The 72,089-nt window shown below is 46.3% G+C and overlaps 1 protein-coding gene across 1 annotated transcript; it reads right to left on the minus strand.

Annotated features, from left to right (window-relative positions):
- Positions 1-3,301: 3,301 nt before the first annotated feature.
- Positions 3,302-34,710, minus strand: klf5l (Kruppel like factor 5 like). The gene is made up of 4 exons (XM_083926882.1): positions 34,459-34,710; positions 14,852-15,785; positions 13,535-13,594; positions 3,302-4,690 (listed from the first exon to the last, which is right to left on the minus strand). The coding sequence occupies exons 1-4, from the start codon at positions 34,597-34,599 to the stop codon at positions 4,512-4,514; spliced, it is 1,314 nt and encodes a 437-aa protein (XP_083783008.1). The 5' UTR covers positions 34,600-34,710; the 3' UTR covers positions 3,302-4,511.
- Between the last annotated feature and the right edge of the window lie 37,379 nt (positions 34,711-72,089).

Here is a 72,089-nt window from a genome sequence, read left to right on the forward strand (position 1 = left end):
CGAGACAACGCGGGCCGAGGCGACGCGGGGCGAGGCGACGCGGGGCGAGGCGACGCGGGGCGACGCCAGATACAGATTTTACTTCAGCTACCTTCGTACCTACTAGGGATGGGCACCATTACTCGAGCCCCCGCGTCTCGTTGTTGACGTCGAGTAACGGTTCACTATTCACGCTGCGTAGGCTTTAACAGAGTGAGGCCCTGTTTACGTGATACGCGGAAAAGGCGCCGTTCTTTTGTTCGAACCCATTCTCTCCACAGCGGTGAGGAGCAGCTGTTCCCACATGTTCCTGATCAGCCCTCAGTGTTCCCGCTCTGTCGTCATCACTTCTCCACCCTTGTTGCCGTGACGCTGCCCTGTACTGAGACTCGATAAAAGTACCGTATTGTCCGCACTATAAGTTGCACCTAAAAACCTTCAAATGTCTGCAAAGTCGACAGTGCGCCTTATAATGCGGTGCTCCTTATATATGGCCCAATGTTGAGCCACAACAGGTCTCCAGCTACGGTGAGCAGCCGCCGACTCTATTTTCCCCCGTAGAAGAAGTAACGCGCGGTGCATGTTGAGATATACGACTGCGTGAAGCGTGCCGTTTCATTTCCATGTGTGTGTTTGTGTAAAGAGCCCAAAATGGCTCCTGTTAAGAGACACGCTTACGACGCAGAGTTTACACTCAAGGCCATTAGTCACGCAGCAGAACACGGGAATAGAGCAGCAGCCAGAGAGTTGAACATGAACCAATCAATGGTGCCGAAGTGGAGGAAGCAACAAGACGACCTGCGCCGAGTAAAGAAGACTAAACAGAGTTTAGAGGGAACAGAGCGAGACGGCTGCAGCTGGAGGACAAACTCCAACAGTGGGTTGTTGAACAGAGAGCAGCGAGTAGAAGAGTCCGTACGATCACTGTTCCACTGAAGGCAACAGCGCTAGCACGCTAACTTAGCATCAATGGGTTTAGAGGCGGTCCTTAACGTAACCCCAGCCTCCACTGTAGCGTCTGTTCTATGCTCCTTATAATGTGGAAAACACGGTAATCGTCGTTTTGAAATATAGAGGATGCTTTTGTCACTTTACAAACAGCTGGAAGAAGTTTACGTTTACGTTAAAACGAGAAACTTTTCATGTTTTTCCGTCTAAAATAGGAAAAAACAAGGCGACAGTTGATAATAATGTCCTCACTAAGACAGTAAATAATGGAAAAAACACACATTTGCATCGTTTACCGAGGTCATGACCTACAACATACCCAAAGAACATCTGCCCCTGACAACACCGGAGGGTTCTGCGCTAAGGGAGGGCCGTGACTTTAAGCACTTGGGCGCTTTGGTCGGATCCACAGAACAGGATGTTAAAGTGAGGGAAGCTCTTAAAGCACGACCAGTGTGTGGAAATCCAACCTCAAGATCAGTTTCTTCTCTGCGACCGCCGAGGAGTCCGTTCTCCTCTATGGCTGTGAATGCCGGACAGCAGCAGCCAGAGAGTTGAACATGAACCAATCAATGGTGCCGAAGTGGAGGAAGCAACAAGACGACTTCCCCTGACTGTTGTGTTGACGTTCCCTTTAGCGCAGCTCCGTCTAATGGATGCAGAACGTAACCCCAGCCTCCACTGTAGCGTCTGTTCTATGCGCCTTATAACGTGGAAAATACGGTTCTTTGAAAACACATTATTATACTTTTTCTTTATCTTTAGTATCTTTGCAGAATAACACAAACATTAGTTATGATGTATTAAAGGATAAGTGTGTAAAATACCTCATTAATTATGCACTTGTCGTACCTTTAAGTGCATTTTGACGCTGATTCTTTTTACTTTTGTGTTTTAATGATTGTATTTTTACACTGTGGTGTTTCTGCTTTCACATAAGCACGAGATCAAAGTACTTCTTTAACATTATATTCATAAAAGCACGGTGAAAATGCATTTTTTATATCAGTATTTTCTGATTTTATAGAGTTATTAAAGAGACTTTTGACTCTAAAACCTTTTGTTTACGTTTCTGTTGTGGAAAAAAGACGCAAACGAACTCATATTTCATGATTTAATGCCTCGTTTGAACGTTTAAACAACATATAATCATAAAAACAGACTTAATGTGAGTAATAAAGTGGGAAAGTTTAGTTTTTGTCTGTGCACAAAGAAGGAAAATCAGGTTATATAAGAGGCCGATCGCCCGATTCTGAGGAACAAAAAAGAGAAAAGAGAGAAAGAAAGCGCGGAACAGAAACTACAAGCACACCGCAAACTGTCGTCAGAGGAGCCCGGTCGCCGCGGCAACAGGTAATGTCATGGATACAAACATTGGCAAAAGGCTCCGACAGGTATTACCTGCGCTGCACGGGCCGATTATTAACTTTTCCATGGAGAGTTCTTTGTTTGGCTCCTTTGAAGCAACACTTTTATCACAAAGGTAAAAAACACACACACACACAAAAATAAAGGTTCGTCAAGTATAAATCTCAATACATTCTTTGCATTCGCGGACAAATATGCACACGTTTATGTACAAACGGGTATTTACAAAGGCAGCGCTGCAGAGTCCGTGCCTCGGGACGATCGGGGGACGTCGCTCCAACGCTCCACGACGTTTCTGTTGCTGTTGTTGTTTAGAAGAAGAAGAAGTTTCCAGGGTGAGAAGGAGCCTGACACCTCAGTCCGTAGAGTAGTGTGTGTGTGTGTGTGTGTGTGTGTGTGTGTGTGTGTGTGTGTGTGTGTGTGTGTGTGTGTGTGTGTGTGTGTTAACACGAGTTGGACCAGTGCATGTTTTCAGATCAAGAGAAAGACACCAAAATCATCTCTGAATCCCCGGTGAGGGGCTGCAACTCATGATTACTTTCATCATCCACGAGTCGTTTTCGTGGTTTTTACTCATTTTGCATCTTTTTGTGATGGTTTTGCATCTATCCTTAGTCATTTTGCATCTTTTTGTGCTGGTTTTGCATCTATTCTTAGTCATTTTGCATCTTTTTGTGGTGGTTTTGCATCTATTTTTAGTCATTTTGCATCTTTTTGTGGTGGTTTTGCATCTATTTTTAGTCATTTTGCATCTTTTTGTGTTGTTTTGCATCTATTTTAAGTCATTTTGCATCTTTTTGTGCTGGTTTTGCATCTATTTTTAGTCATTTTGCATCTTTTTGTGGTGGTTTTGCATCTATTCTTAGTCATTTTGCATCTTTTTGTGGTGGTTTTGCATCTATTTTTAGTCATTTTGCATCTTTTTGTGCTGGTTTTGCATCTATTTTTAGTCATTTTGCATCTTTTTGTGGTGGTTTTGCATCTATTTTTAGTCATTTTGCATCTTTTCTGGTGGTTTTGCATCTATTCTTAGTCATTTTGCATCTTTTTGTGGTGGTTTTGCATCTATTTTTAGTCATTTTGCATCTTTTTGTGGTGGTTTTGCATCTATTTTTAGTCATTTTGCATCTTTTTGTGGTGGTTTTGCATCTATTTTTAGTCATTTTGCATCTTTTTGAGCTGGTTTTGCATCTATTTTTAGTCATTTTGCATCTTTTGTGGTGGTTTTGTGGCCTCATGAGTGCGTCCTGATGTCTGAGCTCCGTTGTGTTTCACTCTCAGATCAGTCTGGTGACGTTTGAGCAGTTTGAACCAATCAGCGTTGGTTTCTTTGGTGGATTGAAGTGAAACAGCAGACACTGTTGAGTGTAAACAACATGGAGGCTTCCACGGATGAGATGAGCAGCTATGGAGCAAGCCGCTCACTAACTCTTTGTTCTCTGGATCCTTCTGTTGAATCTGGACCGGGCTCCTGAAATTGGGCCTTTGATCCGTAAATTCACGTTAAACACAAAGGGAAAATCTCCTTTACCCACATGTTGTTTCCTTTCTGAGCTTTGCCTCCACGCTGTTAGCACGTCACACGCTTCACTCATCTGATTGGTTGGTTTGGCCCGTGTGTTGGTGACAGACAGATGGTTTATCCAATCAGAAACCAGGATTTACACCCCTTCACAAAGATCTTTAAACCAGAGTTCAGACGGATCTGCTGAGACCAGGAGAATCCATCTGGAGGAGTTTTGCATCTATTTGCAGACATTTAACGTGTCTTTGTTGCACTAAGTGCTCGTTTTGCGTCTGTTTTCAGTCTTTAAGCATCTCTTCATGGAGCGGGGCTTTAAGTTAAGTACCTAAGTGAAAAGGAGTTTACTTTTGGTTTGACATGACACATGAACACCTCTGTTTTGGGGCCCATCCACCACCCGACCCTCCTCCTCTGACTCTTTCCTGCCGTCAGAGAGGAGCTTCACCAGGAGAACGTCACGTGTAAAGAGCGCTCCCTCAGACCTCAGGCGTCTCCACTGAGCAACACGGATGCATCATCACCTACGGATACTTCTACATATCTTTATCTAAGTCGGCACGGAGCGGCCTCCAGGGAGGATTTTGGTGTCTGTTCAGTTCGGGTGGCTGCGCTGTGTGTGTGTGTGTGAAGGTGTGATGCTTTGTATGTACAGATGTGTGTGTGTGTGTGTGTGTGTGTGTGTGTGTGTGTGTTAATTCTGGTGGCGCTTCATGTGCAGGGCCAGGTGGTCGGAGCGTGAGAAGCAGCGGCTGCAGGCGATGCACTTGAAGGGTTTGGCCCCGGTGTGTTTCCGGTAGTGTCTGGTGAGCTCATCGGAGCGGGCGAAGCGCCAGTCGCAGTTCTCCCACGTGCAGCGGTACGGCTTCTCGCCTGCAAGAGAGAAGAGGGAGGCAGGACGCAGGCGTTAGACTCTTTACATACTCTCTACACCGTGAGCCACAACACCACAGTGTTTCACATTAAGGTGCTTTAGTTCATAATTCACAGGCATTTTACACAAGCAGTCAACCATCAATCATGTCATATCTATATGTGTGGAGTGGTGGTTAGCACGCTCGCCACACAGCGAGAGGGTCCTGGTTTGGTCAGACGTGGGCTTTTGTAAAGCGCGTGCGCACGTGTACGAGCACGAGCGTGCGCACGTGTACGAGCACGAGGCCTACGGCGGTTCTGAGGTAATTTCCTGTGCGCCTGTTGGGACGTAGAAAAAAGAAGGAGGGACCATGCGCGGACATTTCAAACAATGGCGGTGAAAGGTTCACGTTGGTGTGATGCGGAGGTGGAGTGTTTACTGCAGATTTGGTCGATGAAAAGATTCAAAAACAGTCGACAAGACGCACAAAAACTCCGAGGTCTACGGAAAGATCTGGAAACAAAGCCACGCATCGCCATGACGTCATCAATGCGTGTGCCGTGTTACGGCGTGATGACGTATAGGCAGCAAGAAGCATTCTCCGAGGCCCAGGTAGTGTGAGTACAAACGGGCCTGGAGGGGGGGACAAGGACCCTAAAGCACGGGGCACGGGACGGAGGCACAGTGTGAGTGCGCCCTAAGACGTAAGACGTTCGTTGATGAGAGCACGTTGACTTGTTTAACAGGGAACTCTTGAATCAGCCGGAGACAGGGAGTGTTTTCTGTTCCTGGCTGTTCGGGGTCATCGGGTGCTCGTTACCAGCGCGGCCCTCGTTAGCGCTGATTAGATAGCCCCAGCTATTGACCATCAATCAGCCGGTGACAGCCGTTAGCCAAGCGAGGGGGTCCAAAGAGCACGGGGAAGGGTCGGGTCAAGTGCACAGTACATTTAAAAAGATCTCAAAGTGGTTTAAAAGCACGATAATGGATTTTAAACACACGTGTGTCTGTTTTAGCCCCACAGGATTAAACCAAAGAAGCTTTTTTAAATCCAACAGGCCCCTGAAGGCAACACCGCAGAACCTCCTATCAGGGAGATATCCTGTTTCTACAGTTAACCGCTGTGTGTGTGTGTGTGTGTGTGTGTGTGTGTGTGTGTGTGTGTGTGTGTGTGTGTGTGTGTGTGTGTGCGTGTGTGTACAGAGGTGGAGTACAAATGTCTCCGTATAAAAGGCCGAGGCTCTCGAGCCGCAGGTGTGTTTGGTTTTGCTCTAAAGCTGCGCCGTCGGGGTCAAAACCACAGCCACCTCTCCGAGACTATTATCCAGAGGTCGAGCAAACAGGCGGGTGAAATACGACACACGCACACACACACACGCACACGCGCACACACACACACACACACACGCACACACACGCACACACACACACAAAGTGAAGTACAGAGTGTTTTTGGAAATGTTTCAGCTCTGCAAGTTCAGTCTGCAGTGATTTCGTCTGAACTTAACCGTCTGCTTAAGTCGTCTAAACTAAACCGTCTCCTTTAGTGACTAAACTTAACCGTCTCCTTTAGTGTCTAAACTTAACCGTCTCCTTTAGTCGTCTAAACTTAACCGTCTCCTTTAGTGACTAAACTTAACCGTCTCCTTTAGTCGTCTCAACTTAACCGTCTCCTTTAGTCGTCTTAACTTAACCGTCTCCTTTAGTCGTTTAAACTTAACCGTCACCTTAAGTGACTAAACTTAACCGTTTCCTTTAGTCGTTTAAACTTAACCGTCTCCTTTAGTCGTCTAAACTTAACCGTCTCCTTTAGTCGTTTAAACTTAACCGTCACCTTTAGTCGTCTAAACTTAACGGTCACGCGTGGAGGATTTGAATCCGTCAGTTCCAGTCGTCTCCTCATTTGGACATGTTTGATCAGGTGGACCATTAAAAACAACCGAACTATTCTCTCTCTGTCTCTCAGACACACACACACACACACACACACACACACACACACACACACACACTGGTGAATGGATGAATACGTCATAAGCCATAATGGAGAAACACAACAAAACAGTGCATCAATCACAGTGGGACAGAAAAGGCTTTTGTTACACGCTGATGTGAACTTTGTGCGGATTCCGTATTTGCTCTTTGAGGAGCTTCACGTGTCTCTGACAACGTCAACCTGCTGCGCGGAAACCTATCGTACAGTCAGAACAAAGACAACATGAGGTTCACACCAATAAGTTCATAAATAATGACGGAGACGATGTAGAAAGGAACGCAAAAGTGCCGTTGCGTTTCCTGTTTTTACCTTTACACGCAAACACAACGCCGGAGCAGATCAGAGCTCACTTTAGTGTTTTTACCTTTACACGCAAACACAACGCTGGAGCAGATCAGAGCTCACTTTAGTGTTTTTACCTTTACACGCAAACACAACGCTGGAGCCTTCTTAACATTTACACTCTGGAGGGGGGGTTTAGCTTTTTATGTTTTTATGTTTACAGAACGACTAAAACAGATGAAAACACCACAAAAACATGACAAAACGACTAAAAACAGACGCAAAACACCACAAAAACGTGACAAAACGAATAAAAACATACGCAAAACACCACAAAAACATGACAAAACGACTAAAAACAGACGCAAAACACCACAAAAACATGACAAAATGACTAAAAACAGACGCAAAACACCACAAAAACGACTAAAAACAGACACAAAACACCACAAAAACATGACAAAACAACTAAAAACAGATGAAAACACCACAAAAACATGACTCAAACGACTAAAAACAGACGCAAAACACCACAAAAACATGACAAAACGACTAAAAACAGACGCAAAACACCACAAAAACATGACAAAACGACTAAAAACAGACGCAAAACACCACAAAAAAATGACAAAACGACTAAAAACAGACGCAAAACATCACAAAAACATGACTCAAACGACTAAAAACAGACGCAAAACACCACAAAAACATGACAAACGACTAAAAACAGACACAAAACACCACATAAACATGACAAATATGACTATATTTCGGACCACGTGCATTCTGACTTCCTCTACATCGAACCCTTCGTCCCCTAGACTCTGGTGTCATGCGTGAAGAGGAGGTTAATAACGTTTTATGACCGGGTTTTACTGAGTCAAAGAGCAAACACCTGCAGGCTCAGGCTCTCCAGGACGCTCATAAAGTCTTTGTGGCCCTCTCAGCTTTTATCAGCTCACCGAGTGTTTGTGAAGAGGGCTGGAGGGTTCCCTAATCAGGCTGATTACTCTTTACACACACACACACACACACACACACACACGTATACACACACATTATTATACCAAGAAAAGTCAACGTGCAGAGCTCAGATGGTCGCTGAGGCCACGGTCAAGGCTGCAGATAGTGAGGAACATGGACAGCTCAGTGGTCGGCAGGTCACACCGTGGTCAAAGGCACGTGGGCAATGATTCAAAGCCGCAGTCGCTTCACGTCGGGCCGCACAACGCCCCTTAGCTGTGATATAGTCCCAATATGCCGCCGCCTGTCAGGAGCTATTGCTTAATTCGATTGTCACGTCTGAAAAAAGAGAGTTTGAGGGAGTTTGGCGTGGTGGTAGAGTGGGTTAGGTTTGATTTCGCCCCCTTTTCTGTTATTTTATTTCTGTTTTTTATCATTTTGCTGTTGCTAGTTTGAACCCACACATGTAAACATTTGTTTTACACTCTGTAAGTTGTTTGAACTATAAACATTTTTTAAGGAAACACTCCCACTGTGCCTCCGTACCGTGCCCCAGCACGTTCCACGGCCTAAGTCTGGTTCCTTTCACCAGTGTGAGTGCAACCGTACCACGTCTAGGAGTGACACGCTTGCCGTCCACGGCCCGTTTGGGAGAGGTGGGCTTTATTAAAGCACGTCTGCACGTGTACGAGCACGAGCGTGCGCACGTGTACGAGCACGAGGCCTACGGCGGTTCTGAGGTCATTTCCTGTGCGCCTGTTCGGACGTAGAAAAAAGAAGGAGGGACCATGCGCGGACATTTCAAACAATGGCGGTGAAAGGTTCACGTTGGTGTGATGCGGAGATGGAGTGTTTACTGCAGATTTGGTCGATGAAAAGATTCAAAAACAGTCGACAAGACGCACAAAAACTCCGAGGTCTACGGAAAGATCTGGAAACAAAGCCACGCATCGCCATGACGTCATCAATGCGTGTGACGTGTTACGGCGTGATGACGTATAGGCAGCAAGAAGCATTCTCCGAGGCCCAGGTAGTGTGAGTACAAACGGGCCTGGAGGGGGGGACAAGGACCCTAAAGCACGGGGCGCGGGACGGGCGCACAGTGGGAGGGCGCCTTAAGGGGATGTCAAGCGTACAACGTGGTGACGGGAGAGACAGAAGCCTTTGCTTTCTGTTGCAGGTGTCATGTTTTACACGATCACATAAACAACAACCACCCACTGGCGCTCTGTTTCTGTCTGTACTGGCCTTTAAATCCCACAGTCACACTGAAATGCGGACACAAAGAGTGAATTTTACTCAGTACGTCTGTAAATCACGTGAAACGCCATTAAAAACACGTGTGCTGAGGAATAAAGCTTGTGTCTGGAGCCGGGCAGCGAGGAACCCTTTAAAGGGAACTGGGCGCTGATGGAAGGAGGTCACAGTGTGAGCGATGTTATCTCTGCTTGTGTGTGAGTTTAAGGTGTGAACAGGTTTCGAACACTCGAGTGGGCAAACAGAGAGCTGCATTAATCAATGAGGGAAGAGACAAAGCATGAAGGACTTTCTACAAGTCAGAGAGTGAAAAACCACACCGCACAAAAACAAACCCCGTCCTCTCACAGAGGAGAGGACGGAGAAGGCACCGACTGATTTAGGGTTCGACCACACGATCGAGAACAACCTTTTTTTCCGTCCACACGACCTCGACTCCTAAATCTCTGCGTCCAAACCAGGTGCAGCGACTCCAAACGCTGTAGTACCCATGCCAGGCCTGGAGGTGGCGCTGTAACTGCCACAGAAACACACCAACAACGGAGAAGAAGAGACGGGGAGACGCTGTGGAGAATCCAAACACCGGAGAGTTCCTCTCCAAATCCTCCTCCATCCTAGAGACAAACCGGTCCCTGGTTCTGGTCTTAGTGGAGACTTTGGTGCTGTTCTGGACTCTGATGCACCGCTCAATCTGCAGTTAGTGTCCTCACTGAGCAGAGGGGGCTGCTGGGAGCCCCTTCACTCTGCAGTTAGTGTCCTCACTGAACAGAGGGTGCTGCTGGGAGCCCCTTCACTCTGCAGTTAGTGTCCTCACTGAGCAGAGGGGGCTGCTGGGAGCCCCTTCACTCTGCAGTTAGTGTCCTCACTGAGCAGAGGGTGCTGCTGGGAGCCCCTTCACTCTGCAGTTAGTGTCCTCACTGAGCAGAGGGTGCTGCTGGGAGCCCCTTCACTCTGCAGTTAGTGTCCTCACTGAGCAGAGGGTGCTGCTGGGAGCCCCTTCACTCTGCAGTTAGTGTCCTCACTGAACAGAGGGGGCTGCTGGGAGCCCCTTCACTCTGCAGTTAGTGTCCTCACTGAGCAGAGGGGGCTGCTGGGAGCCCCTTCACTCTGCAGTTAGTGTCCTCACTGAGCAGAGGGTGCTGCTGGGAGCCCCTTCACTCTGCAGTTAGTGTCCTCACTGAGCAGAGGGGGCTGCTGGGAGCCCCTTCACTCTGCAGTTAGTGTCCTCACTGAGCAGAGGGGGCTGCTGGGAGCCCCTTCACTCTGCAGTTAGTGTCCTCACTGAGCAGAGGGGGCTGCTGGGAGCCCCTTCACTCTGCAGTTAGTGTCCTCACTGAGCAGAGGGTGCTGCTGGGAGCCCCTTCACTCTGCAGTTAGTGTCCTCACTGAGCAGAGGGTGCTGCTGGGAGCCCCTTCACTCTGCAGTTAGTGTCCTCACTGAGCAGAGGGGGCTGCTGGGAGCCCCTTCACTCTGCAGTTAGTGTCCTCACTGAGCAGAGGGGGCTGCTGGGAGCCCCTTCACTCTGCAGTTAGTGTCCTCACTGAGCAGAGGGGGCTGCTGGGAGCCCCTTCACTCTGCAGTTAGTGTCCTCACTGAGCAGAGGGGCTGCTGGGAGCCACCACTTTCTCACTAGATTCAGGGCGCACTCACACTGTCCATCCGTACCGTACCGTGCCCAAGCACGTTTAACAGGTAAAGTCTAGTTCATTTGACCAGTGTGAGTGCAACACTTGCCGGCCACGGCCCGTTTGGGAGATGTGGGCTTTTGTAAAGCACGTTTGATGACGTATAGGCAGCAAGAAGCATTCTCCGAGGCCCAGGTAGTGTGAGTACAAACGGGCCTGGGCCGCGGGGGGAGAGGGAGTGGGGGACAAGGACCCTAAAGCGCGGTGCACGGTACGGACGGACCATGGGAGGGCGCCCTTAGAGACTTTTCACACCTTCTTAGAACTGGATTTAGAAACAGAGCCTAGAGCAGTTTAGCTCCTTATTCAGAGCATCAGGGAAAAGGGAGAAATCTGTGCTGGGCCTCATCCGGCCCCATGCATGTGGCTCAGAGTCCAGGTCAGTAAACAGTTTATCTATACCGAGGTTGTCAGGATCCCAAATCCATCATGAATATGAGTTTAATGAGCACAAAAACATAAGTTTCCCCTTTAAATTGAAGCAGAAAGGTTTAAAAATAAATAAAAAGGGCACCTAGGACGGCGCCTTGAGGCACTCCACAGTGAAGAGGATGGAGATTCGTGCAGGATTTTATGACTACAGGTGTCCACACTCTTTTGTTTGATGCTGTTTAATTTGCCTGAAACACGTCCTGCAGGTTAGGACAGTCAGCTCGATCACTTCTCTACATGCTTCCCTCATGAGTCATCATCAACCGAACGCGAAACAAGACGAGGCAAGACCGTGTTGAACCGGGAACCAGGCGGCGTACTGCATGAAAATACCGTTCTTTCCTGCAGTTCAACGGGTTGTTGTGTTTACTCTTCTCACTGCCTTTGTCCTGTGCGCCGCTGCTACAACCCAACTTCCCCACCGGCGTCCATAAAGTCTCATTTGATCTATTTACGACCGCTTCTATTTGCACGTTCATACATGTGTCCGCTCGCCCACGCTGTCGTCGTCACTGGTGTGTTTTTTGCAGCCCTTTTTTTAATCTGCACGAGTGAATCTCCAGGTCGAGGCCGCTGGGGATCAACAGGTTTCATCTTACAGAAGGGAAACCCATCGAAACCAGCCATTCTGCTACACCAGCCCCCGCCTTCCTCCTCCCTGCTCTGAAAAGGGACGGAAAAGCAGGAGTAACAGGTTTGGCCTTCGTTTTAACAGCACGTCTTCCCTCTTCCCTGCATCCTCCCCTCCTCCCTGCCCTCTCTCTCTCTCTCTCTCTCTCTCTCTCTCTCTCTCTCTCTCTCTCTCTCTCTCTCTCTCTCTCTCTGGGGAAGCTCACAGGACACGTACGGACACGTAGAAACATGACGCAGGAGAATAAAAACCCAAAACTCTTCAGCAAACTGATGTTTCCCCTCTTCTTTGTCTCCTTTATTAAAGTTACGTGGTGTAACAGAACAAGACCATGTGACAAAATATGCAATATATAAATAAATAAGCCAAATGTGGTGAGATGTATCACTTTATATCATCACTGCATTACTGTATTTAGTTGTACTGTAACTTGGTTCTTTAGGAAATGCTGCTACACTTTAACACTGTTATCACTTCTTTAGTTTGTACGTATTTTATTTAATCTGCTGCTAAACTGCACGCTGCGTGTTGTTGTTTATTGTATAAACCTGCGTTTAACCACAATGTCTGTTGCACTCACATCTAGTTAATTGTTTGATTTATTTTATGTTACGACGTAGCTGTGTACCCGAACATGTTCCACGGCTAAAGTCTGTTTCCTTTGACCAGTGTGAGTGCAACCGTACTGCGTCTAGGAGCGGCACGCTTGCCATCCACGGCCCGTTTGGGAGAGGTGGGCTTTAGTAAAGCATGTTTGCACATGTACGAGCACGAGCGTGCGCACGTGTACGAGCACGAGGCCTACGGTGGTTCTGAGGTCATTTCCTGTGCGCCTGTTGGGACGTAGAAAAAAGAAGGAGGGACCATGCGCGGACATTTCAAACAATGGCGGTGAAAGGTTCACGTTGGTGTGATGCGGAGGTGGAGTGTTTACTGCAGATTTGGTCGATGAAAAGATTCAAAAACAGTCGACAAGACCCACAAAAACTCTGAGGTCTACGGAAAGATCTGGAAACAAAGCCACGCATCGCCATGACGTCATCAATGCGTGTGACGTGTTACGGCGTGATGACGTATAGGCAGCAAGAAGCATTCTCCGAGGCCCAGGTAGTGTGAGTACAAACGGGGCTGGAGGGGGGGACAAGGACCCTAAAGCCCGGGGCACGGGACGGAGGCACAGTGGGAGGGCGCCCTAAAAGTCTCTCAGAGTGTGTGATTCAGCTTTTTCCCGCGTTCTAGTGTTGAAAAAGGAAACAAAGTAATGTAATGCACCCACGTTTCGTGACGGTAACGATTGGGGAGAAGAGCGTATGGTCCCATCTGTGGTGAGACTGTGACTGTGGATATCGGGTCAGAAAGAGTGACTCCCAGACTGGCTTAGGCATCAGGGATTTAATTTTTGACATTCTTTTGAACCCAAGAACACTGGCAAACCTTTTGTCATCACTTCAGTTTCACTCACAAACTACAACCAGCGATGTCTTCGGTCGTCGCTGACAGTCGATGTGTCCGTCCGATCGCTTGAACCTTGATGGTGAGGTGCAATAATACACCGTGGCAAACAAACGCTGATATTGCCCTACTGCGAGGGCATTGAGAGGAGTGTGTTCTTACCCGTGTGCGTCCTCTGGTGCGCCTTCAGATGAGAGCTCTTTGTGTAAACCTTGGAGCAGCCTGAAAAGAAGCCAGAGGAGAGAGAGATCGTGAGCCGGGCCGACTGCAGAAACAGCACCCTGGTTCCTGTTTGCCACATCGTGTGTTACTGACAGATTTGCATTCGTGCTCGTGCTCCTGGGATCGGAGCTTATTGACACAACAGTGACACTGGTAGAAAGCAATTTGAACCGACTTGTTGGGGTGGTTATGTTAAAAACCTGTTTTCTTTTCTTATTTGTGCAGCAATAAAGGCCAGGAGACCTCGACAAGCTTGTCATCGTGCAAGGGTTTGAAGTGGAAATATACAGTAGCAGCACTGTGTGTGTGTGTGTGTGTGTGTGTGTGTGTGTGTGTGTGGGTGTGTATGTATGGGCTTTGTATGTCGCCTAAAGCGCTCTTGACATGATCAGCAGCACATGCCGTGCTCACGCAGGGTGCAGAGGTCACATGTGGCGTCATGTAACAGGAAAGCTAACCATGATGTTTGACACGAAGAGCATTAAACGCCGTTCGTAACCGTCACGGACACCTCGTCAGCTGCAAATCCAAAGGTCACCAACAAGGTCGAAGGGACTGAACTCTGGGATAACGTGTGCAACAAGCCAAAGAAATGGTTTACGGTGTTCTCCTCATTGATTGACTGTGATGTGTTCTAAATTGTTCATTTAACACCAAGCTGCCAAAGGGTCTAAAGACGGAAATAAGCATATTTACATGTTAATGTTGTTTAATATGCACTTTCCCTGTTTTAAATGAGTGCATCTGAAAACCTGAATGACTGCATTTCATACTTTTTTACACCAGGCCTCAGAAAACCTTGATTTCATCAACACTGTCTTGCATCTACTACAACTCTTTGCTTTGTTTAAAGCCCAGACGACAGACCTGCAGCGGCTCTTTACATATCCCCGACTTCCTGGATTCACTTCCTGTTTATCCGACTTCATTCACCGTTTTCCAACAGCACTTGCTTTATCTACATTTGAGTACGGAGCAAACCGTCTTCTTTCCCTCTGGTACGATAGTCTGTTGAGTGTTAACACCATGCCACTAAAAGAAAGTCTTCGTCGACTGATACTTTTACCGTGTTGAGCATCACTTTAAATGTTGTGTTTACCAGAGAAGTGCTCATACGTTGTACGTAGATGCATAAAAAAGACTAACTGAATAATAGAAGAGCAGCCCTAGTCACTAAAAAGTAGAAGATCTGTTGAAACCAATCATCTCACTGTGCAGAATAACTAAAACATACAGTTTAAAGTCTAAAATGCCGACCTGGATAGTCGCAGAAGTGGATCCTCCTTTTCTCCAGCTCTGGGTTGTTCCGTCTGTTGTATTTCGGACCCGTCAGGACACCCTGGCCGTGTGTCATCAGCATGGCGTGCGGGGACAACCCTGTCACTTTTATCCCTCCCAGACGCTGCTGGTACGCAGGCGGGTACTGTGACGCTAAGCTGAGCAGCTCTGCCTGAGCGTCCGGGCTCCCTGGCTGAGAGTTTGGGGGTGAGGGCGGCAGGCTGTGGGGTGCCGCGTGCTGGGACGAGCTGCTCGGTGAGGCTTGGTAGTAACCGTGGTGCTGCTGCAGTTGGTGCTCGGCCATCATGAAGTTGCCGTTGCTCGTCGGCAGGGCGACGTTGCCGAGGTTCAGCATGGTCCTGCCGCTCGTGGAGGCTAGTGCCGATGGGCTGCTGTGGGACAGAGTCATGGTGAGGTCGGCACAGCTGGAGATGGGCATGTGGTAGACCTGCTGCTGCGGGGCCGGGGGCCCGATGTGAAGCTCTGTGTCCAAATTTGGCTGCTGCTGCTGGGACCCCGCGGACACACTCACCACTCCTCCAGAGCTCATGTCCGGTTTGATGAAAACATTGTTGACGACAGGTGACACGCTGAAGACGGAGGTGAAGTCCGGCAGGGCCTGGGTGTTGGTGGTGGGGATGGAGCAGGGCACCTCCAGCCCAGGCTCTACCTTGATCTGATGTGCTGAGAGAGTCTTGGTGTTGGGCCGGTAGAGGCCTGTGCGGAGGTGAGTGGTGCTGGGAAGGATGACGTTGATGTTGAGGCTGTACGGAGCGGCCGTTTTGTCCTCTGAGAAGTACTCGTCCACCACGGAGGCGCTGTCTCGTCTGTATTTCTTGTCAACAGTGTCGATCAGGTTACTCAGGAGAGGACTGTTGCCCTGGGGGAGGTATTTGTCCAACTCTAATTGAGTCTGAAAAGAAACAAAAGAGAGGGACGGTTATGGGAGGAGTTCAACACGTGCAATGAAACCGCAAGTAACAACAACAACAACAGTTCCTCAACAGCTGGTTACACACCCGAGGCCTGCACCACGAAGCCAGCTCAACACACCCTGCATCTCTCCTTGTTAATCGCTAATCCTATAATCCAGTTCATACCAAAGATTTGCGATAAGACGCGCTGAAACATGCAACTATTTACAACGTACAGGTCTGAAACCTTCCAGTTCACACCAATGAGACGAGACGAGACGAGACGAGACGGTGTATCATCTGCATAGAAATGAATCTCTGTACTTCTGTTCTATCTTCTAACTTTCAGACAGAGATGGTGAGAAACTCGCAGCTGCATTTGTAGCAGTGACGTAACACTTACAATCACAGTTTTATTATTTGATTCACTGCTTTGGCGCTCCCTCTCTTCATTTATTCTCTAGCTCGTTCGACCCGCTCTCCCTCTCCGTCTCTTTTTTTCGCGCCTCCGTCCAAATCTGCGATTTCGACCATCTGACGGTTCGTAAGTGACTTGAACGGCGGACTTTGCTCTGATTAGTTGAAACAGGTGACGTGTGTTACAGTCTAAAACCACTTGGTTCACAGCGCCTGTTCTCAGTCTTGTAAACAACAACAACAACAACACTAACCGAGCCAACTGGTTCATGAACACTGAGGCGTGTCCAGGATTGGCTGTTCATACTCACACATCCCAGTCTAGGAGCTGATTGGTAAATGGTAAATGGACCTGTACTTATAAAGCGCCTTTCTAGTCATCTGACTACTCAAGGCGCTTCACAGTGTTTGTCACATTCACCCGTCCACACAGACATTCACACTGATGGCAGTGGACGTCTACAGACCATCTAATCTAACCATTCACACACATTTACACACCCATGTGCAGCACGGGGAGCAATTCAGGGTTCAGTGTCTTGCCCAAGGACACTTCGACATGTGGACCGGGGGGAGATGGGGATCGAACCACCAATCTCTCGAACAGAGGACGACCCACTCTGCCACCAAGCCACAGCCGCCCCGGTTGGTGCAGAACTTAAGAGAAAAGCTTAACACTCGTTTTCAGACACTATAACAAAAACATGCCCCCAGCTGTGCAGGTAAACGCTCTTCTACTGTATTGAATAATGGTATTAATGAGTATTTGTTTAGTTTGTGTATTACTTTGTGAGATTAATGAGTTTCAGATCTCAGTTCACAGACAGATACAGTACATGGAGAGAGAGAGAGAGAGAGAGAGAGAGAGAGAGAGAGAGAGAGAGAGAGAGAGAGAGAGAGAGAGAGAGAGAGAGAGAGAGAGAGAGAGAGAGAGAGGGAGAGAGAGATGTTGGTGCTATGTTTTCCTCCTCCATCATCCTCCCCTCCTTCATAGCTCACATTCCTGTTTCCCAGCGGAGCTCGCTGCCCTGACGAACAGCCAAAACCAGGATTACACACCGGTTCCTCCAGATGTGTCTCAGAGACTTTAAGGGCGCCCTCCCACTGTGCCTCCGTCCCGTGCCCCGTGCTTTAGGGTCCTTGTCCCCCCCTCCAGGCCCGTTTGTACTCACACTACCTGGGCCTCGGAGAATGCTTCTTGCTGCCTATATGTCATCACGCCGTAACACGTCACACGCATTGATGACGTCATGGCGATGCGTGGCTTTGTTTCCAGATCTTTCCGTAGACCTCAGAGTTTTTGTGCGTCTTGTCGACTGTTTTTGAATCTTTTCATCGACCAAATCTGCAGTAAACACTCCACCTCCGCATCACACCAACGTGAACCTTTCACCGCCATTGTTTGAAATGTCCGCGCATGGTCCCTCCTTCTTTTTTCTACGTCCCAACAGGCGCACAGGAAATGACCTCAGAACCGCCGTAGGCCTCGTGCTCGTACACGTGCGCACGCTCGTGCTCGTATATGTGCATATATATATATTTCTTTACTTTAAACATCGTAAACACACTTATATCTGGTAATTTCAGTTCTTCTCTAAATTACCAGGGAGCTGTCAATCAAATCGGATCAGATCGACTCGAGTTGCAGGTGATTGTGGCGTTGAAACAATTGTGGAAACACAGAGAAAAGTCGTGTTTTTGCAGCAGCAGGACTCGACAGGTAGACGAGCGTGCACGTAAATAAACTGCAGGTATGTTCCTGTGTTTGCGGAGAACCTTAATCCTGATGAACAGGTGTGTGTGAGCGTCATTCAGAGTCGATGGAGCAGAGGATCAAACCTTTAGAGGCGCAGGAGCCGTGACGTAAAGAATCCGAGCTGCAGACCCACACACACACACACACACACACACACACACACACACACACACACACACACACACACACACACACACACACACACACACACACACACACACACACACACACACACAAATGTACACGAATGAGGGCGTGCACGACACACGCACACGAGCAGAGTTCCCTCGGCGGGCGCGGCCGATGGAAGTGGTTTGAAGCGTGAAGAAGAGGAAGAAGACAAAAACAAAAGGCTGAAGACATGAGAGAGAGAGAGAGAGATGCAGCGAAACTTCAACACGGGCACGTAAAAATATTCTCGCCGGACAAATGTGATCGTCACGGCGACGACAGAAAGAAATGAGAGAGAGCAAAGGGCATGCAACAAGCTCTCGCACCGTCCTTTATCACTTCTTTAAGTCTTCATCAAACACGCTCAGGACCGGCTCACACTGCAGATTAACTCCAAATACTGTGCACCTGCAAAACCACCTGAAACTAACCACACGCTCATCATGAGACAATTCAAATGATGGGTTGGATTCATACGACGCCTTTCTCAGTACTCAAGGTGCTGTAGGGCGCCCTCCCACTGTTCCTCCGTCCCGTGCCCCGTGCTTTAGGGTCCTTGTCCCCCCCTCCAGGCCCGTTTGTACTCACACTACCTGGGCCTCGGAGAATGCTTCTTGCTGCCTATACGTCATCACACCGTAACACGTCACACGCATTGATGACGTCATGGCGATGCGTGGCTTTGTTTCCAGATCTTTCCGTAGACCTCAGAGTTTTTGTGCGTCTTGTCGACTGTTTTTGAATCTTTTCATCGACCAAATCTGCAGTAAACACTCCACCTCCGCATCACACCAACGTGAACCTTTCACCGCCATTGTTTGAAATGTCCGCGCATGGTCCCTCCTTCTTTTCTCTACGTCCCAACAGGCGCACAGGAAATGACCTCAGAACCGCCGTAGGCCTCGTGCTCGTACACATGCGCACGCTCGTGCTCGTACACGTGCGCACGCTCGTGCTCGTACACGTGCAAACGTGCTTTACTAAAGCCCACCTCTCCCAAACGGGCCGTGGACGGCAAGCGTGCCGCTCCTAGACGTGGTACGGTTGCACTCACACTGGTCAAAGGAATCAGACTTTAGCCGTGTGTGTGTGTGTGTGTGTGTGTGTGTGTGTGTCAGTATCAGAGTGTGTGTGTGTGTGTGTGTGCTGTAGTGTCAGTGTCAGTATCAGTGTGTGTATTGAGTCGTGCTCGGGGGCTGACAGATGTCTGAACTCACCGCTTGTCTCCTTGTCACTGGTGCAATCTGAGCGCGGGGTGAAATTAAAGTCTTGGGTTTTTACTGAGAAAACAAAAACAGCCTCTCTGTCTCCGTCCCCTCTGAGGGACGTGTCCTTCAGGACCGGACACAGACAGACCCTGTGCTTCTGCTGCTGCTGCTGCAGCCGTCACCCACGGGTGCCCTTGGTCGCTGTCAACCTCTTTAACCTTGCATCTTTTCACACTGTGCGGAGAAAGGTCCATTTCACAGAGTGTAGAGGTGAAAAAGTCACAGATCACGGATAAAGCGGCTGATGATGAGCTGCAGTGAATGTTTGTCACTGTCCGTTCACCTGTGGATCATTTTCTCCGTTAAAAACGGAGAAAAACTGAGCCACTCTGTGTCATTGATGTGTTTTTAAAGACACTAACTTTGCACACGTGCTAAAGAAACGTCCAAATGCCAAAAAAACAACTATAAAATATAAAAATGATGACCCTTTAAAACACGGACTGCTGCAGGTGGTCGTTGTTTAAATGATCGTTTAGAAAACGATTACAATAAAAACCACTGAGATGTTGTTTTCACGTCACGCGACGTCAACGCAAAACCTCAAAACTAATAATGTTTATAGTTTAAATAACTTAAAGTATCAAGAAACATTTTCTTTATGTCTCCACATTTAAAAATGTTGTGGATTTTGTGTTTATTCAGTCAAAATGATGAGTTTTTAGTTTTTTTTTATGACACAATTCAAACACTTTTGTTAGTTATTGTTGTTTAACGTCTGACTCGACCTTTGAGCTGAGGCTGCACAGATTTTAGGAATATGTAGATATTAAAGATACTTTTATAAATAACATGTAAATAAATCATAAATCATTTGAAATCAGTCGTTGGCAAAAGCAGGTTCCTCCTGTTTCTTCCTTTAGAGAGAGAGAGAAACTAAAATCTCATCTTTTCAGATTTCAAACCCTGTCGTTTTCAATAAGAAGCTTTTTATTATTATTATTATTATTTATTATAAGAGCGGCTCATGTGAACGTTCCTCCGCACGTCACACGAGAGGCTCGAACCGGCGAAACTCAAAAAGAAAGTAGCTGATGAACGATTCAGAATGTCTTTGTATCGTTGTGTGTTGAACGTCTCGGGGCCAAGACTCGGTTAATAATTGGAGAACGTGTCCGACGGCTCCGCTCTGAATCCTCCGCGCTGATAAACTCTCTTATCAGGTGAGTTCAGGTTTATGGGACGCAGTGGGAGTTTCCACACTTCCAGCCAACACGGTGTCCGTCCTGAGAACGCACTTCAGCAATCAGAGCAGCGTTTCAGACGTTTGGTAAATGGACTTGTACTTAGGGCGCACTCACACTGTGCCTCTGTACCGTGCCCAAACAGGTTCCACGGCTAAAGTCTGGTTCCTTTGACCAGTGTGAGTGCAACCGTACCACGTCTAGGAGCTAGAAAAAAGAAGGAGGGACCATGCACGGACATTTCAAACAATGGCGGTGAAAGGTTCACGTTGGTGTGATGCGGAGGTGGAGTGTTTACTGCAGATTTGGTCGATGAAAAGATTCAAAAACAGTCGACAAGACGCACAAAAACTCTGAGGTCTACGGAAAGATCTGGAAACAAAGCCACGCATCGCCATGACGTCATCAATGCGTGTGACGTGTTACGGCGTGATGACGTATAGGCAGCAAGAAGCATTCTCCGAGGCCCAGGTAGTGTGAGTACAAACGGGCCTGGAGGGGGGACAAGGACCCTAAAGCACGGGGCACGGTGATGACGGCTGAGTGGGAGGGCGCCCTTATAAAGCGCCTTTCTAGTCTTCTGACTACTCAAGGCGCTTTCACAGTGTTTGTCACATTCACCCGTTCACACAGGGGTGTCTAAGTGAACAATCTCACGTGTTACTCATAGACAAGAAGAGAGGGAACTGCCTCCTTCCTACACTCAGATTCAAATGAAGCAACTGAATCATGAAAATCATCTATGGAACAGATGCTGAAGCGTTTGTCTTAATACGGAGAAATAAAACATTTAGCCCCCTCTCTGCTTCCTCCTGTGTCCGCCATCTTCCTCAGACGCTCTCTCCTGCTAAGTGCGGCACAAACGGCCGCGTGTGCACGTCCGTTTCATTTATGGCTCTGAGGAATGCGGGGAAACGGCGGCCGCTCGCCTTTGGATCTCCATAAAATAACTGAACTGATAGCGTCGCAGCCCCCCGCTCTGCTCGCTGTGAGTCAACAGAGCAGGAAGCATCACGGGGTCATCGGAGCCGAAGCAAAACCTTTGAGACCGCCGTGGTGTTTATGGCGGCTCAGGAAGGAGAAGATACGGAGTCTCCGCATGAGTGCGGGGGCTGGATCCACTTGGTACATGATGACGTGTCTTCACTGGCACGTCGAACTAAAAGCCCCCGCAGAGTCGTGGAACTGCGACTTCATGACATCTTATGAACGTCTGAAGCAGCTGTAGAGTATAATAGTATAATAGAAATGTAATATAATGATAGAGGGAAGTTTCCTCAGTAGGTGAAGCTGGTGTCAAAGGCTCCGTTCAGACTGCAGGGACTTGGACCTGATGTTTCCCCTCATGTGTGACCCAGATCTGATTCTTCTGACAGTGTGAAAAGCACCAGTCCCATTGAATCTGACAGGAAATCAGAATTAGTTCACTTTTAAATGTGCGACTGAATCAGATTTTTAAATAACGTTCCGTACGTAAAGTCACCGGTCCACCATATTCAACATATTCCAGTCCTTAAGGGCGCCCTCCCACTGTGCCTCCGTCCCGTGCCTCGTGCTTTAGGGTCCTTGTCCCCCCCTCCAGGCCCGTTTGTACTCACACTACCTGGGCCTCGGAGAATGCTTCTTGCTGCCTATACGTCATCACGCCGTAACACGTCACACGCATTGATGACGTCATGGCGATGCGTGGCTTTGTTTACAGATCTTTCCGTAGACCTCAGAGTTTTTGTGCGTCTTGTCGACTGTTTTTGAATCTTTTCATCGACCAAATCTGCAGTAAACACTCCACCTCCGCATCACACCAACGTGAACCTTTCGCCGCCATTGTTTTAAATGTCGGCGCATGGTCCCTCCTTCTTTTTTCTACGTCCCAACAGGCGCACAGGAAATGACCTCAGAGCCGCCGTAGGCCTCGTGCTCGTACACGTGCGCACGCTCGTGCTCGTACATGTGCAAACGTGCTTTACTAAAGCCCCCCTCTCCCAAACGGGCCGTGGACGGCAAGCGTGCCGCTCCTAGACGTGGTACGGTTGCACTCACACTGGTCAAAGGAACCAGACTTTAGCCGTGAAGTGTGCTCGGGCACGGTACGGAGGCACAGTGGGAGAGCACCCTAACTGAGTGAAAACAGTTGAAAGTGCTGGATTTATAATACAAGACCAAACGGGAGCATCGTTGAGAAAAGGAATGTGACACAACAACCTCGATGATCTTGTTTTTATAATCGCCAGAAGCCAAAAACATAATTGAAAAAGCAAATGTGATGAACACGAATCACTGTGCAGAAGCATCCGCGTTAAATCACATTCTGCAGAGTTCAAACCGCCTGGAGAGATGTGAACAAACAGATCCAAAGAAGAGGGGACTGCCGGGACACGACACCGGGTTTTGGCGCTTCCTGCGTGTAACTGCGTGTTCAGAGATACACGAGAGAGATTTCTCTGTCTCACCACAAATGATTTCACCTTTTCTTTCAGACTAATGACGCGTAAAACAGTGGCAGTCATTACAGAGCTCCCGCAGGAGGTGAGTGCGCAGACCGCAGGTATTAGTCCTACTGCTGTCTGTCTGCAGGGGCGACGTGTGCTGTCTGGTGCATGATGGGTACACGTGACATCAGCAGACCGAGCGGTTCACACAGATAAAGCTCTGCTCAGTGTCTGGGTGGTCTGACGGAGGATCAGACTGATGTACTGCATAAATACTTCATGAAAAACCTGTTTATCAGCCGCTAATGACATTTTACTGACGCTGTTTACATGTTAGGAGGATGTGAGGCCACGAACCTGCAGGAAAACCGAGAAAGATCGTTGTTTTTTACTGTTTTTATTAAACATCTTAGGGCGCCCTCCCACTGTACCTCCGTCCCGTGCCCCGTGCTTTAGGGTCCTTGTCCCCCCCTCCAGGCCCGTTTGTACTCACACTACCTGGGCCTCGGAGAATGCTTCTTGCTGCCTATACGTCATCACGCCGTAACACGTCACACGCATTGATGACGTCATGGCGATGCGTGGCTTTGTTTCCAGATCTTTCCGTAGACCTCAGAGTTTTTGTGCGTCTTGTCGACTGTTTTTGAATCTTTTCATCGACCAAATCTGCAGTAAACACTCCACCTCCGCATCACACCAACGTGAACCTTTCACCGCCATTGTTTGAAATGTCCGCGCATGGACCCTCCTTCTTTTTTCTACGTCCCAACAGGCGCACAGGAAATTACCTCAGAACCGCCGTAGGCCTCGTGCTCGTACACGTGCGCACACTCATGCTCGTACATGTGCAAACGCGCTCTACAAAAGCCCACCTCTCTCAGACGGGCCGTGGACGGCCAGCTGGCCGCAGTTATGCGCGGAGCGGTTGCACTCACACTGGTCAAACGCACTAGGCTTGACCCGAAAAACCTGTTTTGGCGCGGTGCGGAGGAACAGTGTGAGTGCGCCCTTAAAGAAATAATCTGTTGAGTTTAATGACCCCAACACAGCAGAACGAGCTGGAACTCTCTTACGGCCTCAGCGTCGAGTAAACGCAACATTACCTCCCAAGTGTTCGACCCCGAGAGCGGCCAAAAAACAAATGATTCATGCTTCTGCACATCACCACGCAGTGAGGGAGCCGGGCTGCGAGCCGGGGCTCGTTGCTCAGATGCAAAGCAGCTGCATGTGTTTGTCTGGAAGTCAAATCGTTAGTCAAACCAAAACCATTTCAGCCTTGAGCTGTGCAGAAAAACGTCTGTCAGCTGGTGTGTGTGTGTGTGTGTGTGTGTGTGTGTGTGTGTGTGACATCATTCAGAAGCATAAAGTCCCAGGATGTAAAAAGAACATGTTGAAAACCATATCTGAGTATTGATCTTCAGGAATCATTAGGCACCACGACGGCGACCCGCTCTTGATCCGTACGCCACAAAGTTACTCTGTAACTTCCCCCGTCTGCGCTCCGTCTAACAGGAAACCTGCCAGTGATTCAACGACACAAGAATCTGGGGAATAGGTTTCATATTAGTTACTTATTCTGCCATAACTGCCGAGGTACAGCGGCGGTTCAGATCAGATGAATTAACGCACTGTTGAAATGAGGCCTCCACCTCAACTGGCTCCTTTCAACACAAAGGAGCAGCGGCTCTACTCCGAGTTCCTCACGGATGCTGAACTTCTCCCCCTCTCTCTAAGGTAGTCTCCAGCCCCCCTCCTGAGGAAACACATTTCAGACGCTTGGACCTGGACCTGGTTCTTTGGGTCCTGACCCAGCTTTCATGACCACAGGTGAGGGTAGGAACCAGGACTGAGCGGCAGAGAAACACACGCTTTCAAAAACACCCGTGTTCGTGCGGACGGCCCCTGAGTCAAAGAACACATCTGCTCACCTGCGTGGTGTTAATGTTATTACAACAGGATATTTATCCACTGTAACCGACGCGCTGCTCCAGTGGGAAGCAGTGGCACTTGACTTGAATGTCACATACATGGCATTTAACCCCCTGTTGCACAGAGAGATGCTTCAGATCGAGCTGCTGTTTCCACCTTTACTCAAAAAGATCTTTTTACAAACACTGCAAGCTGCACTGCTGTCATCTCGCCATGACTCCTTCTCGTGTGAAGAGTGAGTTTCACGTCATTGTTCTGCAGAAAAACACGCCGGCATCAATAAAAAGAGTCCATGAGCTCGATTCGTTAGCGGTTCTTAAATGCAACAGGCTCTCGACTCCCATCATCACTCGCAGCTACATGTTGCTCCATCGAGCGGCAGCTGGTGAAGACTCATCCAGGTGACGTCTGCATGACTCCTTAAATCAGGGGTGTCAAACTCAGGCCCGTGGGCCAAATCAGGCCCGCGGTGTAATTATATTTGTCCCCTAAGATCATATCAAGGTTCTCTGAGAGCTGGCCCGCGAGTATAAAGCACATCCACGTCTACTTTTCTGTTCACACACATGAGCATCCATGCTACCAGTCTCTGCAGACACACTGAATCCACCCCTCCCCAAAAACGACCCAAAGAAAGATGGAGGACAGCAGCTTTCAGCAGATGATCTGTGTATGAAGGTAAAGAGCTGTTTGACTAAAAACAGATGCAAAACACCACAAAAACGTGACAAAATTACTAAAAACAGACGCAAAACACCACAAAAACGTGACAAAATTACTAAAAACAGACGCAAAACACCACAAAAACGTGACAAAATTACTAAAAACAGACGCAAAACACCACAGAAACGACCCAAAGAAAGATGGAGGACAGGAGCTTTCAGCAGATGATCTGTGTCTGAAGGTAAAGAGCTGTTTTTCACCGTGGCTGTAACCAAAGAATCAAACAGAAGAAACACCACGACAAGACCAAGGAGCTGCACTGGAAAGATTCAACGTTACACATCTGGAGAGAAGGAGCACATGCACATTTGCACTCTTTGTTTTTTAGTAAATATTGAGTTTGACCCGCAACTTTATCCCAGTTTTTAAATTTGGCCCACTGTGAATTGGAGTTTGACACCCCTGCCTTAAATAGTCACTGTGGGTTTTTACGTCCCTGAAACGGGTCAGGCATATGATTTACACCGGCATATGTTTTACACCGGCGTGGTTCGGATTATAAAACCGGCTTCACTGTTTGCTCGCTGCATTAACAAACACAAACGCAGCAGTTTGAGAGTTTTCAAGGTCACGAAATGTTCCAACCATCACAACACCTCAAAGAAGGTTGAACAAGATTAGTATCTTCAGTTCCTCTTTTCATGCATCAGTCAACTTTGCAAAATACACTTATTTTATGACATTTTGTCTGTAGATTTCTCCTAACTTCATCTAAAGTTTGCATTAAATAACGCCTCATTTGCTCAGATATGATTCGTCTTGATGTCAATAATCACCCGGGGATGTTTCACGCTGATCTCTATTAGTTAGTGTCTCAAAATGTTCTTACATCATTCACAGCGTCATTTATGAAACATCTGGTTCATAAAAACAGAGGCGTATGTCATAACCTCTGGCTCTAATATGTCAAACGAACGAGGCAAGTTCTAGAAAATGTTGCTTATTAGCTCATATTTCACAAGAGAACGCCTCATTTGCATATTTAAAAACATGACATTTCAAGAAACTTATAAAACGTAATCATGTCAATCAATCACAAGCGTGGGGAAAATGGCCGACTTTTGGACACAACCAGGACACAAACGGCTCGAATAATCAGGTACTGAAGGAGCTCTCTGGGTCTGTTAACCGGGGTAGGAGACCTCTGATTTACCCGGGGTACGGTGTTTACATGATGTTAGAGAACCCGGATTCTGCCCTTAACCCGAGTATAATCGGGTTTTTTAACTGCATGTACACTGAATGTTTTTCAGCCCACTGCGGTTCCCTCCAGCTCTGCAGAACTCTTTCGGCTCATTGTTTTGGTTCTGCAGGCTGCAACTTCAATGTGCGGTTCACTTTCTCAAGCTGTTTTCAGGAAATATAGCTCACAACAACAAGCTCATCAAACATGGTGGAGCGTTTGGCAGCTTAAACGTCACATATTTAAGAGTTAAAGCATTTCATTTCCCTCCATTTTCTGAAGATTGAGCTTCTCCTCACAAACAAACAACTGTGGAAAACGTCTGTCAAACACAAACACTGATAAAAGACACCTGCATGTGACGAGCGTTCGGAGGCCTTTCACTGCTCGCTGCTGTGACTTTCTCATGAGGTCGGCCTTTGTCATCCTCCCTCTTGCCTCGAGGCAGCCTAATGGAGATGCGGGCCCTGCTCAGACAGGTCGGGCAACATACTGCTGTCACGACAACGGCTCAGTTAAACGCTCTTTCAAAAAAACACCAAGACAAAGGCATGTCTCAGAGAGGGGGGAAGTGGGAAACCCTGTGTTTGAAACTAAACTGTAGCCCGGAGAAGAAAGAGGATTGACTGACAGAACCAGACCCGAGGGACCTGTGAGGAATGTGTTATATGCACATTCACGGTGGAGCGAGAGCACGTCAGGTGAAGCGTTACATCGCCCGAGGGCTGACTATTGTGCGTCTCATCAAGCAAAGCATGTTGCAGCAATGAGACACGAGATGAGCAGCAGGTTAATGTTGGGACATTTTGTCAAGAGTGGCGCAAAAACCCCACGGCTGCAGAGAGGAAGCGTCGCCTGATGCTTCTCCTGTTTAAAGGACGTGGACGCAGCTCGACACTGCTGACTGTCAGAGGACTGTCACGCAAACGAGGCAACGTTGTGTCCCATGATGCTCCAGTTAATGATCGACTAAAACCTGCCAGGGTTTGATTCATGGAATCCCACGAGCGCTAAAACCAGATCATTTAGGCCATAAAAGACTTGACTTCTTGCATTTATCTGCAGCGAGATAAGCAGAGAAGGTGAACAGTGGGTTTTCTACATGACGACAGATTAACTACGGCTCAGCGGCTGTGGATTCAGCCTTTGAGCTTATTGTTTTATAGGGGTGGGAATCTTTGGGAGCCTCACGATTCGATTCAGAACTATTCTTGAATGAGTCCACGCTTCAGGATCTACTCCCGTCCTGATTATGGTGTGAAAACATTCGATTATACTCTATTCTTTGACGAAGATATCAAAGATTTAACAAAGATCAACAAACAGGATCAGCTTTTTCTCCGTGGTTTATTTTGACAAAGTATTTTCCTCTGCAGATAGAAAAACGTTCACCCCTGCGTCCTCACAAGGCTCAGAGTTTAGCAGGAATGACCCCGAGCCCACTGGTGCTCAGCCTTTTTAAGGAGGAGAGGAGACCCCCCCATCCAGACAGACAGGGTCACAAGGTCACAGACAGAACGAGCTAAGCCTTGGTTGGGTGACGTCTTTAGACAAAAAAAACACACCTTAGACATTACAACCCCCCTCTGAACCTCTCTCATCACAAGGTCTCTAACACAGGGTCCACACAGGCCAAGGTCTCTAACACAGGGTCCACACAGGCCAAGGTCTCTAAAACAGGGTCCACACAGGCCAAGGTCTCTAACACAGGGTCCACACAGGCCAAGGTCTCTAAAACAGGGTCCACACAGGCCAAGGTCTCTAAAACAGGGTCCACACAGGCCAAGGTCTCTAAAACAGGGTCCACACAGTCCAAGGTCTCTAAAACAGGGTCCACATAGGCCAAGGTCTCTAAAACAGGGTCCACATAGGCCATAAAAACAGTCCTGAGCTATCTACAGAAACAGGATGTACAGAAGCACAGATCTGCCATTACACCGTCATGAGGCAGTTATTTACGTTCTCCATTTAGCACAAACGAGCTCTGCACCGGTCACATGATCAGGTTCAACAGAGGAGACACTGAACTGCGTCTGACCGCACAAAACTACGAATTACAACGATCCAAAATTCCCACAACAGCACCTTTTGCATCAACGCTTTCATGGGAAACTCAGAACGCACAGGCAAAGAATCCGCCACCTAAACAAAACAAGCTAGCTTCCTTCAACAGGTCACATATGAAATAACTTTAATTTTCATGTGGCGACTACGTATCAGCCTTTACAAACTGCTCGCTGCTTCCATGGGGTCGTTGGTAAAGTGGTCAATGATTCTTAGTATTTAAAGTTCAAATAACTTCCAGAGCATTAAGAATTAATGCATCAAACATGTTTTGCGGCTCCAGACAAATTTTATCTGGTGGAAGACAAAAAGGCAAAGTGGCTCTTTTGATAGTAAAGGCTGCAGACCCCTGGTATAGATGGAAGTGGCTGCACACTGTGATCAGACATGTGCAGAAACATTGGGACTGACCTGTCCAGTCGACAATGCCAATAAAGTCAGTTCAAAACCTCCGCAGGCGTCACTTGACGGCTTTCATTCCGCCTTTGCATGAAAATCAACAGCGTGAGCCCGGACTACAGAACTCCACGCACGATGCTTTGTGTGGATCCACGTGCACGAGCGTGACCAGAATAGAAAAGGCTAAATTAAGAAGAGCACCAAGAGTAAACAAACACGTTTAACCTGTAGAGTCCACCGGGGGCTCTGCGCTGGTGGCCACGGAGCGGTGGTTCAGCCCCAGGTCTCAGGGTCCGCTGCCTGTTTACCAAACACCTGGCAGAAGGCCAAGCTCAGCACCGGAGGCTAACGAGGCTTCTGGTTTCTGTTTGCGCTCCGTCCGCGTACAGAACAATTCACAGCAGTTTGACTTGGATGCAGCTGTCGTGTCTCTGCTGTTTCATATGTAACAAAGGAGGCCACAAAGCGTCGTTTGTCCTTTTGTATTTCTACTTTTCTGCCATGGATTAGGCACAACCCTGCTAAAACATGACACGAGTTGATGCTAGTCAATACCCGCTAGACCTGTCGGCACTTAGGCTTCAGCAACACGCAACAGACGGCTTTAGACGGCCTATAAGCATAGCATGTAGCTACATGTAACCTGGTTAGCGGTGACTAACATTTTTGCAGCAACTTCTTCCGTCAAAAACGACCAAAGAAGGCGTTTAAACCAAAAATGACACAATCAAACAAGTTCCAGAAGGAATAAGATCTGAAAATGAGGATAACTTAACATCAGCAGCCATGATGCTGCCTCCTCTGATGTTAGCATGTAGATACATGTAAGCTAGTTAGCGGTGACTGTGGAGAAACATTTTCGCAGCAACTTCTTCCGTCAAAAACGACCAACGAAGGCGTTTAAACCAAAGTTCCAGCAGGAATAAGATCTGAAAATGAGGATAAGTTAACATCAGCAGCCATGATGCCGCCTCCCCTGATGTTAGCATGTAGCTACATGTAATTTAGCAGTGGAAGGACAGTAGAGTAACGTTTCAGCATCAAACATCACCAATAAAGACTTCTAAACCAAAAACTACACAAGAGCATAGCGTGTAGCTACATGTAAGCTAGTTAGCTGTGACTGTGGAGTAACATTTTCGCAACAACTTCTTCCGTCAAAAACGACCAAAGAAGGCGTTTGAACCAAAAATGACACAATCAAACAAGTTCCAGCAGGAATTAGATCTGAAAATGAAGCTAACTTAACATCAGCAGCCATGATGCCGCCTCCTCTGGTGTTAGCATGTAGCTACATGTAGCCTAGTTAGCTGTGACTGTGGAGTAACATTTTCGCAGCAACTTCACCGTCAAAAATGACCAAAAAAGGCGTTTAAACCAAAAATTACACAACGAGGATAAGTTAACATCAGCAGCCATGATGCCGCCTACCCTAGTGTTAGCATGTAGCTACATGTAATTTAGCCGTGGAAGGACGGTAGAGTAACGTTTCAGCATCAAACATCACCAATAAAGACGTCTAAACCAAAAACTACACATGAAGTTCAAGCTGGAACATGTTTGATTGTGTAATTTTTGGTTAAATGTTATATTTAATATTTATAAAGGCACTTAGGCTTCAGCAACACGCAACAGGCGGCTTTAGACGGACTATAAGCGTAGCATGTAGCTACATGTAATCTAGTTAGCGGTGACTGTGGAGTAACATTGTCGCAGCAACTTCTTCCTTCAAAAACGACCAAAGAAGGCGTTTAAACCAAAGTTCCAGCAGGAATAAGATCTGAAAATGAGGATAACTTAACAACATCAGCAGCCATGATGCTGCCTCCCCTAGTGTTAGCATGTAGCTACATGTGACCTAGTTAGCTGTGACTGTGGAGTAACATTTTCGCAGCAACTTCTTCAAAAACGACCAATGAAGGCGTTTGAACCAAAAATGACACAATCAAACAAGTTCCAGCAGGAATTAGATCTGAAAATGAAGCTAACATCAGCAGCCATGATGCCGCCTCCTCTGGTGTTAGCATGTAGCTACATGTAGCCTAGTTAGCTGTGACTGTGGATTAACATTTTCACATCAAATTCGTCAAAAACGACCAATGAAGGCGTTTGAACCAAAAATGACACAATCAAACAAGTTCCAGCAGGAATTAGATCTGAAAATGAAGCTAACTTAACATCAGCAGCCATGATGCCGCCTCCTCTGGTGTTAGCATGTAGCTACATGTAGCCTAGTTAGCTGTGACTGTGGAGTAACATTTTCGCAGCAACTTCACCGTCAAAAATGACCAAAAAAGGCGTTTAAACCAAAAATTTCACAATGAGGATAAGTTAACATCAGCAGCCATGATGCCGCCTACCCTAGTGTTAGCATGTAGCTACATGTAATTTAGCCGTGGAAGGACGGTAGAGTAACGTTTCAGCATCCAACATCACCAATAAAGACGTCTAAACCAAAAACTACACATGAAGTTCAAGCTGGAACATGTCTGATTGTGTAATTTTTGGTTAAATGTTATATATAATATTTATAAAGGCACTTAGGCTTCAGCAACACGCAACAGGCGGCTTTAGACGGACTATAAGCGTAGCATGTAGCTACATGTAATCTAGTTAGCGGTGACTGTGGAGTAACATTGTCGCAGCAACTTCTTCCGTCAAAAACGACCAATGAAGGCGTTTAAACCAAAGTTCCAGCAGGAATAAGATCTGAAAATGAAGCTAACTTAACAACATCAGCAGCCATGATGCTGCCTCCCCTAGTGTTAGCATGTAGCTACATGTGACCTAGTTAGCTGTGACTGTGGAGTAACATTTTCGCAGCAACTTCTTCAAAAACGACCAATGAAGGCGTTTGAACCAAAAATGACACAATCAAACAAGTTCCAGCAGGAATGAGATCTGAAAATGAAGCTAACTTAACATCAGCAGGCATGATGCCGCCTCCTCTGGTGTTAGCATGTACCTACATGTAGCCTAGTTAGCTGTGACTGTGGATTAACATTTTCACATCAACTTCGTCAAAAACGACCAATGAAGGCGTTTGAACCAAAAATGACACAATCAAACAAGTTCCAGCAGGAATGAGATCTGAAAATGAAGCTAACTTAACATCAGCAGCCATGATGCCGCCTCCTCTGGTGCTAGCATGTAGCTACATGTAGCCTAGTTAGCTGTGACTGTGGAGTAACATTTTTGCAGCAACTTCACCGTCAAAAACAACCAAAAAAGGCGTTTAAACCAAAAATTACACAACGAGGATAAGTTAACATCAGCAGCCATGATGCCGCCTACCCTAGTGTTAGCATGTAGCTACATGTAATTTAGCCGTGGAAGGACGGTAGAGTAACGTTTCAGCATCCAACATCACCAATAAAGACGTCTAAACCAAAAACTACACATGAAGTTCAAGCTGGAACATGTCTGATTGTGTAGTTCTTGGTTAAATATATTTATTGTGATATAAATGTCACAATAAAGTGTCGCTAAACTCCATAATTATGTGTTTACGCTCCTTCCCTGACCAAACTGTGTGTAATAACCAAAATACATGGAGGTCGGCAGGAAAACCTCCCGTCGCGATTAACCTGGTTCACGATATTAACACGGTTTCACGCGCACAAAGTCTTTTAAACGGGCACACTTGCATTTGTTTTTGTTGGTGTTGTTGTTGTTGTGGTTGGTGGTAAACACACGCACAGCAGGGTCAGTCGTACAGGAAAAAAATACTTTTCTAAATGAAGTGAGAAGATGATTTTCTGTAAAATGGAGTAAACTGTGTCTTCCACGTTCATGTGAGTTACAGTTAGAAGCAGACTGGAGTCAAATCATCGTTTAAGAAGCTCGAGGATATAAATTCTGTTTGTTGACGGCGGTTCAAACCCCTTCTGTCCCGTCCCTGACGGCACGTTCGCGTCTTTATCTGCACGTTAACTTAAACAACTAGGATTATTGTTTCTTCCCCATAACTAAAACTTTGTTTATGTGTTTTTTTTCTGGCAAAAGAAGTTTAAATAAAGTTTTTTAAGGAGCCCCCGCTCCGATGACAGAGATCAGAGGGTAAATTAAGCTTTTTTTTGTTTTTACAAGATCAGTGTTTTTGGCGTCTTCTCCTGTTAAATAGCCTCAAATAAAAAAATTAATAAAATATAAATGATTATAATAAAAAATAATAATATTGAACATTTTAGTATATTATTATATTTCATAATATTATTATAATTATATTATTATAGTAATATAAATAATAAATAATAGAGAAATAAATAAAATACTATCATTGCCATTTCTTTCCTTATTTTTAGTATTTTGTTTCTTTCTCATTTTCTTTCTCTATTCTTTATTTAATTATTTATATGACTATAATTATAATTTATGCTATTTTTTATTTATTTTTTCTCTATTTTTGGTAATTTTTTTTCTTTCTCTATTATTATTTATATTACTATACTTATAATTTAATAATAATAATAAAAATGATAATATTAAACATTATACTATATTACTATATTTAGAATATTATTATAAATATAGTAATATGAATAATTAAATAAATAATAGAGATAGAATAAAAAATACTAAAAAAAATTAAATTAAAAATAGCATAAATTATAATTATAGTCATATAAATAATTAAATAAAGAATAGAGAAAGAAAAATTACTAAAAATAAGGAAAAATTAAAATATAAAGAGTTTGTCACGTTAACAGTGACGGAAACTGCTTTAAAGCCATTTTGTTATAACCTCTGAAAAACAACACACACACACACGCACACACACACACACACACACACACACACACACACACACACACACACACACACACACACACACACACACTAACAACAACAAGTGCAAACCAAATAGAAATAAAGTGTGTAACCCGGATCTGAACACCGTGCGGAGCTGCCTCCGGCCGCCGCAGGTGAACTTTACCTGCACTTCCTACCCTGTCAGGTGTGCGTGCAGGACTTTAACCCGGGTTAAGCAGCTCGGCTTAGATCAGGTTTGTGATGTGTCCGCCTGGAGCCGCAGCTGCAGCCCTTTGTCTGCGGGAGTGAAGCTAAAGCAGAAGAGACCCGAGGACAGGCCGGAGCTCCGGGTCACCGGGAGCCCGGCCGTCCTCAGCGGCTCGGCGGAGACTCTCACCCCGGGTTTGACGTCCTCGAACACGGACGCGTCCTCAGCGCCGTCCGCCCCCGGCATCCTCACCGGCTTCAGCTGCGTGAAAACCTGCCGTTCCTCGGTGGTGTGCGGCGGGTTCATGGCCGGTCCTACCCTCGCTGCCATCGCGGGTCTCACCTTCACGAACAGGCCGGTGGAGCTTGTGGTGAGTGCGGGGTTGTAACGCGCACACAGGGTTATTACTGTGCTACAGCTGCGTGGTTATCCCGCAGCCCTCCCCGCTGTTCTGGCGCACAGGTAGGGCTGCACCTGAGCTCATGCGCGGAGCTGTTACCTGAGACGCGCGGCGCGACCAATCGGAGCAGAGGATGAGAGCTGAGGGCCAATCAGCTGCGAGGAGGGGGCGGGACTCACCTGAGCGACTGCAGGGGAGGAAGGAGAGGCAACTGTATCACACACACACACGGAAAAACACACACATACACACAATAAAAACACACATGCACACAGATACAAACACAGGCATACACACACGTATACTCACACAAAAACACACACACACAAAAAAACAAACACACACATACACACACACATATACTCACAAAAAACACACACACACACACACACACACACACACTAAAACACATAAAAACACACACATAAACACAGGTATACACACACAAACACACACACACACACACACACTGATGAAAGCCAGCGTGCCAACATTTTTATAGCTAGTTTAGATTTTGTGATATATTTGTTACAGCTGGGAGGAGGCCTCGGGGAAGACCCAGGACCAGGTGGAGAGATTAGATCTCCACACTGGCCTGGGAACGCCTCAGGATCCCCCAGTTAGAGCTGGTTAATGTGGCCCGGGAAAGGGAAGTTTGGGGTCCCCTGCTGGAGCTGTTGCCCCTGAGATCCGACCCCGGATCAGAGGCTGAAGATGAGATGAGATGAAGTATATATACTGTAACTACAGTCGCTGTGTTGTACAGACTTTGACTCTGACTTTATTAAACTTCCTCTCTTCCTGGTCATCTTTCATGAGTCTGAGATTTGTTTGCATGAGTTGAATAACCGAGCGTCACACAAAGAGAAATAAATGAGTCATGCTGCTAAAGCTGAGGGCGTGCACGCACTTCAAACTGTTATTCAGCCGCACGCTGGGGGACAGAGGAACCAGCAGCAGCAGTAACCCTCTCTGAGCAGGAGCTGCACACTCTCTTTAATAATCACGTGCACACACACAGAGAATGTGTGTGTGTTGCATGTTCATGATGAAGCTCTAGTCACGGTGCGTGTGCAGGTCTCTGCTGATGGTGGTGGTGCCTGCTGCCGTGGTCCTGTGTGCAGGTCTCTGCTGATGGTGGTGGTGCCTGCTGCCGTGGTCCTGTGTGCAGGTCTCTGCTGATGGTGGTGGTGCCTGCTGCCGTGGTCCTGTGTGCAGGTCTCTGCTGATGGTGGTGGTGCCTGCTGCCGTGGTCCTGTGTGCAGGTCTCTGCTGATGATGGTGGTGCCTGCTGCCGTGGTCCTGTGTTTTGTCGTCTCTGCTGATGGTGGTGGTGCCTGCTGCCGTGGTCCTGTGTGCAGGTCTCTGCTGATGGTGGTGGTGCCTGCTGCCTTGGTCCTGTGTGTGTGCAGGTCTCTGCTGATGGTGGTGGTGCCTGCTGCCGTGGTCCTGTGTGCAGGTCTCTGCTGATGGTGGTGGTGCCTGCTGCCGTGGTCCTGTGTGTAGGTCTCTGCTGATGGTGGTGGTGCCTGCTGCCGTGGTCCTGCATGACGCTTCCTGCTGCTGTTATAATCTATCACCTTAGCTGTGCTTGTTCCTGCTGTTCTGCTGTATTAACTGCCATAAAATATAAGTCACATTCACATAACTATAGATATTATTATAGTTACTGGAAGTGTGTTCGTCTTTTCTCTCTCTCTCTCTCCTTCTCTTCCTCTCTCCGGTGCAGACAGATGTGCGTCCTCCACAGAGCTGGGTCTGTCTGACGTTCCTGTCTGTTATAGTGAAGGTTTGCGTTGCCACCGTACTCTACGGGGGAATTGTTGGGTCTCTGTAAATCATAAATAAGTCATAGAGTGTGGTCTTTACCTACTCTGTAAAGTGTCCTGAGATCACTTTGGTTATGATTTGACACTGTAAATCAAACCGAACTGAATTGTAATTGCATGTTAAGCAGCATGTATGATAAGTGAATATGTAAATAGTTATTATACCGGTTTGTCAGACAATTTGCGGCACTTTCTCAACATAACGGGAGGTTCAGCGCGTTGTAATAACAGGTGGTAATGTCCTCGTCAAACCTGACTGGAACATTCTGTGTGCTGTCAAAGCCGAGGCCTACGAGCGTTGAGTACGAACCGTGAGAAAACTCAAACTCTGTTTATACTGAATATAACAACAGGAACGTTTCTGATCCCGTCGAGTTGGTCCCACTGGTTGGCCCGCATACTTGCAGAGTATAATTACACCACAGTGGAACATGAGTGACACGTGATAGAAGAGCTGGGACAATGTGCAGGTTGAACAACTGTCGATGGGAGGAATTCCAGGAGGGCTGATATACAGACTGCTAAAAATACCACCCAACCCAGCGGGGGGGGGGGGTCCGGGTCTATCTGCAATCTTGGCTTTCTGCTGAGCTTTACTTTTCTTTATGTGTATAAATCCCATAAAAAGATCAAAAAACTATGGGTTAGTGCATCTGTCAATACTTTCATTCATTCATTCATCTTCATCCTCTTGTCCCTGTCGGGGTCGCGGGGGGCTGGAGCTGATCCCAGCTGACATCGGGCGTGAGGCGGGGTCCACCCTGGACAGGACGCCAGTCTATCACAGGACACATAGAGACGAACAGAGACAGACAACCATTCACACCTACGGGTGATTTAGAGTCATCAATGAACCGAACACCTGCACGTCTTTGGACTGTGGGAGGAAACCGGAGAACCCGGAGAAAACCCACGCAGACACGGGGACAACATGCAAACTCCACACAGAAGGGCCCCGGATGCGAACCTGGAACCTTCTCGCTGTCAGGCAACAGTGCTAACAACTACACCACCATGTGTCAGTACTTCACGGCTAAAGTCTGGTTCCTTTGACCAGTGTGAGTGCAACCGTACCGCGTCTAGGAGCGGCACGCTTGCCATCCATGGCCCGTTTGGGAGAGGTGGGCTTTAGTAAAGCACGTTTGCACGTGTACGAACACGAGCGTGAGCACGTGTACGAGCACGAGGCCTACGGCGGTTCTGAGGTCATTTCCTGTGCGCCTGTTGGGACATAGAAAAAAGAAGGAGGGACCATGCCCGGACATTTCAAACAATGGCGGTGAAAGGTTCACGTTGGTGTGATGCGGAGGTGGAGTGTTTACTGCAGATTTGGTCGATGAAAAGATTCAAAAACAGTCGACAAGACGCACAAAAACTCCGAGGTCTACGGAAAGATCTGGAAACAAAGCCACGCATCGCCATGACGTCATCAATGCGTGTGACGTGTTACGCCGTGATGACGTATAGGCAGCAAGAAGCATTCTCCGAGGCCCAGGTAGTGTGAGTACAAACGGGCCTGGAGGGGGGGACAAGGACCCTAAGGCACGGGGCACGGGACGGAGGCACAGTGGGAGGGCGCCTTTAGAGTCCAAAGGCTTCTGTGAATGTCAGTTTTGGGCTGAAATGTCCTCATTCAGGGTGACGAGTGGCTTCTAAAGGTGATTTTGTTGACTTTGAAATGCTTCACGCACTGATTTGGCCTCTGTGTTTCAGGGTATAGACAGATCGGAGCCACAGAACCAGATTTATCAGCTACACTTTCGATGATTAAGATTTAATAACAGCTCTTTAAATCTGCTCAGCTTTTTTGTCATACGTATATTAAACATACATAATCATACCATGTGTAATGACTTTCAAATTATACCCCACCCACAGTCTTTGAGTATGAAGCACTCACTCCCAGGATTAAAATGTAGCTCCACGGAGTTTGTTTGCTCACCGCCCCTGCAGCACACTGCTTCAGTTACAATGATACACGTAAGCAGACTTGTCGGACTCATTTGGTCCAAGTCTCAAGAAATACTTCATAATTTTATTTAGGCAAGTCGAGTCGAGTCCTTAAGTCACACCCCCCCCCCCCCCCCCCCACGGAAACTGCAGTCTTACCTTCAGTATCTGGTGTTAATGAAAAAAAAAAAGAGTATATTGATTTAATTTGTGCTCTAACTTTTGATATTCAGTGATTCAGTTTAGCCTATTTTTGATTGGATTTGAAAATGTCAATGTTTTATACTGGTGATCCGGCTAATGTTAGCTAGCTACAGAGTTGTGAGTGAACAGATTGTATTAGGCTAATGTTAGCTAGCTACAGAGTTGAGAGGCAACCATTGTATTAGGCTAATGTTAGCTAGCTACAGAGTTGAGAGGCAACCATTGTATTAGGCTAATGTTAGCTAGCTACAGAGTTGTGAGAGAACAGATTGTACCTAAGTTCCCCGGGTTCGATGTTCCCCGCTTTGTATGTTCCTCGCTTTCCACAGAAAGGATCCTATGTTCCCCAGTCTGTTGTTTTTTCCCTAACCCGAACAAAATGCTGAATTAAATCAGTGGAGGCAGAGGCTTATGCTACTGGGGAACACAGGACCAGGGGAACATAGGGATGACCCCGTATCAGGCTACTGTTAGCTAGCTACAGAGTTGTGAGAGAACAGATTGTACTAGGCTAAGGCTAGGTAGCTACAGAGTTGGGAGGCAACGATTGTATTAGGCTAATGTTAGCTAGCTTCAGAGTTGAGAGGCAACAATTGTATTAGGCTAATGTTAGCTAGCTACAGAGTTGGGGGGCAACGATTGTATTAGGCTAACATTAGCTAGCTACAGATTTGTGAGAGAACAGATTGTATCGGGCTAACGTTAGCTAGTTACAGAGTTGTGAGGGAAATGAGGCTAATATCAGTGTCAGGGGGAGCGTACCTATGTTCCCCAAGTTCGATTTTCCCCGCTTTGTATGTGACCGGGGAACATCGGACCCCGTCTGTTATTTTTTCCTTAATCCTAACCTCGAACCCGAACGAAATGTATAAAATGTATAGCCTGATGTTTAGCTAGCTACAGAGTTGTGAGGGAACAGATTGTATCATGCTAACGTTACCTAACATGAGCCCTCACAGACACCGGATAACGTTACACAGGCACTAATAATGTCAGCATTGACAACGCCGCAATTTAATATTAAAGCTAAAAACATAAAATAACACAAACCATGAGTCCACAGTGCAGTGTAACAGTCATTGCTAGTTTTAAACCCGACTATTTACCGGCTAAACCGGAAAAGCCCGAAGTGTTAGCAGTTGCCCAAGAGGTTAAATCGCAATCAGACCGTTCAGTGGATGGGTTGACTGATTTGGTTGACTCCCAACTTGGCCTGAATCCTATTTCCAGTGAAGCGTGACACCTCAAACATATTTCATCTCGTACTAACAGAGTGAACAGCGTGTACTATGACGACAGGCTGACACAGGTGGTTCCAACTGAGAGGGTTGTAACGACTGAAATATCACAGCGAGTCACTGGAAAACTATTCGTATTGAAAGGTACCTTTACAGTTTGTCATGTGAAATAACAAAACGTAGAGATTTAAAATGTCTGCTGTGAAAATGGCTAGAAAGGCACAAGTTTCAGTCTTTTTAGACAGCGGAGGGGGATAACCCGTCATACACACCTTTATTTAAACCTCCAGAACCGTATTTCAAGTTGTAGCGGAGAATATCAAACATTCATTCATTCATTCATCTTCAAAAGTTTGGGGCAGTGACTTTAACCTGAGCGTTGCACTGATGCTGTGGCACAGAGCTCAGCTATATTAATATTATTATAATATATTATACACGGATGGTTGCCCTGTGATAGACTGGCGTCCTGTCCAGGGTGGACCCCGCCTCACGCCCGATGTCAGCTGGGATCGGCTCCAGCCCCCCGCGACCCCGACAGGGACAAGCGGTTGAAGGTGAATGAATGAATGAATATATGGATGGTGGCTCAGAGGGAGTCTGCTGAAGACAGGGATGAGGAGTTGTGATTAGAGATGCAGACGGGATCGGCTCGGCCCCATCTGTGGCTCTGATGAGTCATTAACGAGGGTTTCCTTTTTCAGAGCTAAAGTTTTACATTTGCAATGTTCATTCATTCATTCATCTTCGACCTGTTGTCCCTGTCGGGGTCGTGGGGGGCTGGAGCCGATCCCAGCTGACATCGGGCGTGAGGCGGGGTCCGCCCTGGACAGGACGCCAGTCTATCACAGGACACATAGAGACGAACAGAGACAGACAACCATTCACACCTACGGGTGATTTAGAGTCATCAATGAACCGAACACCTGCACGTCTTTGGACTGTGGGAGGAAACCGGATAACCAGGAGAAAACCGGAAAGATCTGGAAACAAAGCCACGCATCGCCATGACGTCATCAATGCGTGTGACGTGTTACGGCGTGATGACGTATAGGCAGCAAGAAGCATTCTCCGAGGCCCAGGTAGTGTGAGTACAAACGGGCCTGGAGGGGGGAACAAGGACCCTAAAGCACGGGGCACGGGACGGAGGCACAGTGGGAGGGCGCATTTAGAGTCAAAAGGCATCTGTGAATGTCAGTTTTGGGCTGAAATCACTTCATTCATGGTGACGAGTGGCTTCTAAAGGTGATTTTGTTGACTTTGAAATGCGTTACGCGCTGATTTGGCCTCTGTTTTTTCATTCATTCATCTTCAGCCTCTTGTCTCTGTCGGGGTCGCTGGAGTCAATCCCAGCTGACATCGATCCCAGCTGACATCGGGCGTGAGGCGGGGTCCACCCTGGACGGGACGCCAGTCTATCACAGGACACATAGAGACGAACAGAGACAGACAACCATTCACACCTACGGGTGATTTAGAGTCATCAATGAACCGAACACCTGCACGTCTTTGGACTGTGCGAGGAAACCGGAGAACCCGGAGAAAACCCACGCAGACATGGGGAGGCTCAGTTGAAGAGAAATTCAGGTTTAGTTCAACAGATTATTTGTAATATTGCATCTGGAAGAGAAACAACCCCGAACGCCTGTCACAACAAAACCTGTAAGTATAGACTCTCGCTGCGGGCGTGTTCCTTTCTCCACCCCTGTCTGATTTATTGACACAGGCTCTGTTTAACTGTCTCTGACCTACTGTAACGCATACATCTGCTTTGTGTTATCTTCTATTTTCTTACATGGAACCGACTTGAATACGAGATGGAGTGACGTGATACGGGGGATGATTCTCCGCAACAACAACAACAACAACAGGCTGCAGCTCGGGACAAAGGCAGAACCGGTAGAACCACTTTCCTTTTACTCAATTGGGATCTGCGCGTGTGCTTTTGTAACGTTTGTATAAAAGGACAGAGTAAACAAAGGGCACACAAAGACATAGAAAGAGAAAGAGGGGATGCAAAAGACAGATGCGGAGGAAAGGGAAGGCGTATTCGTTGCGGTTTCTCATGCTTTATTGTCTAATAGTAGAGGATGAGAGAGAGAAGTTACAGGACACACCGCATTCCTCTCTTCTCTCTCCAGCAGCGGTGTGTTGTTATTACGCGGAGGGCAGGTGAGGACACACTCGGATGGTTGACGCCCTCCAGGTCTCTGCTCGCAAGACTTCCTCCGCACGACTACGATTTCATCCTAAAACGGCGTTTTCATCAAAACTAAAACTTAAACTCCGTGCAGTAGCAGAATAATCTGCGTACACTGAGCACGTGCGTGCCGATGTAAACAGGAAGCAGAGTGTCTGATGTTGCTGTGTGGTTGAAAATCATGGACGTGTAAATGGACGACGAGGTGGACCTGTTCCTGACAGTACCACATGGGTGTAAGGTGGTCACAGCGGTGGAAAACCCAGACTGGGAGTGGACGTATTAGAGGTGTACGGAACATTCTCCATCTCCAGACGAAGGCTCATTTCTGCTCTACGTTAGAGACGCAGCCTTCTGTGCGTCCTCTGCGTCCGTCTCCTCCGTATTTCTGTCGTACCCTGAAAGCTCACGGATGCGTACAGATACGGAGCAAACGCTGCAGTACCACCTGAAATCGTGGGAGCAGTGTCGAGCACCGCACACAAAAAAGTGAACAAGAGACAAAAGGACCAGGAACCAATCAGATGGTGGTGGAGTCACGTGATCGCCACCTTAGACTTTGGCCAGATGATGAGCGATCACTGTTGTCAGAGTCAAACGCTGCACGAGGAGGAGGCCACAGACATCGACCACCACTCAAGAGAACCAGGACTCATTGGAGTACGGAGCATTCGGTCGCTAACACCTGACACAGAAGTGCTGCAGTGTCGAGCACCGGACACAAAGAAGTGGCGTGAATATCAGGAGCGAGCGAGTCATCGAAGCCCCGACGGACGTCCTGAAACACTGAAAGAGACGTCGGTCGTCACTTTGTCTCATCCGTCAAACCAACGTGTGGAATTCTCCGTCCACACTCTGGGATGTCTTTAGTGTGTCACAGACCACCGCCGTCTACAACGCTGCCGCCATTTTGACTCAGGATGGTTATCCTGCAAAATGACTGAAAATAGCAACCGCTCCGCGCCTAGCTGCGGCACGCTTGCCGTCCACGGCCCGTTTGGGAGAGATGGGCTTTTGTAAAGCACGTTTGCACGTGTACGAGCACGAGCGTGCGCACGTGTACGAGCACGAGGCCTACGGCGGTTCTGAGGTCATTTCCTGTGCGCCTGTTGGGACGTAGAGAAAAGAAGGAGGGACCATGCGCGGACATTTCAAACAATGGCGGTGAAAGGTTCACGTTGGTGTGATGCGGAGGTGGAGTGTTTACTGCAGATTTGGTCGATGAAAAGATTCAAAAACAGTCGACAAGACGCACAAAAACTCCGAGGTCTACGGAAAGATCTGGAAACAAAGCCACGCATCGCCATGACGTCATCAATGCGTGTGACGTGTTACGGCGTGATGACGTATAGGCAGCAAGAAGCATTCTCCGAGGCCCAGGTAGTGTGAGTACAAACGGGCCTGGAGGGGGGGACAAGGACCCTAAAGCACGGGGCACGGGACGGAGGAACAGTGGGAGGGCGCCCTGAGGGTGAGGCTTGTGGTAAAGGTATTTGTGTACTTGTTGTGGTCGATGGTTTGACGATAAGAGGAAGTTGATGACAAACAGGAGAAAAATGCACGGAGGTGGTGAGGAATTGCTGCTGTCGGCTCCAGCTGTTCTCATGTGAGGAAGAAATGTGAACGTTGAAACCTTTTTTCTAAAACAGTGTTTGATGATAAAAACACGTTTCATCGTCGTTTTGTGTCTTTTAGTCGTCATTTTGTGTCTTTTTGTAGTCGTTTTGTGTCTTTTTGTAGTCGTTTTGTGTCTTTTTGTGGTCGTTTTGTGTCTTTCTGTGGTCGTTTTGTGTCTTTTTGTCGTGGTTTTGTTTCTTTTTGTCGTGGTTTTGTTTCCTTTTGTAGTCGTTTTGTGTCTTTTTGTCGTCGTTTTGTGTCTTTTTGTCGTAGTTTTGTGTCTTTTTGTCGTCGTTTTGTGTCTTTTTGTCGTCATTTTGTGTCTTTTTGTCTTCATTTTGTGTCTTTTTGTGGTCGTTTTGTGTCTTTCTGTGGTCGTTTTGTGTCTTTTTGTCGTGGTTTTGTTTCTTTTTGTCGTGGTTTTGTTTCCTTTTGTAGTCGTTTTGTGTCTTTTTGTCGTCGTTTTGTGTCTTTTTGTCGTAGTTTTGTGTCTTTTTGTCGTCGTTTTGTGTCTTTTTGTGTCATTTTGTAGTGTTTTGTGTGTTTTTGTAGTTTTGTGTGTTTTTGTAGTGTTTTGTGTCTTTGTAGTCGATTTGTTTCTTTTTGTAGGGATTTTGTGTTTTTTTCTCATCGTTTTGTTTCTTTTTTCTCGTCGTTTTGTGTGTTTTTGTAGTGTTTTGTGTCTTTGTAGTGTTTTGTGTCTTTTTGTAGTCGTTTTGTGTCTTTTTCTCATCGTTTTGTTTCTTGTTTTTTGTAGTTTTGTGTGTTTTTGTCATGGGACGCCCAGTAGCTTGTCACCATGTGTCCTCTCACTGCATATGAAAAGCAGAAGTGTAATGAAAACACTTTTGAAAGTGTGTTTAATGAGTTTCATCCTGCAGCTACTTAGCAGATATTATAGTGTGCAGGGAACTTAAAGACAGACTAATTACAGACAGGACGCAGCTGGTGAGGGCGACACAGGTGGAACAAATCAGGACCAGGGAGACGATCACAGACAGGAAGACAGGGCCAGAGAGGAGAGAACTTCAAAATAAAACCACCTCCGTCTCACACCAACGTGAACCTTTCACCGCCATTGTTTGAAATGTCCGCGCATGGTCCCTCCTTCTTTTTTCTACGTCCCAACAGGCGCACAGGAAATGACCTCAGAGCCGCCGTAGGCCTCGTGCTCGTACACGTGCGCACGCTCGTGCTCGTACACGTGCAAACGTGCTTTACTAAAGCCCACCTCTCCCAAACGGGCCGTGGACGGCCAGCTGGCCGCAGTTATGCGCGGTGCGGTTACACTCACACTGGTCAAACGCACTAGGCTTGACCCGTAAAACCTGTTTGGTCACCGTACGGAGGCACAGTGTGAGTGCGCCCTGAGATACCTGCAGAGAACAGAAAGAGACAGACAAAGCTGGACCTAGGACAGCAGAGGGCCCTCACAATTACCACACAGCTAAATGTGAATGGAACAAGTTCATTTAAAAAAAAGCAGAACTATCCCTTTAAAACTGTTCTTCTTCTCTTCTTTGACCTGTGAAACAAATACCTCGTCCCGCCTCCTCCTCCCACCACCTTAAACTTGACAATGTCTCACCTCTGCACACACTGCTGACGCCTGACGTAATGAAGTATAACATTTCTCAGAGTTTACTCGGATCAATGCCTAAGCTCTTACCTTTAAAGAAAGGTAAACACCGTCGTAGGCGTCATTCCTGAGAACAATCAGAGGTTGTTCACAGGTTACTCCCTCAGTCAATAAGAGGCCTCCGAGTCCAATACGCCAATCTGAAGCTTTTGGTTCATCACACCTACCTGCAGTGGATGACACGACGGCATATTAGGGCCAAGTATGAAAAAAAGAAATAAATACGGCAAAGCTCTGGATCTACCCTCAGTCCTGGTTCCTACCCTCACCTGTGGTCCTGAAAGCTGGGTCAGGACCCAAAGAACCAGGTCCAGGTCCAAGCGTGTGAACTGTGTTTCCTCAGGAGGGGGTCTGGAGTCTCCCTTAGAGAGAGGGGGAGAAGTTCAGCATCCGTGAGGAACTCGGAGTAGAGCCGCTGCTCCTTTGCGTTGAAAGGAGCCAGTTGAGGTGGTTCAGGATCATCTAGTAAGGATGAACCCTGGGCGCCTCCCTAGGGAGGTGTTCCAGGCACGTCCAGCTGGGAGGAGGCCTCTGGGAAGACCCAGGACCAGGTGGAGAGATTAGATCTCCACACTGGCCTGGGAACGCCTCAGGATCCCCCAGTTAGAGCTGGTTAATGTGGCCCGGGAAAGGGAAGTTTGGGGTCCCCTGCTAAAGCTGCTGCCCCCGAGACCCGACCCCGGATAAGAGGCTGAAGATGAGATGAGATGAGATGAGCGTCCTGAAGTGATGTAGTCGAACAGGGAGTGTAAAACAAAACACTGCAGGAGAAAAATAAAAACACTGTTTTTTTACGTTGAATCTATAAAAACTGCAACTTTCTTCTTGTTAAATCACGCCCTTCCCCCGGGTCCATATACGCTGTCGTATGAAAGACCCATTTGCCTCATTAGTTAAACATTGTTATCATTAACCTCATCATCAGAATATTAATTGTCCTTTTAAAAAATGCTGGTGTATAAAATTATGTAGAATAAAAACACTAATAACAAAGCATTCGTTCTTTTTGCAGCAGAAAGCTTCTGTCCGCAAGTTTTACGCGTGATGCCGCAAAAACCGCCTTCACACACGCTAATAAAAAGGAGCGTATCCCAAAAACTAAAACACACACAGTTCAAATAACTTGTTATTGTTAAGAAATATTTTGTTAATGTGTCGACATTTAGAAATGTTACATCGATACGTTTTGCGTGTTTATTTAGTCAAATTTAAATTTAGTATTTTCCTTTTAATGACACAACCTCAATAGATTTATTAAACATTATGATTTGACGAAAATAACCTTTTATCTTAACTTGTACAGATTTCAAGGATGTGAAGTGTTTGAAGACACTCACATGCAGCAAAAACACCAGTGTAGACACATTGTGGACCGTCCATTGCGGCGTTTAAAGGGTTAATTAACATTATGATTCATTTTCTGACCCTTGTGTAATCTGGGTATCTTTTTCCTCATGAACGATAACAAAAACAAACAAATCAAAACTGACAAAACAAACATGACTCAACACAAATGCAAGATAAAGCTGAGTTAATCAGACGGTGGGTGGTGTGTGTTTGTAGTTAAACACTTCAACGCTTTACCTTTATTTTATAAAACCATCGTTTCACTGGGTGTGTCCGTTACCTAGCCATAGTGCGTTCGCCATAAACACGATATTTTCACATATTGGTTTTTCATGCACTGGTCAAATTTGACATTTCTTTAATCTCTGACACTTATTCTGTCAGACTGGTGGGAAAAAAAACATTTATTTGACTTCACTTTGTCTGTTTGCGTTTGTAGATATCTCCTAAATCTACCAAAAGTTAGCGTTGGATCAGTGATTCTCAAGATAAGTTTCTAAAATATATGAATACATTTTTGTCTAATTATGTTTCGTCTATCCAAACCTGTTTTGGTTCAACCTTCCATGTGTAGTTTTTTTACGTTAATTGCATATTTGTTGGATCTACTCTTGATTTTTGTCAACACCATCAGAATCATAAAAATGCATATTTGAAAATGACCTTACGTGTACGAGCACGAGGCCTACGGCGGTTCTGAGGTCATTTCCTGTGCGCCTGTTGGGACGTAGAAAAAAGAAGGAGGGGCCATGCGCGGACATTTCAAACAATGGCGGTGAAAGGTTCACGTTGGTGTGATGCGGAGGTGGAGTGTTTACTGCAGATTTGGTCGATGAAAAGATTCAAAAACAGTCGACAAGACGCACAAAAACTACGAGGTCTACGGAAAGATCTGGAAACAAAGCCACGCATCGCCATGACGTCATCAATGCGTGTGGCGTGTTACGGCGTGATGACGTATAGGCAGCAAGAAGCATTCTCCGAGGCCCAGGTAGTGTGAGTACAAACGGGCCTGGAGGGGGGGACAAGGACCCTAAAGCACGGGGCATGGGACGGACGCACAGTGGGAGGGCGCCCTGAGGGTGAGGCTTGTGGTAAAGGTATTTGTGTACAGGTTGTGGTCGATGGTTTGACGATAAGAGGAAGTTGATGACAAACAGGAGAAAAATGCACGGAGGAGGTGAGGGATTGCTGCTGTCGGTAGATTTCCTCATGCGGCTCCAGCTGTTCTCATGTGTGGAAGAAGAAGTTTCATGATTTGAAATGTGAACGTTGAAACCTTTTTTCTAAAACAGTATTTGGGCCTGGAGGGGGGACAAGTACCCTAAAGCACGGGGCAGGGGACGGACGATAATTTATATGCTAACATGGGGTCCCTCCACTATCTCTCTATAAACTGAGGGGACCTTGGCATGGACAAGCATTGAAGACCTAAGAACTAAACTATCCAATGATGATCCTACAATGAAATAAACAATCAACGACAATCTGTGCTGGGCCTCATTCAGTCCCATGCATGTGGCTCAGAGTCCAGTTCAGTAAACAGTCTCTGGGTCCGTCTCTGTCCTCTCACGCAGCAGCACTGTTGTGGTTATGTGACACCGCAGGGTCAGAGGTCGGAGGTGGGGCCATGACGCCGTCCTTTAACAAAGTCTGAGCTTTCATCGTCCAGACCACAACGCCATGGGGGGCGTTTACAATCCTCACACTCTGAGACTTGGTTTCTGAAGATCCTGTTTTCAGGCTCCGATAACGCCGGCTGCTGTGGAGGGTCGACCAAAACGATACTGAAGTTGTGCGGGCCCTTAATTGTGTATCTTTTAAAAATCAGGATATTATATGTCTGTGTATGGTCATTTGCTGTGACATTATGTATCTTGTCTTGTCCAGGGATTACCTTAGGGGTCGGGTTAGGGTCTGACCTGCCCCGTCGACTGATGGAGTAAACATGCTCCGAATGATAATATCTTTGCGTGTTGTCCGCAGCCGACCAGATGAACCAAGCGCAGTCGCTCTCACCTGTTCTATCATCCGTTCATATGTGTGGCAGAGGTGAAGTAGTGCACAAGGATCTTATTTCACAACAGCGCCTCATACGCTACTCTGGAAGACACATTACGTAAGACGTCTCAAGGTGTGGGCCAGAGTCAGAGGCATCTTAGCGTATCGTATTACAGTCATCAGACCAGTGTTTACACAGTGGTTCAGATTTTGCAGAGATGTAAGTGCTGCGTCCAAAAGCGCCACACCTCAGCACTTTCCTCTCTAACAGCTCTGACACACTTCAAACACTTCAAAGAATTCACGCCGACAAAACTGATTCACGCCGCCCCCCGGCCGTCTTGGATCAAACGTTTAAACGCTTTAAAGCCACCGTGAAGTGTTCACTTCGCTTTCATCTTTTCACTTCATGACGTTACTAAGCAACCAAAAAATTGTTTCAGTCTTTGTTTTACGATGTTCCTGTTGGGACGTAGAAAAAAGAAGGAGGGACCATGCGCGGACATTTCAAACAATGGCGGTGAAAGGTTCACGTTGGTGTGATGCGGAGGTGGAGTGTTTACTGCAGATTTGGTCGATGAAAAGATTCAAAAACAGTCGACAAGACGCACAAAAACTCTGAGGTCTACGGAAAAATCTGGAAACAAAGCCACACATCGCCATGACGTCATCAATGCGTGTGACGTGTTACGGCGTGATGACGTATAGGCAGCAAGAAGCATTCTCCGAGGCCCAGGTAGTGTGAGTACAAACGGGCCTGGAGGGGGGGACAAGGACCCTGAAGCACGGGGCACGGGACGGAGGCACAGTGGGAGGGCGCCCTCAGTCGGCGGGGCTTGAAACCAGGAGAACCTTGCCAGTCTCCTGGAGGTCTCTCTCTCACCAGAAGGACCTGGCTTCCCTCTGTCTCCGCTGTGTTGTGTTTTTGGCTTCGGCCTGGTTCTCTACAACTACACGTTCACACCTCATAGCATTGTTCTTCTTTGTGCACTTCACTTTAATAAACATTGTTATTCCTCACGTTTATCCGCGTCTCACCATCTTTTGTCTCGCCTTCTCGAGCCAGTGCTGACAAAGTGGGGGCTCGTCCGCTCATTAACTTGTGTTTTCACTCACGTTCTTTCGTGCTTTGTGTCAACAACGATCGGTGAATTCATGAATGGAATCATCGGCTTACGATCAGCGAGTGACGCCGGCGTTTGTAGTACTACGAGACAGCTTTTGTTAACGAGTTGCCGGTGCTTTAGCAGTGTTTGGTCAGATGTGGGGTAGGTTGTTCGCGTTAAGTTGCTGGTGAGGATATCAGAGAAACTAGAGGTAAGGTGCGTGTCGGCTAATTCAAATTCTAATGAAAATCTTGTTTTATCATTTCAATTCCAGCCGTCCTCTCGTGAAATAACCAATAAAATTCATATTGTGTGTGCAGCGGGATAAATAACAATAAAAAAAATACACAATGAGAGCGTCACAGCACACATGAAACAAATTATGAGACATTTTAAAGTTGGAGCTGTCAGCAGCGACGTTAAAACATGCAACAAGTTCATAACACAAACTATTGCAATCACTGCCCGGTAATCGTATACGCTGATGACACCTCACTTCCGGATCGGTCATTTTTTAAAGCTCTCATCCATCCGTCCGGACATGACAGCTCACTGATCACTGCTGCAATCCTTTTAATTGTGCTAACAAGCAGGAGTCAGACAGTTTATAACCTTTACCGTCATAGTGCACAATTAAAACACTGTGCACATTCATGGCGTTTGAGAAATCGGGAGATTACCATGAGCAATAAAGCTCGAGTGTGTTTCCGTCTCAGGCCGTTTATGACCTAACAACCAAACCAACAGGCTGACAAACACAAAGAGTCGTTCTACCTGTAATACGGATTATTTAGCAACTATTCCAAACCCAAAAATATTAGTTTTACCTCTAATTACTTAGAAAAGTAACTAATTCAAATGAGTAAAAGTTATAACAACTGCATGTCTTAATAAATTCTGCTCCATTTCTTTTATGAATAGTTTCTAATCTGTGGTAGGAAGTCTATCATCCCTTAAAGGGGATGTTTTTGTATTTTTTTAGCCAATTTCCTCACGTGTTTCTGTGTCAGTGACTTTATTTAAAGGTGTCCAGTGAAGCGCTGCAGCCTGGCTGCTGTGAACCGGCTGAACCTGCACACCGACATCATAAAGTGTTAGTTTTTACACTGATTGTTATCAGAAGTGTCTGATCTGAACTGTTGGGCCTGCAGTTTGTCCGGGACATCCTAGAAGAGTTGAAGAGTGTGTGTGCTTTGTCGTCTCTCAGGTCTCTGATGGTGGTGGTGGTGCCTGCTGCCGTGGTCCTGCATGACGCTTCCTGCTGCTATCATCACTATTACTCATATAAACTATCATTAGTCTTATAAATCATACAATTTGTAGCCATAAAAACATAATGAGTAAGATATCTAAGTGTATCACAGCTGTTATTACCACTACCAAGTAACCAATTATAGTTACTGTTACTTCTGTGGTTGTTTGCATCTCTGGGACTATCTTTCTCTCTGTGTTTGTGTCTGTCTTTGTCTCTCTCTGTCTGTCTTTTCTCTCTCTCTCTCTCCTTCTCTTCCTCTCTCGGGTGCAGACAGATGTGCGTCCTCCACAGAGCTGGGTCTGTCTGACGTTCCTGTCTGTTATAGTGAAGGTTTTCAAATGAATAAGTCACAGAGTGTGGTCTTTACCTACTCTGTAAAGTGTCCTGAGATAACTTCAGTTATGTTATTGGAGACACTTGCTGCAGACAGAGCGGAGGGACGCTAATGCTATAAGCTAAATCGACTGTGTTGACGTGCATTAGCAGATACACACCAAAAAATGGCATTGTCAGAGTGCAGGTGCTGCGTTTTATTACATTGCAGCCTGGTTCACAGTTACATTTCCCTGATACGTCTTATCAGTGAGGGAACAAGGGCAATTTATGACCATATATTACTGTAACTATGGCGCTCATATGTCTGCAATGCATTGTGCAATAATGCGAAAAGCTATATAGCAGTTTATTCTCAGACACAGTCCTTATCTAGAAAAGGCACTTCGTCCATTTTATCAGACAAAAGACTGAAGTTTACTCCAAAACAGACGTTACACGTGTAAAGCTGAGCTATCTCTCCTCCTGCAGATACTTGTTAGTTTCTTTATTTTAAAAATTAATTTAGTCAATGTTTCAAAATCTGCTTTTTATTTATTTTTTTATCAGTTATTCAATGTACTAAATCTGCTTTTTATTTATTTTTAAATATATTTAGTCAATGTACTAAATCTGCTTTTTATTTATTTATTTATTTATTTATTATTCAATGTACTAAATCTGCTTTTTATGTATTTATTATTCAATGTACTAAATCTGCTTTTTATTTATTTTTAAATATATTTAGTCAATGTACTAAATCTGCTTTTTATTTATTTATTTATTTATTTATTATTCAATGTACTAAATCTGCTTTTTATGTATTTATTATTCAATGTACTAAATCTGCTTTTTATTTATTTATTTATTATTCAATGTACTAAATCTGCTTTTTATGTATTTATTATTCAATGTACTAAATCTGCTTTTTATTTATTTTTAAATTAATTTAGTCAATCTACTAAATCTGCTTTTTATGTATTTATTATTCAATGTACTAAATCTGCTTTTTATTTATTTTTAAATTAATTTAGTCAATCTACTAAATCTGCTTTTTATTTATTTATTTATTTATTTATTTATTTATTATTCAATGTACTAAATCTGCTTTTTATTTATTTTTAAATTAATTAATCAATGTACTAAATCTGCTTTTTATTTGTGCTTTTTATTTATTTTAAAATGAATTATTCAATGTACTAAATCTGCTTTTTATTTATTTTTAAATTGATTTAGTCAATGTAATTGTTATGATTTGACACTATAAATTAAATTGAATTGAATTATCATGTTAGAAAAATTCACGTTTGATCCTTTTTCAGATCAGAATTTAGTAAAAAAATGTACAAAAAGAGACTTTTAAGTATTTTAATTTCACAACAATAAAACAAAGTATTGTGTCTTTTGCCGAACGCTTCGAGCACGAGGAGAGAAAGTAAGAAAAGTGTCCCCCCCCGGCTGCTCACAATCCTGCAGGATGTGTGCCCATGTTTGGGCGTCAGGAAGTCCTGGAATTTCTTTTCCAGTGAGATATGAAGGTGACGTCACCGTGCAGGGGGCAGAGCGCACACTGAGTGGCGTGTTATCCGTTTCCTGTAGCTGATAAACGGACTGAGGCAACCCACGCCGTTCCACCGCAGCGTCACACAAGAATCTGCACAATCACTGCAGCTTCCAGACGTTTTTCTATGAATGAAATGACTCTTGAATCTCTCTGTGAACAGCAGATTGATGTTGTTTTAACCCCTGAGGACAGAAGGGCTCCCACCGTATCAAGTTCCCCCTCCACCTGTCTGCGAGGGAGGAAAGGTGAGAGAGAGACACGACGACTAGGAGCAAAGGGAGGCCGGCTGAGCTGTTATTAACTCTTCTTTGTTGGTGTGTAAAGTGGAACCCCCCCCCCACACACACACACACACACACACACACACAGACACAATAAAGACTCCAGTGAAATGCTTTTGTTTCCTGCTTTGTCCTTCAGTGCCGCGTCTTCCCACCGAACACCTGGTTCTCAGGCGAACGAGTGTGTGCAGCAGGTTGGGTGGATTTCCATAATTGTGAGGGCCCCCTGCTGTCCTAGGTCCGGCTCTGTCTGCCCCTCAGTGGGCGGGGCTTGAAACCAGGAGACCCCAGCCAGTCTGCTGGAGGTTTCAAGAGCACGGCGTCTTAGGGCGCCCTCCCACTGTGCGTCCGTCCCGTGCCCCGTGCTTTAGGGTCCTTGTCCCCCCCTCCAGGCCCGTTTGTACTCACACTACCTGGGCCTCGGAGAATGCTTCTTGCTGCCTATACGTCATCACGCCGTAACACGTCACACGCATTGATGACGTCATGGCGATGCGTGGCTTTGTTTCCAGATCTTTCCGTAGACCTCAGAGTTTTTGTGCGTCTTGTCGACTGTTTTTGAATCTTTTCATCGACCAAATCTGCAGTAAACACTCCACCTCCGCATCACACCAACGTGAACCTTTCACCGCCATTGTTTGAAATGTCCGCGCATGGTCCCTCCTTCTTTTCTCTACGTCCCAACAGGCGCACAGGAAATGACCTCAGAACCGCCGTAGGCCTCGTGCTCGTACACGTGCGCACGCTCGTGCTCGTACACGTGCAAACGTGCTTTACTAAAGCCCACCTCTCCCAAACGGGCCATGGACGGCAAGCGTGCCGCTCCTAGTCGTGGTACGGTTGCACTCACACTGGTCAAAGGAACCGGACTTTAGCCGTAAAACCTGTTTAGGCCACGTTTGAACCTATGAATTGGAAGAAAAGCTGGGATTATATTCAGGAAACACTGAGTCAAACACATTCAACTTGCTCTAAAGATCCATTTCATCCATTTAGTAATTATGCTGCAGTTTATTTCCACAGAACACACAAAAAGGTGTTGTTTTGTGTTCGCTATCATTAGAGTTTGTGATTTTAAACGCTTTAAAATAGACCGTAAGGAACCAATGTTGTGGGTTACCTGTATATAAACTCCTCCTATAGGTGGAAACAACAGCCTTGTGATCCAGGATATCACCTCTAATGCGAGGGGGTGCATTTCACGGCAGGGGGGCTGAATACGGCACAACACCGGTTCCAGGTTCCTCCCCCGTCTTTGCACAAAAGGAGGGAGGGAGCCTCAACCGTAAATGACGATGATGAGTGTGTGCTTCAAGACAGATGATAAGAATCAAGGGTACAGCGCTTCCTCTTCCATAAAACTGGTATATTCAAGTTAAACCTGCGCGTGAGTGATGCTTATTGTGACACGCTCGGAGGGACGAGACCCGTCAGTGTGGGAATCTAACGTTTCATGAGATAACGTGCGGTTCACCCACACGACAGGGGCGACAACTCAAAATGGCTGCTATGAAATGACATTTATATGTGTTTAAGGACGCACACCGCAGAGTGAGAACGGCACGGGAAAAAGAGGCAGGAAGCGAAGTTTTGGAGTCGAAAAGCGTCGAATGTCGTGCACAATAAGTGAAACTTGAGTCAGCGCGGCCGCGTAGACGGGCAGGAAGCCTCTGGAGGGACGGGAACGACCGCGGTGGATGATTCACTTTGAGCCAAACACCATAAACGTGCGGCTGCACATTCATCGCACACACACACACAAACACACACACACACACGCTGATCTGTCAGCATCAGGTTCTCTGGCTCTCCGCGCAGGTGTCAGAGTAACACGCCACTGTAACTTCAGCCCGTCACGACACCCTCAGGAGCTCCGCGGACCACAATGCAGCAGTAAAACGATGCGCCGGCGAACAGTGGAGCTTCATTTACCGCCAGGCTAATCCCCGGAGACCTGAGATGATCCGTGTGTGTGTGTGTGTGTGTGTGTGTGTGCGTGTGTGTGTGCGTGTGTGTGTGTGTGTGTGTGCGTGTGTGTGTGTGTGTGTGTTCAGGTGTGAAGTTATTATCAGTGCGGTCCAACAATGTTTCATCTCTGTGTGGAATTACAGGTGACCGTTAAGTTTAGTCTCTAAAGGAGACGGTTAAGTTTAGTCTCTAAAGGAGACGGTTAAGTTTAGTCTCTAAAGGTGACGGTTAAGTTTAGTCTCTAAAGGAGACCGTTAAGTTTAGTCTCTAAAGGAGACGGTTAAGTTTAGTCTCTAAAGGAGACGGTTAAGTTTAGTCTCTAAAGGTGACGGTTAAGTTTAGTCTCTAAAGGAGACGGTTAAGTTTAGTCTCTAAAGGAGACGATTAAGTTTAGTCTAAAGGTGATGGTTAAGTGTACTCTCTAAAGGTGACGGTTAAGTTTAGTCACTAACTTGGTTCAGAACAGATAAAGGTGGTTTGTCTAAGTTCTTCAGGACTTGAACCCCCGGTCCTCCAGGTCAGAGTTAGGTTAGTGTGCACATCACAGACACGGCAGTGGTGTTGATGAATTAACAGTCATTAATAATGAATGAGACGTTTCGCACGATGGACTCTGGAGCCGACACCAGACTCCCAGAACCTGCTGACTGACCCAAATAAAGTGGGTCAGTCCAACGAACAGGGACACGTTTTATTGCTCACTCTCATTCATAAGGTAACTGATGATGGCGTTTGGCGTTGGGCGGGGTGTCATCTTGAGTGAATTGGCGTCGGAGGGCGTTCTCGTTCTGTTTTACAGCACGTAAACATGGAGGACAAACATGCAGCACCTCTGCTCTGCTGCGTCTGATCCTCTAATAATCGCCTGTAATTAGATCATTTGCATGTAACTGCGGCCGCAGCAGCCGCCCGAGGGCAGAGCCGAGAGCATGCAGCTGCGTGTTCGAACGCCGTTTGGAAGCGGCTCAGCACGCACCGTCAGCGGCACTTCCTCCCTCTGCGTCACAAACAGCATTCCAGGCTTCCCTCGGGCGTCCTGATTGGTCGACAGCACTAAAGTCAGGTGATCAAAGTCATCAAAGTGTTGTTGTGTTTTGGCAACGGAGACGAAACCACGATGGAGCGCAACGGCCGCAAGGCAGCGAGTGGGTGAAGGGCAGCAGCGGCGTGTGCTGCCAGCAACTTAACCGTCACCTTTAGAGACTAAACTTAACTGTCACCTTTAGACTAAACTTAACCGTCACCTTTAGAGACTACACTTAACCGTCTCCATTAGAGACTACACTTAACCGTCTCCTTTAGAGACTAAACTTAACCGTCACCTTTAGAGACTAAACTTAACCGTCTCCTTTAGAGACTAAACTTAACCGTCACCTTTAGAGACTAAACTTAACCGTCTCCTTTAGAGACTAAACTTAACCGTCTCCTTTAGAGACTAAACTTAACCGTCACCTTTAGAGACTAAACTTAACCGTCTCCTTTAGAGTCTAAACTTAACCGTCTCCTTTAGAGTCTAAACTTAACCGTCACATTTAGAGACTAAACTTAACCGTCACCTTTAGTGTCTAAACTTAACCGTCACCTTTAGACACTAAACTTAACCGTCCCCTTTAGAGACTAAACTTAACCGTCTCCTTTAGAGACTAAACTTAACCGTCACCTTTAGAGACTAAACTTAACCGTCTCCTTTAGAGACTAAACTTAACTGTCACCTTTAGAGACTAAACTTAACCATCACCTTTAGAGACTAAACTTAACCGTCACCTTTAGAGACTAAACTTAAACGTCACCTTTAGAGACTAAACTTAAACGTCACCTTTAGGGACTAAACTTAACCGTCTCCTTTAGAGACTAAACTTAACCGTCTCCTTTAGAGTCTATACTTAACCGTCTCCTTTAGAGACTAAACTTAACTGTCACCTTTAGTGTCTAAACTTAACCGTCACCTTTAGGGACTAAACTTAACCGTCTCCTTTAGAGACTAAACTTAACCGTCTCCTTTAGTGTCTAAACTTAACCGTCACCTTTAGAGACTAAACTTAACCGTCATCTTTAGAGACTAAACTTAACCATCTCCTTTAGAGACTAAACTTAACTGTCACCTTTAGTGTCTAAACTTAACCGTCACCTTTAGAGACTAAACTTAAACGTCACCTTTAGGAACTAAACTTAACCGTCTCCTTTAGAGACTGAACTTAACCGTCACCTTTAGAGACTAAACTTAACCATCCCCTTTAGTCACTAAACTTAACCGTCACCTTTAGAGACTAAACTTAACCGTCACCTTAAGTGACTAAACTTAACCGTCACCTTTAGTGACTAAACTTAACCGTCACCTTTAGAGACTAAACTTAACCGTCTCCTTTAGAGACTAAACTTAACCGTCACCTTTAGTGACTGAACTTAACGGTCTCCTTTAGAGACTAAACTTAACGGTCTCCTTTGGGAGCCTTGAGGTTTTGCGTTGTGTCCGCGGAGCGCTGAGAGCCGGAGGAGTTTTCCACTCGCTCTGGTCGTTCCTGCTCGTCTACGTGACCTCCGTGGGCGTCAGAGAAGCTTCCTCTCTGACGCTCGACGGCCTTTGAAACCACGCTGACTCAGACTGGCTAACGTGCTCACGCGTGCCTGCAGACAATGCACAAAGATCTGGATGGTTACGCATGAGGAGGAAATGACACGGAGAGAGAGAGAGGAGGAGGAGGAGGAGGAGGAGGAGGAGGAGGAGGAGGAGGAGGAGGAGGAGGAGGAGAACGTAAAAACTGCTCTTCATCAGCTGATCTGCTGTCACACATCGAACATCCATCGTCCCCAGTGTGCAGAAATACTCACACACTCCGTTTTAGTGTCTGGATGATCATAACGTGGGCGTGTCTGTAAAGAGGCGACCCAGAGAACCCGTTTACATTCAGACAACTGGAGGTCAGAGGTCAACGGACCCCTTTGAAAATGGCCATGACAGTTGTCCCTCGCTAACAGTTAGCTAGTTAGCTGCCTGGCATGCTAGCATGTTAAAGTCGGTACTGATGGACTCCTTGTATTATTACGGTTCTTATGAAACCAACAGGTGCTCTCTAACTTTCAGCCAGACCCGGTTACATCCTCGTTAAGACCCCCCCACAGGTCTCTGACTGGCAACCCCCTAGAAACGCTGCTGTGGGAGGCGAGTCTCAGAGTTTCCTGGAGTTTACCTATTTCCTTCAGGTCCTATGTTCCCAGGGTCCTATGTTCCCCAGGTCCTACGTTCCCCAGGTCCTATGTTCTGGATGACCTCGGGAAAGGGTCCGATGTTCCCCGAGGGGGTAACACGGGACCAGGGGAACATAGGTCTTAACTGCCTCGTCGCTCCAAACATGTCACTTGATCATATTTGGACTATCGTGGTCCAAATATGATTAAATGTCACAGTCACAACAGCGCGACTGTGGCTCAGTGGAAGAGTGGGTCGTCCTTTCGAGAGATCGGCGGTTCGGCAGTTCTACCCAGCTCCCCCCTTCCGCATGTCGAAGTGTCTAGGGGCAAGACTGAAAAAGAAAAACCACGAAACAAAAAGATGCGAAATGACTACAAATAGATGCAAAATCACCACAAAAAGATGCAAAATGACTAAAAAAAGATGCAAAACCAGCACAAAAAGATGCAAAACCACCACAAAAAGATGCAAAATGACTAAAAATAGATGCAAAACCACCACAAAAAGATGCAAAATGACTAAAAATAGATGCAAAACCAGCACAAAAAGATGCAGAACCACCAAAAATAGATGCAAAACCACCACAAAAAGATGCTAAATGACTAAAAATAGATGCAAAACCAGCACAAAAAGATGCAAAACCACCACAAAAAGATGCAAAAAGACTAAAAATAGATGCAAAACCACCACAAAAAGATGCAAAAAGACTAAAAATAGATGCAAAACCACCACAAAAAGATGCAAAATGACTAAAAATAGATGCAAAACCGCCACAAAAAGATGCAAAAAGACTAAAAAAAGATGCAAAACCACCACAAAAAGATGCAAAACCACCACAAAAAGATGCCAAATGTATGAAACTCTCTCTTGAATCATCTGAACCCTCTCTACCCGCTAAAGTCATGCTATAGAAATGCTCATGATGGATGTGCGTGGGCTGTTTGCTCTGTCACCGCTCACTTTACGCTGTTTTCTCTGAGATTAAGGCGACGAAAGCTGCGTTCGCTGCGTTCGCTGCGTTCGCTGCGTTCGCTGCGTTCGCTGCGTTCGCTGCGACCTTTGACCCCGTCCACTCTGACTGTGTGAGACTGTGATGGACGGACACGTGTGCGTGTGCTGACTGTCCAAACACAGCTGCACATGTGAGGACGTTGGATTGGTTTACTTTCACATTAAAGCACAACTACTACGCACTTAACCGCCCTGACCCTGACGCCCTGTGTGTGTGTGTGTGTGTGTGTGTGTGTGTCTGTGTGTGTGCTGAGAGGCTCACAGCGCCCTCTGCTGTACAGACAACAGCACCTTGTTTTAAGACACAAGGGTCACATTTTTAATTACCACTTTCTATTTTTAGTCATTTTGCATCTTTTTGTGGTGGTTTTGCATCTATTTTTAGTCATTTTGCATCTTTTTGTGGTGGTTTTGCATCTATTTTTAGTCATTTTACATCTTTTTGTGGTGGTTTTGCATCTATTTTTAGTCATTTTGCATCTTTTTCTGGTGGTTTTGCATCTGTTTTTAGTCATTTTGCATCTTTTTGTGCTGGTTTTGCATCTATTTTTAGTCGTTTTGCATCTTTTTGTGGTGGTTTTGGATCTATTTTTAGTCATTTTGCATCTTTTTGTGCTGGTTTTGCATCTGTTTTTAGTATCTAAAGGATCTGTCGTGGGTAAAAAGAACAGCTGATGAGAAGGAAGTGGACAAACGGAAGCAGAACTCACAGAGGAAAGGAAACAAGCTAACAGTGGGAGGTAGAAGCAGGTGTCATGGGTGCTTCCTGCCACACGGTGTCAGTGTTGGAGCACGGAAACGAGTCCTGCCCCTAAAACAACATGTGAAACCAGGAGTTTCAGACAGTCTGCTCCACGCCTGCTACCTTCAGGGAGCTGCAGCTTCAACAAACACTCAGTGGCAGCAGCTTAGTTCAGACCCACCTGTGCAGGCTGCAGCCACCTCCTCTGCAGCTCCTACAGGAGGACGCTGACTCAGCACACATGCTGCTGTCTCCAGCTCCTGCATGTTACACTCTGTCACACACACTCACACCTGGGAGGTGCTCAGACGCCCTGGAGCAGATTTTGGCTTCAGCGCTTTAATAGAGTCTCAAAATCACTTTTTTAGTGGAGGATCCAGCGTCTGACTCTCTGACTCTCTCACGCTACGAGATCAAATCATCAATTCATGATGTTTGACACGATCCAGGAGATATTCTGGGATGAAGTGTTCGACCGGCCTGTTTCTAACTCAGTGACTTTCTCTCCCTAACACCACAGAAGCTTCTGAACGCTGCAGGATTGCATCAACGTGGTGTTTCCAGCTCCGACAGAACGCAACAAAGCGTTTATTTCAGCTGAAGCAGAGCCGCGTGGAACTCTCAGGGCGCCCTCCCACTGTGCATCTGTCCCGTGCCCCGTGCTTTAGGGTCCTTGTCCCCCCCTCCAGGACCGTTTGTACTCACACTACCTGGGCCTCGGAGAATGCTTCTTGCTGCCTATACGTCATCACGCCGTAACACGTCACACGCATTGATGGCGTCATGGCGATGCGTGGCTTTGTTTCCAGATCTTTCCGTAGACCTCGGAGTTTTTGTGCGTCTTGTCGACTGTTTTTGAATCTTTTCATCGACCAAATCTGCAGTAAACACTCCACCTCCGCATCACACCAACGTGAACCTTTCACCGCCATTGTTTGAAATGTCCGCGCATGGTCCCTCCTTCTTTTCTCTACGTCCCAACAGGCGCACAGGAAATGACCTCAGAACCGCCGTAGGCCTCGTGCTTGCACACGTGCGCACGCTCGTGCTGGTACACGTGCGCACGCTCGAGCTCCTACTCGTGCAAACGTGCTTTACTAAAGCCCACCTCTCCCAAACGGGCCGTGGACGGCAAGCGTGCCGCTCCTAGACGCGGTACTGTTGCACTCACACTGGTCAAAGGAACCAGACTTTAGCCGTGAAACCTGTGTGAGTGCGCCCTCAGAGGCTTTTTAACGCCATACGCTTATATGTGCGTCACTTCTGACACACGGATAGGAAACACACCGCAAAGCAGAGATGTGGACTCGAGACTCGGTGACTTGAAGTCACCGTTATAACTCGCAACTTGACTTGTTAGAAAATCATCCCATCTGCACTTACATTCATCAAATAAGCCGTTGAGACAGTTTTTGTCCTGTAACAACTATAAAGGTAGAAATCCTGGAGAGATGCTAACAGCCGGACGTGGCTAACAGTAGTTAGCTCGGGGCAGCACGGTGAAGGCATTCAAAGGTCTTTTTTAACCACTAATGCTGCTGAAAATAACAGCAAACCCCTGCAGCAGCATGAGAAGAGTCCCTACACACACAACAAAGCACCAACGGGCTCCTTCCTTTGGTTTTGATGTGGAAAAGTCTGGAAATGCACCTGGAAATGTTTGGAAAGTGTTTGAATGTGACTTTAGTTAAAGCTGCAGAAACCCCGCGTACATTCAAACACTTTCTCTGGTCACGTTTGGATCCTTTAACTGATTTAATGTTATTTTGTTTCTATAAAATCACATGAATTCATCCATGAAGTCGTTTTTTTTTTTAGTTTTCATCAGAAAAAGTTGTTTTCAGCCTCTGAAACCTGGAAATCTCTGATTTTCTCTGTTTGATTTCACTTTAAACTGAATATTTTTAACATTTAAAGACTTTTTTCACCACGTTGGGACATTTTATAATAAACAAATCCACTGTAATGGACTTTACTATGAGAGGAGCTGGTACAGGGGCCAGTAGGTAAGTCTTTAAAACACTCTTTTAATAAACTCTGGGCTCACTCTCTACGCTGATGACGCTTCGTTCGTCGTAACTGTGTCTGAATCTGAAATGTTCAGACGTCTTGAACAGCAGCTAAGTGACCTGATAGTGTGTCAGATAGATTCCTGCTGCCTGGACCTGTTGAGCACAACAGGGAGTTCATACAAGGGTCAGTGAAAACTATATTTATACACCCCCCTCTCTACACACACATACACACACACACACACACACACACACACACTGGGCATGTGTGTGTTGCAGCAGCAGAGTCCCAGGCTGATCAATAAGCAGCGCTGAGGGAGGTTAGTTGTCACTCATCCAGTGTCTGACATCTGCAGCGAGCGTGTGATACCCTCACTGTCTGTCTGTCTGTCTGTCTGTCAGGATGCTTTTATTATAATAATAATACATTTAATTTGAGGGCGCCTCTCTGGGCACTCGAGGACACCGTACAATTGCAAAATAGATAAAAATAAATAAAATAGATAAAAACACTAAGAAGGAAATACAAAACAGATAAGAAAAGACAATATGGATGGTTAAGTGGGGTAGGCAGTCCGGAATAGGTGAGTTTTTAGTTTTGATTTGAAGTGTGTGAAAGAGTCCAAGTTCCTGAGATCCGGTGGAAGTGCGTTCCAGAGTTGGGGGGCAGAACGGCTGAAAGCCCTGCTCCCCATGGTGACAAGGCGGGCGGGGGGGACAGAGAGGTGGACAGAGGAGGCAGATCTGAGGGAACGGGAAGGGTTGGCGATGTTGAGGAGTTCAGACAGATAAGGAGGGGAGAGGTTGTGGATGGCCTTGAAGGTAAACAGGAGTATTTTGAATTCGATGCGGAGTTTGACCGGGAGCCAGTGGAGTTGCTGCAGAACAGGGGTGATGTGGTGGATGGAGGGGGTTCTGGTGATGATCCGAGCTGCAGAGTTCTGGACCAGTTGGAGTTTATGGAGGTGTTTGTAAGGTAGACCGAAGAGAAGGGAGTTACAGTAGTCGATACGGGAGGTGACAAGGCTGTGTACAAGAATTGCAGTGGAGTGAGGAGAAAGGGAGGGGCGGAGGCGATTAATATTGCGTAGGTGGAAGTAGGCAGACCGGGTGATGTTGTTGATATGGGATTGGAATGATAACGTGCTGTCGAGAATGACACCCAGACTCTTAACCTGAGGGGAGGGGGAGACAGAGGAATGGTCAATGGTGAGGGGGAAACTGTCAGTTTTTGAGAGGGTTGATTTGGTGCCAATTAAAAGGAATTCTGTTTTTTCACTGTTGAGTTTGAGGAAGTTGGAGGTGAACCAAGATTTGAGCTTGGTGAAGCAGTCAGTAAGGGAGGAAGGTGGGAGAGTGGAGTTTGGTTTGCTGGAGAGGTAGAGCTGGGTGTCATCCGCAAAGCAATGGAAATTAATGTTGTATTTACGGAAGATATTGCCAAGTGGAAGGAGGTAGATGATAAAGAGAAGGGGCCCCAGGACTGAGCCCTGGGGCACACCAGTGGTGACGGGGGATGGGTGGGAACTGAAGGATTGGAGTTGGATTAACTGAGTGCGGCCTGAGAGGTAGGATTTAAACCAGTCAAGGGGTGTGTGAGAAATGCCAGTGGAGATTAATCTGTTGAGGAGGATAGTGTGAGAGATGGTGTCGAAGGCCGCACTCAGATCGAGGAGGATGAGGATAGTGAGTAAACCAGAGTCGGCTGCCAGAAGGAGGTCGTTTGTGATTTTGATTAGTGCAGATTCAGTGCTATGGAGTGGGCGGAAACCAGATTGGAATTGTTCGTACAGGTTGTTATGGGTTAGGTGAGAATGAATTTGAGAAGCAACAGTTTTTTCGAGGATTTTCGAGAGGAAGGGTGTTGACACAATAATGGACCTGTCAAAAGTCAAACGTCAGCGTGCCTTACCTCCACACTCCAGGCCGGATCTCACGTCTACACATGCTGTCTTGAGGCTAACGCGGTGCTCCAACTCTCGCCTGCTGTCAGTCTTGTAGAAGCAAAGGCTCCCATCTATCCAAAGGTCACACCAGTTCAACTTCCAGCGTTTTAGGACAGAAGCTAGAGAAGACCAAGTGTCACAGTAGACCATTAGTGTTTGTTCTTGAACGGGACATTTGTTAAAAATATATATATTTAACTTAATTGTTGAGTCAGTGCTATCATCAATAACCTTTATAAGTCAATTTCTCCCCTTTTTAAAACAAACCGGGTAAAGGGAATAAGTTAAATCACATAGCTTCACCCTATTTATATAAGCAAAGCTGACAGAACAAGCTCAAGGAGTGTTCATTGGTTCGATTCCCTCATATTGTAAGATTAAAGCTTATTGCGTTTGTCTGGTAGTTCTGTTTCCCAGCAGATACATCCCCACTGACTTTCCTGGGCAAGCCACTTAAGAGCATGGCCAGGAACAATTAATGGGATTAGTAAACCATTAAAGGGAAGTTACAAAAGTCAGAGTTTCATAACAGGAACGGTTTTCACCTTCTAGAAAATGCTCAGTATCCCTGTTATCATGTTAGTCCCCCTAAGACAAAAACGGCTCAAAATGTATGTTGAGTGATGAGGTTGAGGTGAGGATGCAATCTCAGAACCCAGTGACTATCATCTGATGAGGATTTAGTTATTTATATTTTAAAATTTATTTTAATCTAAGCAGTGCCACCATACATTTTTCTGTTCATTTGGCTGCGCCCAAGTCTTACAATGGTAGGAGCACTCTCCTGTTTATTCTGGCATCACGTTGGCTAAACTGTTAATGCCATTCTTATGTAAACAAAGACACATGTAAGCGCAATGGGCATTTAACAGGATCGCCAACATTTTCGGTCATGGCTATATATTGTACGATAAGTCGATATTGTAAGCATCATGAGGCCTGACGTTGGCTGTTGCCACCAGAGGCTAACTTGTCATCAGACCCATAGCTGATGGGTTGGTAAACTCTGTAGCCTAGTGGTAAAGGTAGTCCACTAGTCTCATCTCATCTCATCTTCAGCCGCTTATCCGGGGTCGGGTCGCGGGGGCAGCAGCTCCAGCAGGGGACCCCAAACTTCCCTTTCCTGGGCCACATTAACCAGCTCTAACTGGGGGATCCTGAGGCGTTCCCAGGCCAGTGTGGAGATCTAATCGCTCGACCTGGTCCTGGGTCTTCCCCGAGGCCTCCTCCCAGCTGGACGTGCCTGGAACACCTCCCTAGGGAGGCGCCCAGGGTTCATCCTTACCAGATGATCCTGAACCACCTCAACTGGCTCCTTTCAACGCAAAAGAATGAGTAACTTCCATTAATATCTAGTTTGACAGTCACAATGGAAAAACAACAGAAATAAACGGGGTTATTCTGTTACGATACCAACATTTTGGGCAATATCTGAGGCATTTCCGATAAACAACTCCATAATAACTCTAGCTTTATACTAAAGCATAAAATCCACCAAACAGAAAATAAGAACAAATGCCCCTCACAGGTTCCCACAACCCATGGTGTCCCCATTACAATAGCAATAATAAGATATAGACACTGAAATCCTCACATTGGAGAAACTGAAATTGTGTTCTTTATCATAACAGCCAGAGCTATTATTATTTCCGACTTGATAGCTGTTAAAAAAGAAAAAGATAAAAAGGGAAATATCCTGTTTGTACTCACTCTGTCTCCACAGCCAGCCGGACCTCAGGAGCGCCATGTGTCTCTGCTGTTATGATAATGATAATCCAGTAGAAGAAAAGTTTTGGTGGTTTACAAGACTAAAAGGTCCAGCAACTGGTTTTGGACTCCTTTGTTTATATTCCCATCTGTCGCACAAACAGCTAGGTACTGGTCTAATCTGGACTAAGGCTGACTCAATGGATCATTGTGGATGTGTTTGGCCACTCCCTGGCGTCCTGTCTCCTCTTCGTCTCTCTTTCTCCACCGATTTTTCTTCCTGACTCTCACTGTGTGCCATGCCTTGTTTGTTGGTTACATGCTCCTAAACTAAACTCATGTGAGCCATGTCCTATTCATTTATGTCCACATACATACAGCATGCCTTTACAAGTTAATCCCTGCACGTAAATAACATGGGGATTAGCCTCATAGTCCTGAGGCAGGTCAGTTATGAGAGTCTTCCCAGGATGTGATACACCGGTGACATGCTCTGTGTCAGCCGATTATGTACTCACAGTCATTTCTTAATTCAGGAGCAGTGTTTTCTTACATTTATGGTCATAGTCTGCAGTGACAGTGACAGGTTTGAACCGCAGATAATAAAAGATGGACGTAGCTTCGGGGGCTGAAAAGTGAAGCCGGTGGTGAGGTGATCTATAAAGGGTCTGATTACACAAGACTCAAAGGAAAGACTTCCAGTTGAAGACTGGCAATTGTTAAATACTGTTATTTATTTGATTAGTCCAAATGAGTCCTTAACCCTGAATGATTCATCACTTGACATGGAGCAGGCCGATCGCTTGCCACACTCAGCAACAAACCTGGCAACCCGACTGCTGGAGTTATTTATTGTTGTTGCGGCTACGATCTTGAGACACTAGATGGCGCTTTTCTGCTCACCCGCCATATTCAACCTTTAAGGAGCAGTTCATGTGAGGTGTTTTGTTCTTGTTTTAATTTTGTTCTTCACCTGGTAAGTCGCGGGTCAGAGAGGGCTGGGAGTTCAGCAGCTGAACAGCCTCGGGGGATGAAGGTTGCTCTGCGTCCTGCAACCTGGACAGCGAAGCCGAGGGAAGTCGCTCAAACGAGGGAAACAGGGCATGTAAGGGGTCATTCGGAAACCCACTACCAGTTTTGAGCATCTCCTGTTCACAGAGGGAGGAGAGGGTCCTGAGGGGCAGTCCAATCATTTAGGAGCAGATTTTGACAGTGCTCTGCAGACGGTACCTGTTTTGCAGGCTGAGGGGGAGGAACCAGCGGGTGAAAGAGAACGTAACGACACCCTGAATGAAGGAGTGTTAAAAGGCGATGAGGATTTCTTGGCTGACCTCGGAGGAATCAAGCTTTTTCAGCAAGTACTTCCCCTGCTGGCATCTCCTGATGATCTCCTCTGTGTTGGTCTCAAACCCTCAGCGGGAATCTCTAGTGAGGGTCCCTGAAAATCAGATAGAACGAGGCTGGGGATGGTTATGGGTGTGTAACGCCTGTAGCTTTATACACAAGAGGAATCCAGGCTGGAATTACCTCCAAAGGTGCTTCGACAGCGTCCTGAGTAAAGGCTTCATAAACTTTTGCACAGGCTGTTTCAGTTGTTCAGTACAGTTTTTTTTATATATATTTGCTAAAAATGTCTAAATATCTGTTTTTGCTTTGTCATTTTAATGTATTTTCTGTAGATTGATGAGGAATAAGATGGATTTTATCTATTTTAACAGCAGTGTAGTGTATAGTGTTCTCTATCACCGCATAGTGGACATAGGAAGTAGTACAACATTTCCAGTGCCACGCACCCCACACAGAAAATAATCTCTTAATTTTTACATTGCAACAGAAACAATTTCCCCCTGGGATTATCAAAGTATTTCTTATTCTGATGCAGTGTCTGATGGCCTCGGGAGTGTGTCCCGTCAACCTTAGGAAAGCAGTCTTCTGGGTACCTTTGCAGTCATATTTGCTGCCATATCGTCATTAGTAAAGTCCCATCAGTTGGGCCCTAGTTGTTGCAGTGTTTCCTTCCTCTTGTTGTTTGGATATTTTCTCCGCAAACCAAATTTAAAACTCAGTCGACGTCTCTTAACTGTGTAAATGATCTATGACGCAGCTAACTACCCAGAAAAAGGTCAAATTTCTTAAAAGAGATGGAAATCTAATGGAGTCTGGCGAGCTAAAAACCCTTCAAGGTCTCAAATAAATGTCAGTGATCAGGGGTCGCTGTGGCGGCACCTCCTGCAGTCATGGACCATGATTCCACTCGGTGTGCGCGGCCCCCAAAGGTAGATTCTACCTCGCCTCAGATCTCGGTGCCCAGCCATGTCTCCTCAGCAACTGCATGTTTGTTTGTATGGCTGTGTGTGCGTGAGTGTGTTTGTCTTTGGGTATCTCTGTACGTATACATATGGGGGTGGGAGGTCTGGGTTTTCATGGTGTTTCTTTGTTGTTCATATTTTGTATTGGTTTTGGGTTAGGGTTATTTTCTGTGAGGCACTTTGTGCTACTGTAACTCTGGAAAGTGCCATATAAATAAAGATGCTGAGGTCCTTGTTAGCTTCAACAGGTCAACATCATCTGTTGCTGTGAATGAACTATTGCCCCTTTCAAAGTTGTAAACATAAACATTCATGTGTCCGAGTTTGATTCCTGTTGCGGTGATTGTGAATGACAGGTTAACAAGGACCCAGGATGTTGCCTAGCAACTGGGTTCCTTGAACAGGTGTCACTGCCTTTTTTAAACAGGACAGTAAGATGACATCACACGTTTTCACCTGAATGGGGGCGTGGCCTAATTAATTCCAAATTTGAATTGGACTGTTGGTTAACTTTACGACATCATAATTGGCTTTGATAAGTCATCCTCATACACAGTATAAATTGAACAATACTCAAATTTTCTCATATACTTCTAGACTTGCAGAGCACAAGGCACTACGAAATTTCAGGCATTGCGTTCTTTTAGATTTATAATACTTGTACGCCGTACGTATTTACTCTCCAACAACTCTTTCAGGTGTGTTTCCTAACCCCTAGAGACATCATCAACAGCACCCTTCTCTCATTTCAACACACTGTTTAACCGGTTTGTTGGTTGAAAATCGAAATAGTGATGGATAGATACATCGATCAAGAGGACGACCTACCTGAGATGGAGGCCATCGAGAACAAAAGTGAACCTTCACTGACCGACAGGATGTTCACTGCTAAAGATTTGCCAGAGATCCAGAGGGTATTTCGGGAGGCGGACGCTGATGGCGGTGGCGGATTGGACATGGATGAATGGTGTGAAGGAATGAAGGGAATAATCAATCCAAATGTAGATCTCAAAATCCTCCACATGAAGATTGACACAAACTGTGATGGCACTGTGGACTTTTGCGAGTTTACGGACTACCTGCTACAAAAAGATTCTGCTTCGCAAAAATGGGACGATAAGAACCAAGTTTTTCCCAAACCAATCAAAGTGATACCTGTGGATCACTACAAAGATATTGTTCGGGTAATATTCCGACCCTTCGAGAATGACAAGAAACCCAAGACCTTCTCTCAGGTTTCAACAGAGCGACCCAGGACCTACCAAAAAGGTCAGTACATCACCATCAGCTCGGATGCTATCCTCAACTTCTGGACTGACAGCTTCCACGACCCAGTTGAAATTCCATTGACGAACATAGAAAAGCCACTTCCCTTTTCACACAACAAGAAAATGCATATCACTGACATGGTTTTCATCAAAGACCTCAAACAGCTGGCTGTCTCCACCGATGAAAGAGAACTGAGATTCTATCTGTGCTCTGAATTGCCGGGACTGTTTGCCATCAGTCACTCTTTAATAGTAGAGGACAACAAAGTGAATGCGATGAACTACTGGTCAAATGGCACTAAAGCAGTGTTTTCCTTCGGTGATGTGAAGGGTGTTTTGTCCGTGTTCATCTCCTACGACATAAAGACGAACGGCCTCTTCTGCAGAGATATGTACGAGAAGATCTCCCTGCGGGACTATCCAACGGTGTATGATTCCTCCCTGTTCAAGAACACCTCCAAAGACTTCCTATGTGTTAAAATCAACATCTTTAATGACATGTGCAGTCAGATCCGATACATCCCATCACTTAGCACATTTGCCATCTGCGGTAGTTCATCCAAGAAAATGGTCCTCACTCACCTACCCAAAGCAGCAGCAAGCAAATTACCGAAAAAGGTCTTTGAGAGCAGTGGAGGAAAGGCGTTTTTCACCTGTGTTGAATACTCCCCATCGGCTGGCCATCTTTTGACTGGTGGTACAGATGGCAAAGTGCGGGCATGGTTTCCCCACAAAACCACATCGTGCAGACACGTTTTGGAAGGACATGTCAAACCCATCACCCACATCTTGTTAAATCCCAATGAAAAATGTTTCATCAGTTATTCTGTAGACATGAATGTACGTGTGTGGTCCGATGATACCATGCAGTGTATGCAGAGCTTCCATATTCAAAAAATGCAAAAGGGCCCCATTGCCAGTGTGTGTTACAACACAGACAATAACGAAATAGTCCTGGCTAACAAACATATAGGGAAATATCTTGGAAGAGGAACAGATCTTTTCCAAGATACAATAACATCCCATGAACAGCCCCTGTGCTCTGTTCTCCTTCACAACATTTATCAACAAGTCATCTCTGTTTGCCAAAATGGCATGGTGACAGTATGGGATGCCTTAACAGGACAAGCCGTCATGCAGTTCAAAGTCACCCCAGATTGGCATGTAGGCCATGTTGCCATCACATTGGATGGACCACAGCGCAGACTCATCACAGCTTCCCTTGGGAAATTGAAACTGTGGAACTTCAACAACGGAACAGAACTTGCCGTTTTGCCTGCTGACGTACCGAAGGACGTGACAGCTATCGTCTGCATGGACGATAGGGTGTTTGTGTCTGGAAGGAACTCTAAGGTCATTTATAATCTGGATATCGACGGACATGACAACAGATACTTGGAGCATGAAGACTTAAATGACATTTCCACAATGGATGTGCACGAAGACAGACTGGTTTCTGCCTCCAGCAACGGAAATATTGTAATCTGGGATGTCCACAATGGCAAGGTTATCTACCATTTAAACGGCAGTAAGAGCCCTCGAACACACATGGTATGCAAAGAACCTCAAGGTCGGACAGGGAGTCTGCCTTTTGAGAAGAAACCAAAGATTGTCAGAGGCACTGGAAAAGGTCCTCTACAAAGAAAATCTGTGAAGACCGGTCCTCTCATCAAATGCCTCAAGACCAGGGAAAACAACGAAGCCACACTGCTGATTTATGTAGATGGCTACATAGAAGCATGGTCTGTTAACAGCAAGGGAGGATTGTTAGCTAAATTCAAACCAGTGGATGAGGATGGTGCAGTCATTACCACCATGTCGACTGATGCCAATGAACAGGTATTACTGACTGGAGACAGCACAGGAAAGTTTTATCTGTGGGACATAAAGAAATTTGGCGTGAAAAATCAAGCAAGCAAAGGGCCATTTGAGAATAGAAATAATTGGCGTGTGTCATTGTCCGCACCTCCTCTGTTGCGCTCCTGGAAATCTAACTTCACAGGGATTGTGAGTGCCGAGTGCGACCCCACTTCTGAAAACTTCATTACCGCGGGGGGATGCAATATCAGTCTATGGTCAAACACAGGCTCCCATTTGGGCCTCTTTGGAAAAGACAAATGGGGTGCTTTGCAACCGGTCCTTGAGAAGACCGCTGACCAGGAGGCAGAAACAAGACACACAACGGGGAGCAACTTTAAAATGCCATTCCCTGAGTATCTAAGGGAACCATCACCTGAAGAACCGCTAAGAAACTATGAAGACCTCTACGAAAGTATCAGAGAGCTAACCAAACCCAAGAGGCCACTTCTGACAGAAGATAAACTCATGGCCAAAGTAAAAAGAGCGCTGAGTTTTAAAGTACCACAGAAAACTGTCACTAAAGCCAGAAACCAAACACCACACAAGCAGCAATCTGCTGGTGGAGACCCACCCATCTCAGAGACAGTGCAGCTCTCACACTCTGAGCCACTCCCCTTGCCACTTGAAAAAGTTCGGACTCACTGCAGGCCACACCGGCTTCCCCTCATCAGAGGTGGCATTGACCTTAAAGAAAGTTCTTCCCAGAAAGCATCCCCACGTGGACGTTTGCTCAAAATTCAACAAAGAGCCGAATTAAAGGACAGTGACTTCACACCATGTCCACCAAACACGGCGCGTACCACAGGAAGCACGCACGCAACGAACAGATCCCCACGCCCGCAACAACCTGCTGATGCAGTCAAG

The sequence above is a fragment of the Echiichthys vipera genome (assembly GCF_963691815.1).
Source record: "Echiichthys vipera genome assembly, chromosome: 14".
NCBI classification, from domain to species: Eukaryota; Metazoa; Chordata; class Actinopteri; order Perciformes; family Trachinidae; genus Echiichthys; species Echiichthys vipera.

Excerpts from the sequence above, each read along its gene's own strand:
- klf5l (XM_083926882.1), bottom strand. The coding sequence starts at position 34,599 with ATGGCAGCGAGGGTAGGACCGGCCATGAACCCGCCGCACACCACCGAG. Across the intron at positions 13,595-14,851 it reads CCACTTCTGCGACTATCCAG|GCTGCTCCAAGGTTTACACA; the intron begins GTCGGCATTTTA and ends GCTTCTTTTCAG. Across the intron at positions 4,691-13,534 it reads GCACCAGAGGACGCACACGG|GCGAGAAGCCGTACCGCTGC; the intron begins GTAAGAACACAC and ends TCTCTCTTGCAG.